This window comes from Mustela lutreola, chromosome 5, assembly GCF_030435805.1.
Source record: "Mustela lutreola isolate mMusLut2 chromosome 5, mMusLut2.pri, whole genome shotgun sequence".
NCBI classification, from domain to species: Eukaryota; Metazoa; Chordata; class Mammalia; order Carnivora; family Mustelidae; genus Mustela; species Mustela lutreola.
The window spans coordinates 86,684,144-86,750,241 of record NC_081294.1 but is presented as its reverse complement, the minus strand read 5'-3'; the positions used below and the strand labels follow the sequence as shown (position 1 = coordinate 86,750,241).

The 66,098-nt window shown below is 38.5% G+C and overlaps 1 long non-coding RNA gene across 1 annotated transcript; it reads right to left on the bottom strand.

Annotated features, from left to right (window-relative positions):
• Positions 1-17,113: 17,113 nt before the first annotated feature.
• LOC131832251 (uncharacterized) lies at positions 17,114-26,311 on the bottom strand. The gene is made up of 3 exons (XR_009353964.1): positions 26,136-26,311; positions 19,412-19,471; positions 17,114-17,305 (listed from the first exon to the last, which is right to left on the bottom strand). It is a non-coding gene; the product is annotated as an uncharacterized LOC131832251 (long non-coding RNA).
• Positions 26,312-66,098: the final 39,787 nt, after the last annotated feature.

Genomic DNA, 66,098 nt, shown 5'->3' with positions numbered 1-66,098 from the left:
TGAAATAAAAACTGCCTGTTCTGGTACGTCTTGAGAGGTTTTTTTTTTCCCCAGAACTACTTTTTTTTTTTTTTTAAACTAGAATATAATACAGAACTAAAATCTGAACGTGAATGGACAGTAAAATAAATATATGAATGGGAAAAAATCTTGATTCCTAGAGGATGTCTTAAATCATGTTTTTTTAAACCAGCTTTAACTTTAATATGATGACTTTGCCCTCTTCCCCAATTGTTTTGATAACAGAATGGGTAATGGTATTTAATTTTAAAATAGCATATATTCAGTTTTTAACATAAGAAAACAGAAAAAAATTAAAATAGGCTATATCCTCATTATCCAGGTAATCCTTGTTTTATTAAAAAGAAACTGTCACTAGTATATAGTTGGAAAGCTCAACTGGACAGTTTTAAACTAAACTTGAAATGAAGACTAAACATAACTGTTCATCATTATCACCAGAAAAAAATTGTGTATGTGTACCTTCCATACATATAGATATATCTGTATCCATGGAGAAGTTTTTGGTTTGTTTGTTTGTTTATGATTTTATTTCTTTGGGAGAGAGAGAGTGTGTGCATGTGTGGGAACAGGTGAGGGGCGGGGGAGGAAGAGGGGCAGAGGGAAAAGGAGAAGCAGACTCCCCCTGAGCAGAGAGCCCTCCATCACAGAACACCGAGATCATGACCTTAGATGAAGGCAGATGCTTAACTGACTGAGCCACACAAGAGCCCCTCCATGGAGAAGTTTTAAACAAGTATATTTAAATGCTAAAATGGACCTTGTCCACCTCCTTGTTAACTAATTCTGATTTCAATTTATTTTACATCATTATAAAACTGAGTATTGTATTCATTTTATTGTCTTTTCTAAAACATGATAATAATTGCAATGAACATGATTTTGAGTGACTTTATGGTTAGTAAGTCATATAATTTATAAATTGGGTTTACACAATTCTTGGAATCACTTTGTTTTTCAAAGCAGTATGTTATCCTTAAGTAACTACTTATCCCAGTTTAGATAGTTTTATTTAATTTAATAACTTTTTAAAAGATTTTATTTATTTGTCAAAGAGAGAGAGAGAGAGTGTGAGAGAGAGACCACAAGCAGGGGGACAGGCAGAGGGAGAAGCAGGTTCCCTGCTGAGCAAGGAGCCTGATGTAGAACTCGATCCTAGGATCCTGGGATAATGACCTGAGCAGAAGGCATATGGTAAACAGACTGAGCCACCAGGTGCTCAATTTAGTAACTTTTTGAACGACTGTTAAACCCTTGTTTTCCTGTGTCTGTGTGTGTGGGTGTGTTTGGAGACCAGTTTCAACAAGAATCAACCTTGTGTTGCCGAAACAATTTGTTCTTAATTCTGTATCTTTTGGAACTCCTTTCCAGAGACACTGTGGTAAACCACCCCCCCCACGTTTATTTATTTATTTTTTCCAATATTGCCTCTTGGAAATTTAGTCTCTGTGCATTTTATCTCTGCAGCAAAGGGTAAATTAATAATGAAGTATACATGAATCAGTCAGAGTCCTTTCAAGAGGAGACTGTGCAGCAATATCATGGTTTCTGTTCCTACATTCTTCTTAACATCTCAAGATTCTTCTGGGATGCAAAACTTCAAAAGCTTTCTGTAGAGGTTGGAATCAGTTTCAGGTTGTTCAGACAAGGCCATCATTTTATCTTGTCTTGTCTTGTCTTTCCCTCTCTCTCTCTCTTTTTTTTTTTTTTTTAAACCACAGAAAGAGTGGTTCTCCAGACTCACTGGAAGAAAGAAATAGCACATGTTTTCACCAAAGCTTTCTAGGAAACTTTGGAAGGGCAAAGGGAGTGTGTGTGTATGTGTGGAACATTCAGGGAAGTGGCTTAAGACGACAGAGCAGAGAATGACTGAAAGAGACAGAAGAGCAGACCTAGGGCAAGAGCTGTAGGTGCTTCTGGATGGAGTAAGAATCCTGGGATGCTGAGGGGATGGGGAAAATACTTGAGAATCCGTTCAGGTGCCATGAGTGTTCTTAGTGCCATTTATTTAGTGCAGTTCTTCTCCATGCTGGCTTAGTTGGGTTGAGGTGAACTTGGGGTCACCCAGACACAGTACATTAGAATCTCTCTAGGGGTGTTTGCTGTATTTAAAGTCCTGTCTAGGGGCGCCTAGGTGGCTCAGTTGTGTAAACATTTGACTCTTGATTTCAGCTCAGGTCATGATTTCAGGGTCTTGAGATCAAGCCCCCTGTTGGGCCATGGGTTGAGTGTGGAACCTGCTTGGGATTCTCTCTCTCCTTCTCCCTCTACTCCTCCTCCCTGCTCTCTTTCTCTCCAAAAAAAAAAAAAAAAAAAAATCCTGTCCATGTAATTTTAGTGTGCAGCCATGAAATCAGCTTCTGATCAGGGAACTAACATCAGTTTAGAGGGGTTTTTTATTCCAGGTTTTTCTATTCTAGAAAAGATCATATAAATTTCAGCATGGAATGATTTTTAGGTGTTAACCTTGGGTAACACTCCAACTAATGCCTACTTTGTGCAGTTGTTGGGAAGAGTATCCTTGCAGTTGAGCTGAGAGGTTTGGAATCAAATACTCTGGGTTCAGGTGTGTGTTCTTAGGTGGTTTAATTTCCTTAAGACTCAGTTTCCCCATTTGTAAAATGGGGGCAAAAATACTTGTAATGAGCATTTAGTTCTTTACCTGCCCAGACTATGCTACTTGACGTATGGAAAGCATGCAAAAATTGTAGCTGCTCTCTTCCTTCCCTTCTCCTCTTGTTGCTATTATGATATCTAATGCCTAACAAAATGTATAAAAACCTAAATGATAACCTTTCTTTCCATTTATTTTTAAAAAACATATCTACTTATTTTAGAGAGAGAGCACAAGTGCACCTGTGCATGCACATGTGTTGCACATGTGCAGGGGGAGGGGCAGAGAGAGAAGTAGAGAAAGACTCTCAAGCAGACTCCATGCTGAGCAAGGAGGCTGACATGGGGCTTGATCTCACAACCCTGAGATCATGACCTGAGCCAAAATCAAGAGTTGGATGCTTAAACAAGTGAGTCACCCAGGCGACCCTGTGGCACATTATTTTATTATATGTATACTTTATAATGTGTAATGTCTTCTGCCTTTTGATTTTTTTTTTCTTTTTCTTAATGTTGGCGAAATAGTGGAAGGACTAAATGCTGTTTGCCTTGGTGGGGTTTAAGCCAGATCAAACGTATATCACCACCAAGTAGATAATAACTGACTATGCTGAGCACCTCACATGGACTGCTCAGTTCAATCTTTCCAGGAACCCTTTGAGGTCATTCATAGAATTGCCTGTGTTTTTCGATAGGGAAATGAAGGTTTGCCAAAGTCAAATCATTTGCCCAAGGTCCAAGAGCCAGCCTGAGGAGGAGGAAGAAGAATTCTAACTTGGGCAGGCTGGCTGAGCATAGCTCTGCTTGTAACCTCTTTGCTAAATAGGCCTTACTTGCCATGGGTCAGTGTTAGTTTCAAGGTCTTCCAAGGCAACTCTAAGGGAAAAGGGAGAACCAAGAAGCCATTTTCTCTGGGCTGCTAAATATCGGTTTTCCTCATATATAAATTACTCCTTAATGGCACACTTTTTACACTGCTATTTTTGGGCATGGTGTGTTATGTTCCTGTGGTTACATTATTTATGTGTATCTGCACATATTTGAAAACCTATATGTAAGAAGAGTGATGAAAAGGCATGAGAAGTCCTGAGAAAAATAATACTGATCTTATGTTTTAAGATTTATTTTCTTGTATAAAACAGGTACAAAAATCAGAATATAAGGCAGCATGTACAGTATTGTTGACTATTTAAAAATGCATTTACACATGGAAATGTACAGAGGAAAGTAAATCCTAAATGTTAATGCCAAAATGTTGACAGTGGTTATCTTCTACAAGGTGGGCTTGGGTTGATACTGCTTTATTTTTATGAATTTTTGAATTTTTTTTCCTTAAAATAGGCACATGGTACTTTTATGATCAGAAAAATAAAAAAAAAAGTCCATTCTAGAAAATTTGGAAAATCCAGAGAAGTATAAGGAAGAAAATAACAATTATTCCATATCCACTACTCAGTTAAAAATGCTAATGTTTTGGCCAGTTTACTTTCAGTCATCCTTCTCTCTATGTCTATTATGTGATCATAGGGTATGTATAGCTTGGGGAACTCAGTTTCTTTTCTCTCCTTAATCTTTTTTTTGGATACATATGTTTTACGCATTTTATGATATGAAAAACTTCTTAGGCATTGAATGGCTACATAATAAGTCATATATACAGTTTACTTGACTATTGTATTTTCTTTTCTTTTTTTTATAGCGAGCATCAATGATATACTAAACATCTTTGTTCATGAATCTTGTTGATATTTCAGAATTTTTTCTGGATTCACAGAATTACTGATTGAATGATCATAATTTAGTTATCTGTTGCTATGGAATAGACTGATCCCAAACTGAGAGACTTAAAACATTATTGACATTCACAATTCCATGGGTTGAATGAGCTGAACTTGGCAGTTCTAGTTTCTGATCTCATGCAGTCAGGTGGAGGCAGGGGCTAGTGTTATCTGAGGGCTTTAGTGGGCTGGACATTTAACAGGGCTTCTTCATGCATGTCTGGTATTTCTATGCTGTTCCACATGGCCTTTCCCCAGTGAAGTGGCTTAGATTTCTTCCATGTCACTCAGGGCTCCACAAATAGGAAGGAAAGCTATCAGTCCCTTCAAGGCCAGGACCCAGAGCTGGTACAATGTCACTTCTACCATATTCTGTTATTGAAAGCAGTAACAGCTAGCCTAGATTACACCTCCTGATGGAATAAGAGTGGCAGGTACCTGCAGGGAGGGTAGGAATTGATGCCAGTCACTTTGCTGTTAAGCTACCACAGATGACTTTTGAAAATGTATTTAAATATAGTTTGGTACAGTTTAAGGCAAACTTGTGAAGTGGTTGAATACTTACAGAATTACACAGAAAAATAAATTTGTCAGAAAGAAGTTTTAGTAATGCCCCTAAATGAGGATGAGGGAGAGAAGCAGACCTATCAAGATTGGCTCTCCTTAGCAGCCCTAAATATACAGTGAGGGCACAGCTGGGATGGAGTATTAACTAGTATGAGGTTCTGTTGAATGACTTGTCATGCCTCAGGCAAACACGGAACTTTCTCATTATCTGTAGTTCATCTCGGGCTGTCCCTGGCCAGTGTAGACCTCCAGGGCCAAACCACAGCCTGAACAGAGGTGCCAGGAAAAAGGGTCGGGGATGCTGGCAGCGTATTGTCCTGGGGCAGCCCTGGAGGGGCAAGGACAAGCTGTCACTGAGAAGAGATTTGAGATAGGGCTGTGAGGGGAAGAAAGACAGAGGCACAGGACAAGTTGACTGAGACAGAGATACTCAACTCTGGCCTAAATATACAGTATATCTGTAGTCTTATCTTACAGTGGTCCTAAGTCCACTATGACTCTTTCTGGAAATGGTTTTCATTTTGCTTGGTGTGAACCCTCCACCCAAGGATCAGAAATCTAGCTTTCTGCACTGGTAGAAATGCTCCCACAAGGTATTGGGAGGCTCTGAAATACTTGAGGAACAAGAAACTTGAGGACTTCTCCATCTGCTTCAAATGTTCCTCTGTCCTGCTAATACCACTCTAGAGCTCCGCTCTTCCTTTCACCCCATCCTCCACTGAAGCAATCCCACCATCCTTAGCTATCTCAAGTCTTCATGAAATCAGGGGACAGTAGTGATTAGGACCTTCTGGAGCTCACTGCTCAGATTCAAAGTCTGCCTCTACCATTTAATAGCTGTGAGTTTTGGTAACTTACATAGTTTTTCTGCGCCTTGGCTCTCTCATCTATAAAAAGGGGATTTAAAGGATAATCTTATCTATTTGGTTGTATTGAGGAGTTAATTCGTATAGCTTCTTGGAACTATATGTGGCACACCATAAACACAATTCATTAGTTATTTTAACTTTGTATCAATTTTTCAAACTTTAAATTTTTTAAGTTTTAAATAGATTTTATTGTTTTAGAGCAGTTTTAGGTTCCCAATTGACCAGAAGATACACAGATTTCCACATTATCCCCCCCTCAAATAGACATGGTTTCCCTCACTATCAACATCCCTCAGCAGAATAACACATTTGTTACAATCGTTGAATCTACAATTGACACATCTTTATCATCCAGAATTCATAGTTTACATTAGGGTTCATCCTTGGAATTGCACATTCTGAGAGTTTTCACAAATGTCTATTACAGAATCACTCAGCCTAGTTTTGCGGCCTTAAAACCCTTTGTGCTCCATTTGTATCACTTTTAATAACAGCTTGCCTAAAATTGTAGATAATGGAAATTTCTTAGGTGTGCTTTAATTCCTTTTCTAAACCGGAGCTGAGTTAGTTTATGTGACTTGTACAATTAATTGCTCCACAGAGCCAGACACAGCACAATGCAAAAAGTATGCTGAATAATTGGTAGGCCACATGCACAGATGAATGAGCAAGATCTGTGGATGGATATAAAAGACTCAAACTGACATGACATTTTCATTTTTTTAAAAAAAGATTTTATTTATTTATTTGACAGAGATCACAAGTAGTCAGAGAGGTAGGCAGAGAAGGGGGGAAGCAAGCTCCCCGCTGAGCACATTTTTCTCCTATGAACATATCCTTTTTATAAGCAGTAAATAAACAGCACTGAAGGTGACTTTTGTGGGTTTTTTAAAAAAGGCCTTAAACTTGTTCTTTGCTCCTCAGCCTGTTCCTCACTCACTAATTCTTAGCCCTGGCTCATCTTGTGGCAGTGAGCACCATGTTGTCTGTGGCAGGAGTTACTGGGTTTTTCCATTAGTGTTCACTTATGTAGTAGTTAAGGGCATAGACCAGAGCCAGATGCTTGGGTCTGAATCCCATTTCTTCCTATCCTAGCTGTGTGAACTTGTGTAAATAACTCATTTCTCTGTGCCTGCTTTGTCTCATCTGTAAAATGGGTAAAATGATGGTAACATACTTACTGGGATTTGTGAAGATTACCTGAGCTAGTGCATGTAAAGAACTTAGTGACCAGCACCTAATACCTGCTTGTAAGTGGTACCTCTGCAGCTTATTAGGGTATCCCAGGATCAGCCCAGAGAAATCTCTGTTCCAGTTAAGTGACTGTAAGTTTCTGTGCCCCATCCTATGCACTGCCACACCCAGACAATGGCCTGAAGAAATAAGATTCTGACGAAAGAAACTGCATTTTCCATTTTTATATACACTTAACTGTAAGCTTCTGTTACATTTTGAACTAAAAGTGTTTTGTAATATAATAAACACATCAAGAAAATAATTAGACTTAGAGATTAGATTGCAAGGCAGATTATAAAGGGGGAATCTGCTTGCTCCTTTGAGCTCCCTTTCACCCTTTAGTAGCAACAGCAAGATGTAACAAGACCACAATGTGAGTTGAGCCACTGTTGAAATTGTCTAGTCGGAGATGGTCCAGGCAGGTCTTATTACTCTGTATCCCAGCTCATCTTGGCATGGGGAATGAGAATTTATATGGTTGAAGGTTATCACCATCCCAGCCAAAGTGCCAATTGCTAGATTCTTCATTGTTAGAGAAATGTTCAATGTTGTGGCTTCTGCCAACTGCAGTCAAACCTGAAGTCCAAATCCAGACCTTTTTGGTTATTATTATGCTTTTGTTAGCCTGGGGTTTCCCCAAAGTTCCTACAGTGATTTGAGCCGTATAAAAAAAAATCTCCAAATAAAATGGTCCTATTTGCAAGTAATGGCCAATATGTTCCTTTACAAAAATGACCTCATTCAACAAATAGTTTTAAGTAGCTAGTGGTTCCAGGTACTGAGGTGGGTGCAAGGTTACAGTGATGAATAGGCCAGTGCAGATTTCTTTTTTCATGGATCTTGCAATCTGGACAAGAGCCAAAGACTGACTTGTGAATCAATGATATTCAGTGCCTCAACAGAGAGATAAAATAAAAGCTCCACATTGTACAGTTTTTTTGTTAAAGCCTCAGGATTGTTTCCTGTGATTCCTGGTCAGATCTCAAATAGGAGGGTCTAATCAACTCTCTCTTTTCCCTCCCTTTCTCTTCACCAACCCCTCTTTCTGGATTCTTCTTCCTGTTCAAAGTCTAGGGATGGCACTTTTGATTGGTGGATGTATTAGTCTGGATTTTTCAGAGAAACAGAACTGGTAGGATATATATGATTTATTGTAGGGAATTAGATTATAAGGAATGAGGCTTATTATAAGGAATGTTTCATATAATTATAGAGGCTGAGGAGTCTCGAGATGTGCTGTTGGGGGCACCTGGGTGACTCAGTGGGTTAAGCCTCTGCCTTCGGCTCAGGTCATGATCTCAGGGTCCTGAGATCCAGGCCCGCATTGGGCTCTCTGCTCGGCAGGGAGCCTGCTTCCCCCACTCCCTGTCTGCCTGTCTCTATGCTTACTTGTGATCTCTCTCTGTCAAATAAATGAATAAAAAAAATCTTAAAAAAAAAAACTTAAAAAAAAAAAAGTTCTGCTGGTGGCAAGTCTAGAGACCCAAGAATGCTGGTGGTATAATCTCATTCCAACTCAGAGTCCTAAGAACCAGGAAAGTCAGAAGTATGAGTTCTGCTCTGAGCCTGAAGGTAGAGAGAAGACAGATGTCTCAGCTGGGAGAAGACAGATGTCTCAACTTGAGGAAGGTCAGGGAGAAAGAAGAAATTTTTTCTCCTCTGCCTTTTTGTTTTATTCAAGCCTTCCGTGGATTGGAAAAGACCCATCCATATTGGAGAGGGCAATCTGCTTTATTTAGTTAATGGATTGAAATGCTAATCTCATGCAGAAACACCCCCACAGGCACACTACATACCCAGAATATATTTTTTTTAAAAAGATTTTCTTTATTTGACAGAGAGATAGAGGGCACAAGTAAGCAGAGTGGCAGGCAGAGGTTGAGAGAGAGAAGCAGACTCTCTGCTGAGCAGGGAGCCCGATGTGGGACTCGATCCCAGGACGTTGGAATCATGACCCGAGCTGAAGGCAGCCGCTTAACCAACTGAGCCACCCAGGTGCCCCATCCCAGAATATTATTTAACCAAATATCTGGCAGGCTGTGGCCCAGTAAGTTGACACATCAAATAAATCATCACAGGGGAGCTAACATGTACCCAAATTCTAGCTGCAAGGGAGGCTGGGATAATGACTATCTGGTCTTTGAAACTTATATAGTGTGAGATAGGTTCTGTGTCTTTTTTTTTTTTTTTAAGATTTTATTTATTTATTTGGCAGACAGAGATCACAAGTAGGCAGAGAGGCAGGCAGAGAGAGAGGAGGAAGCAGGTTCCCTGCTGAGCAGAGAGCCCGATACGGGCCTTGATCCCAGGACCCTGGGATCATGACCCGAGCCAAAGGCAGAGGCTTACCCACTGAGCCACCCAGGCACCTCAGGTTCTGTGTCTTAAGACAAGAGAACCCTTAAACCTGTAAAGGAAGGTCACTACAAAGAATGGCAAATGTTTACTGAAGTTTAGAATCTAGCTTTCTTGATTCCAAGTCTCATGCTTTTTTTTTTTTTTTTTTTTTAATTATGTCTTGGTTGTTGCTTTTTTCCCCTTTATTTTCAGAAAACAGGCTTGTGGGGTGAGAGAGCATGGAGAATTCCATTCTTGAGTGTGTACTTAATTCTTTCTACACTGGAGCAAATGCCATGGATTGATTTTTTTTTTTTTTTTTTTTTTCATGGGAATTCAAGCTCCACTCTCTTTGGCAGAAAGTCCTAACTATTTTTGGAAGTTGGAAAAAAATTCAGAGAATCTGGTTCACTTTTGGTCATGTACAGTAATGTTATTTTTATGTATTTAGGACAGTTACATGGTCAGTGCTTATTTTTAATTGGCTTTCTGGGGACACAAGGGTGGGCTGTGAGGTCAGGAACAAGACAGGGAAATCACTCAAAATTGACTGGAATCCTGTCCCTTCAGTCTGTACTTTCTATCCCAAACCCTTTTCTCCCGGAGTACCTGAGATTGTTCCCTTCAGAGCCTACCAGGCCTCTCTCTTTGGTCTTCCTATTTCCTTTTGATTCCAGCTAGAATGTTCTCCAAGGGTTGGGATAGAGTGCTCTAGTCCAAGAATCAGGACAGCAACATTTGAGCTGTTGCTCTTTCAGTTAATCACCGCTAGTGTTGAGCAAGTTACTCACTCATTTGGAATCTCAGTTTATCTGTGAAACAAAGTTACTGGATTAGATGATGCCTAAAGAGAGGACTTTTGTCTGAAAATCATAAGGTTTAAAAATCATAAGGTTTAAAAATAAGGGATGTATAATGTCAAAATTAAAATTCTGGAGTTAAGATTATTTCATGAATTGGTTCAGCAGCTCAGTGTTATAACTAAGGACATAGACTCTTTTGTCTTATCATACTGTCATCTTTAGTTTAATGTCTCTCGTGATGGTTGCAGATGGTTGCCATGGTTTTAGGCATCGATAGTGTACTTCCTTGTAAGGTTTTGTGTGTGTGTGTGTGTGTGTGTATGTGTTGTCGTTGTTTTTAAATCAGAAGAAACCTTTCATAGAAGACCTCAGCGGACTTCTTAGGTTCCTTGCTGTAGTCACAAAGGAAGGTAGCAAAATGACTATTAGACATTTGGAGCTTCCATAGTATGATGTCAGGGTTTACCAATGAGAATAAAAACCACAAAATCCTTTCAGTTTCCAACATTCTTTGATGTCTATCAGGATCAGGCTTTGGCCCTGCTACTTGAGTGTTGGGTCTTTTGTGACTTTGGAAGAACAGTGGCCTTCTCCTTTGGAAGGTACATGGAGTGAATCTTGGCAATACTCTTCAAAAAGTTTTTCAGGGGGAAATAATGACTTGCTTGTTTGGGGTGTAACTTCCTTTTTTAAATACAGAAACAGAGATATACTCAATGTATGCTTATCATGAAGTTTGTTTTTTTTTTTCATATTTCTTTCTGTAATGCATCCTCATGGCATGGCAAGGTTGTAAGCATTCCATTTACCCTGACCATAGATTGGGTTATTTGGAAACAGACCCTGAGACAGGACTAAAACCTGTAATTCTCTGTAGTAGTAGTAGAGTAGTAGAGACTTTCCATCAACTCAGATGGCATCTTCTCCTATTACTGATAGTTCCAACACCACAGTGTCTACACCCTATATGGCCTTAGTGGCAGGGCTGCCTTTACCACAGCCTGAATCTGCTATAGATCCCTTTACCATCTAGGCCACCCAGAAATCTGGCAGCCTTTTTTATCAGTATGTGGGATGGAAAAGTATCCTTGCATGTGGGTATGTTGTCTCCAGAACCTCAAGAGGTTTACGAGGTTTGTCTTCTTGTTGATGGTGTAGCATGGTCCTGAACTTGTCCACATCTTCAGTCTTTGGGTTTAGATCTGAAAACTGGCTTGGGTCCAGAAACTGGGCAAGAAGTGTGACATTTTATTGGAGTGAGTGCCCTCTAGCTCCCAGCTATCTGTCCTTAATTTTCTGCTGGTACAAGTAGAATAGTACTTTTGTCTGCCATTTATTATTTTGCTCCTTTGGATACTGTGCTCTGAGTTAGGCACCCTAGACTGCCATCTCAGTTTTGCTGATTCCTGCAATGACTGTAAACTGCTGGGTTCTGGCAGTTCGGGCTGTATGTTCTGGAGCCCTATTATTTTCTTTGCTGTCCGTCAGCCCAATTCTATAATGGTATCTCCTACCCTGGTCATCCCTGACCTATGAAGAGGAGCCAACACTTTTTTTGTTTTTTTATTTTTGTCCTTCTCCCTGGTGTATACCTTATGGTTTTACAAATGGTTTGTCTTTTGGGCTTTTCTGTGGAACATAATATTCTAATGGGTCATCTGGCCATAAACAGTATATCTATTCCAGTAGGTCACCTTCCTGAGCCTTTTAATCCCTTTGTCCACCATCTGTCATGGTAGTTCTGGCATTTCAGCTTTATTTGGCATGTCAATCCTTTTTCCATACTTCTGGGAGCTATCATAGTAGTGACTTTACCATTTCCTAAGGTCTTCTCCAAGGTGTGAAATCCTACATCTCAGAAGAAGAATCCCAAGACCACATACTCTTCACTACCTAATTTTATGTAGTAGCTCAGAATCCAGTCTTACATGCCCTCTCCTGGACCTGCTCCACACACACAGGTAGTTCTTGGCAGTCCTTTGTGGTATAGTCCCTTTCATTCTGGCACCAAGGGTGACACAACTCCTTGTCTCCCATAGCCCCTAGCCCATTGTTTGTTATCCTAAATATCAAACACAGTGATATTCTTGGGGGGCAAAAGCTCTTGATATATACTTAGAGTCCTGGAGCTTTCACTAAGGGGCCATATCAGTTAGAATAGATTAAGCAATGTTTTGGTAATATAATCCACCAAATCTCATTGGTTTAATGGAATACAGATTTATTTCTTGCTCCCATGAGACTAACTCAGGTCAGGTAGTTTTTCTTGGCAGCTTGCATTGGGGCTATAACTCAAGGGTCTTATAGAACTTTCTTCATTTGACTGTGTTATCTAGACACATGGTTTCCCAGGTAACCATGAAGTGGAAAGAGAATGCTGGATTATCAAGGGAGATGTTTTTGATGACCAGTGTAACACGTGGCTTCAGTACTTTCATCTCTGTTCCACCAGTTCCCAGCCTATCTTCAGAGAAAGTTGGGAAATCCATTCTGTGTGCTCACAAAAAATGGTGTAGTGAGCATGTAGTATTGTCTTTGTAACAGAAGTCAAACACCCAGTTCTCTGTTACAAAAAAAGCACAACTTCTTCAATTGCATATTTGCATATACTTGTTTCTGATTCAAGCTCCAGACATGACCCTTTGAATGCCCTTAGTAATGACTGAGAGATTTAGGGGACCAGGTTCAATCTGTCAGTGTGTATGTGCAGGATCACATCTGAGGGAATCCCAAAACTAAGTATAGAGTAATGAAATTATTTGTGAGTCCTTTAAACATCATTGTAATAGCCAGTTGAGACTCTATTTCCTTAATTCTATCTAGGGTAAGATTCTGGTTTTAGAAGGTCTAGTACTAACTCTTCATGTTCTGTAAAGCCTCAGGTCGGTGCCTCTTGAGGATGTTAGCTGAAAGAGTGGTTTGTGAACACATGTAATACTGAAGCTCACCACCTGGCTCAGAGTCTATAGTCTCTCATGGTTCATCTCACCTTCCAATTTCCCTCAACTCCCTTCTCCTCTCCATCTCCCTATGTTCTCCATGTTATTTGTTATGCTCCACAAATAAGTGAAACCATGTGATAATTGACTCTCTCTGCTTGACTTATTTCACTCAGCATAATCTCTTCCAGTCCCGTCCATGTTGATACAAAGGTTGGGTATTCATCCTTTCTGATGGAGGCATAATACTCCATAGTGTATATGGACCACATCTTCCTTATCTATTCATCCATTGAAGGGCATCTTGGTTCTTTCCACAGTTTGGCGACCGTGGCCATTGCTGCTATAAACATTGGGGTACAGATGGCCCTTCTTTTCACTACATCTGTATCTTTGGGGTAAAAGCCAAGTAGTGCAGTGGCAGGGTCATAGGGAAGCTCTGTTTTTAGTTTCTTAAGGAATCTCCACACTGTTCTCCAAAGAGGCTGCACCAACTTGCATTCCCACCAACAGTGTAAGAGGGTTCCCCTTTCTCCACATCCTCTCCAACACACGTTTCCTGTCTTGCTAATTTTGGCCATTCTAACTGGTGGGTATTATGGAGGGCACGTATGGCATGGAGCACTGGGTGTGGTGCGTAAATGATGAATTCTGTTATGCTGAAGAGAAATTAATTAAAAAAAAAAGACTGCAGATTTTGATATCAAAGAGGCATGAGTTAATTATACCTCAGGCACTTAATATCTTTTGGTAACTCCCACTTCCTGAGCCTCAGTTTCTTTGTTAGTAATATGGGGATACAACATCTACCTCAGTGATTGGGGAGATTGGGGAGAAAATAAGGTAATATACAGTTCTTAGAACATTATCTTCAACATACAGTTTAATAATGACATACACATTATAATTATCTTCCCACCTCTCTTTTAGGGTATAATAAAGTACGGACCAGGCCTTATTCATTTTTTTATGTCACTTATCATGGCTAGCATAAGGTTATGAACCTTATACACACTGAGTATTTAAGATAATTTGAAGTAACTTCAGTAGTACTTTGGTTTCCATTAGTTGAAATGCCTTGTACAAATTCAAGACATAATAAGAATTACATACTAATTTTAGATCATGCTTTTGATTCCCTATTATAGAATAAACATTTTGGAAGTTATTTGACAGCATTGTTGGTTTTTTTATTGAGTCAGCTTTTCATTTGCTTGCTGAGTCCCCTTTGTGAACTTGGTGGAAAGCATGATGCAAGATAGTGAGCTGAGGTTGGGACAAATGGAGTGAAACCATTTACAGCCACAGACACACAGCTGCAATTTGGCCTCATTAGCACAGTGCCCTAATTAAGTGCCAAGTAGTTATTATCAATAATTCAAGTATCCATAATGAGCTAATCACCTGAGCAAGAGATGGAGGGTCCATTGACAAAGGTAGAAATAAACAATAGTAGAAACTGCCACCATTCTAATAAAATGGTTCACCTAAAATGAATGCTCTCTGTACTGCAGGAAGCTTCTTAATTTCATTTCTACCTATAATTGAATGAGCCTTAATAGCATTGGGGTTTGGGCTATGCTTCTATCAGAGTATATTTAGTTCTGTAAATCAGGATCCAACAGAAGCTCTTCTTATAGAACAAAGACAAGGAAAACAAGGCAACTGGGGTCACAGATCAATTCAAAGTAGCACATTTAAAAAAATACTATTAAATTATGAGCACTTTCTATAATACAAATATAGACCCAACAATCAAATTGGAAGAAGATAAGAGTTCTGCTTCCAATCATTAATTATAGGTGATATCAGCATATTGCTGGGTAGGGTAAAATGGGCAAGTGAATCAGTATCCAAAATTTATTTTTAAAAAATGACAAAGTACATGTTTAAAATATATTTTTGTAACTAAAAACCACCATGGAAAAACATTTATAGTAAACTTATTTTCTTTCTTTCTTGTTGCTGGTATTTACTCAGTATTCATTGTCATTATCACTGTTCTCATTAACTTCCTGATATTAACAACAATATGGATAAAAAATGGCCTGTATTTTTTTTTTTTTTTTGGTTGGGGGGTATGGTGCAAGTTTGGTGGAGGATAGAGAGGTGGAATATGAACCTGAATGCTGAAATCTCCCAGAAACACTGGCCTAGAAGAAAACACATCAGGTTGAGGGTATTCAAATCTTGTATTTGTCCACTGATTTAACTAAGTTAGCTAAACCTTGGGTGCCTCATTTTTCCATCTGTAAAGTGGAATTACTTGCAGATATTATTAATACCACAGGAATTGCTGATAAATAGATCAGTAGGGTATATGGAGAAACTTTGTTACAGTGCCTCTTAAATATTTTCTGTACACAACACAAAAGACCTTGTATATTCCTTACCCCAGGTGTTCCTTCTTACTATCCAAACTAGCACCAACAAAAATCTTACCAGAATCAACAGAATGAGCATTTCTACTTCTGAGTAGTAAGAATGAGGGTTTTTCTTTTTTTTAAGATTTTATTTATTTATTTAATGGACAGAGATCACAAGTAGGCAGAGATGCAGGCAGAAAGATTGAGGAGGAAGCAGGCTCCCCGCTGAGCAGAGAGCCCGATCTGGGGCTTGATCCCAGGACTCTGTGATCATGACCCGAGCCAAAGGCAGAGGCTTTAACCCACTGAGCCACCCAGGTGCCCAAAGAATGAAGGTTTTAAAAATACAACATAACAAAAAAAAATTCACATAAAAAATGAGAAGTTAAAGTATAAACATGAATTCTTGGATCCATGCAATGAGATGTTTATTCAAAATCTGGGGGCCCAGTTTTGGAATGTGAGCTACTAGCTCCTCTCTTGAAACTTCATTGTAAATATGGGATTGGAGCATGGCTGTATGTGCTGAAAGAGATCTAAAAATATTTTAAAAAAGAATTCTTGCCAACGAAGCCACAGGACAGGTGGGGGACCCCCAGTGGTATGTGGCACAACAATGTCCTCATTGGAAATACCTAACTCATAGATGCTAGCAATATCTGCCCTAGTTCCCTTTTGCCTGAGGCTATCTCGAATGCCAGATACCAGGACTCTCTTCCTGGGGCTATGTTCCTGGGGCTCCTGGCATTTCCACTGCCTACCAGCTGTGGTAATTGGGTGATTGGGTGATGGGGTACTGGTTCCAAATCAACAAGGTCAGGTATGTCATTGAGATTTCTGGGTTCTTCCCATCTCATCTTCCTAAACTTCTTCTGCAACTACCCCTCTCCACAGTCACGGTTGCTATCATCTACCATATGACATACAAAGAGAGTAGAACAATTTTTTAAATGAAAATGACATTTCAGCACATAACATTTGATCCTCGGTCAAGAGTCTCCATTCTGGTAGGCCTTCTGCTCAGCAACCACACTCCAGAATTGTATAGGTATTTTCTTTTTTCTTTTTTTTTTTTTTTAATTTTTTCAATTTATTTATTTTCAGAAAAACAGTATTCATTATTTTTTCACCACACCCAGTGCTCCATGCAATCCGTGCCCTCTATAATACCCACCACCTGTACCCCAACCTCCCACACCCCCGCCACTTCAATCCCCTCAGATTGTTTTTCAGAGTCCACAGTCTCTCATGATTCACCTCCCCTTCCAATTTACCCCAACTCCCTTCTCCTCTCTAACACCCCTTGTCCTCCATGCTATTTGTTATGCTCCACAAATAAGTGAAACCATATGATAATTGACTCTCTCTGCTTGACTTATTTCACTCAGCATAATCTCTTCCAGTCCCGTCCATGTTGTTACAAAAGTTGTGTATTCATCCTTTCTGATGGAGGCATAATATTCCATAGTGTATATGGACCACATCTTCCTTATCCATTCGTCCGTTGAAGGGCATCTTGGTTCTTTCCACAGTCTGGCGACTGTGGCCATTGCTGCTATAAACATTGGGATACAGATGGCCCTTCTTTGCACGACATCTGTATCTTTGGGGTAAATACCCAGGAGTGCAATGGCAGGGTCATAGGGAAGTTCTATTTTTAATTTCTTGAGGAATCTCCACACTGTTCTCCAAAGAGGCTGAACCAACTTGCATTCCCACCAACAGTGTAAGAGGGTTCCCTTTTCTCCACATCCTCTCCAACACATGTTGTTTCTCCTAAAGAACGCAGTTCACACATGATGAGTTTTTATGTGAGCTATAGTGTACTCCACTAGTTTTCAAATTGTAACCCACTATTGGGGTCTCTGAGACTTCTTCAGGGGGTCAGCAAGTTCAAAACAATGTTTATAACAGCAAGAGCTTACTTTTTATCTGAGTTGACGATTGCACAGATGGCACAAAAACAATAGTTGGTAAAGCTGCTAGTCACTCAACAGAAATAGAGGCAGCAGCACCAAATTGGACTAGTTGTAATTATATTTATTTTTTATCACCACACTGTTGACATAATTTTTAAAATATTTTTATGATGAAATGGAAGTTTTCTTCATGAAGTACTTCTGTTGTAAATTGAAGTATGTCATATTGAAAAAAAGAAATTATACAATTTTTTGAATTTGGAACACCATCTTTAGTTGAAGGAATGGCAAACCATGGATATTTAAATTTGGGTATTTGGCACACATTTTCTTTAAAATGAACAAAGATAGACTGCCACTTTCAGAAGAACAACTGGCAGTATTTTTCCCGGTGTTAAAACCCGAGATTTCCAACAAGAAAGAAATCCTGAAAACTTGTGTCTGTCACTGTGAGCTTGATAGCTGCACAATGTTTAAAGATTTTTTAATGAGATCAGTGTTACATTAATGAATATTACATGCCAGTGTGATTATAATCAATAAATGACAACATCTGCTTTTGTGTGAAGAATTGTGTCAACATTTAGAAGATTTTTGTAACTCCAGTGAACTAACACTTTCCAAATGACAATGCATAGTTTTACATTATAACATGGGTAAAAGACCCATTAAAATGCATAAGACTAATGGATTTTAGTATAACTGTATGAAAATTTTTTTTTAAGATTTATTTATTTGAGAGAGAAAGAGAGGGAGGGAAAGAGTGTTTTCTTGTTGGGGGAAAGGGAGAAAGAATCCCGAGCAGACTCTGCGCTGACCATGGAGCCCATTGTGGGGCTTGATTTCATGACCCAGAGATCACTATCTGAGCCAAAACCAAGAGTAAGATGCTTAACCAATTATACTATCCAGACACTCCAACAGCATGAAACATTTGTTGATGGGGTTTTGTTTTAGATTCTACATGGCAACTGATTTTTTAAAATTATATATTTATTTTTTTAAGAAAGATTTTATTTTTTCATTTCTTAGAGAGAGAGTGAGAGAGAGAGAGTGAGAGAGCATGTACACACACACACACAAGATGTGGGGGAGAGGCAAGCAGAGGGAAAGCAGGCTCCCCTGTGAGCAAGAAGCCTGATGTGGGACTCAGTCCCAGAACCCTGGGATCATGACCTGAGCTGAAGGCAAATGCTTAATGACTGAGCCACCCAGGTGCCCCAGAGTGTGTATCTTTTTCATATATTTTAACAAAACAATGTATCAGAACAGATTGAATATAAAAGAACTCAGTTGTTTATTAAGTCAGACATTAAAATGATGGACAAACATTTAAACATTGCCACTCTTCTCACTAATTTTTGTTTGTTTTGAAAAATGTACTGTTAGTTAAAATATATTAACTTACAATGGATTTTTTTAGGAGTGAATGAATAAATATTTTAAAATTTTCTCTCTCTCTCTTTTTTATTTTTAGTTTCCAATACAGTAAATATTGGTCTATATAACCTGTATAAAAACAAGTTATTTGAGGACCTCATTAGTTTTTTAGCAGTGTGAAAAGTTCCCAAGCCTGAAATATTTCACAAGGACTGGTCTGTTAGATAGAATAATTGGTTGAACTCTATAGGGCAGTCCTTAAGTTTGGAAATATGGCAAGTATATATAATAGATAATTTTTGTATTATGATATATCATGTTATTTCTCTTTTTGTATTGTTTCTCTTCAGCAGTACATAGTCCAGTGCTCTGGGCAAAACCGCAAGGAACATGTGCATTAACCAGGTATTTAGGTAAATCTCTGCACGTACATCTCAGATGAGTGGCCTCAAGTGATTTGTGACTCTGCTTTTAACTAAGTAAACCTATGCCTTTAGCATAATGGGAAAGAAGTAATCAAGGGAATTTAATCTCTGTGTGTGTGTGTGTGTGTGTTTATGCATAAAGTATGTTTCATACTTACCGGCCAGCCTGTAGTTCTGACCCCATTCATGATGCAATCTTTAGCTTTGCCATTTTCTCCCTATGTTTGTGAGGTGAAAGAAGAGTTAAGAGAAATGTACTTTAGGTCCTTTATAATTAATCACTTTGATTGATGACCTAAGTGCTTTTCTTTTTTATTCTTTCCTAGTGTTTAATTTGCAATTGCTAGTTTTAAAAGGACCATCACTCGTTCTGTATCTTGAGGAGGCCTTGTGGTCTTTTGATTTCCTCTCTCAATTAAATATATCTTTATTGCCTTCAGGTTCTGAGGAAAATGTGCTATGCTCGTCTGGAAGGATAAGATGGCCATTTGGCCTCTGGGAAGCAAATTGCCCTTGAATTACATTTTATTGAGAAATGTTTTTTTGAAATAGTGAATTGTCGGTAAAAGTTGTGATTTAAGTCTACAAATGAGATTGAAATAGATTGGGCTTTCTGTTTTCAGACTTGATAGTGTCAGTATCCTTTGGCCCTTTCTTCCTCTGACTCACCCAGAGTGTGAGCTTTCTGACGCAGACACAGTAAATAGATGATTCTTGAATCTATGTGACTTCCTTTGGGGCTATTAATATTTTGTATGTATACAGATCTTTTCTCAACTTGCTGATGAAATATCAAGCCCAGAACCTAAGATCCTAGTTTTATGAAGGGAAATAAGTCATTTGGGAAGAAATTCAAGTTACTTTGGAAATGAAAATGTGCTGATATTTTCCCAAACCCAGCTTTTTATTTTTGGGCTTGCATTACGACTAGCCATCCTTCAAAAAGAAACCTCAGCAGGCCCCTAGATTTTACTTCTGTTGCTCACTACTCTAAGTGTGCAAACTGAACTGAGTGATTCAATAGAGGCATTAGTGATCTTCCACTTAGATATTGCAGCCTTTCTGCCAAATATAATGATTTTTTTTTCTTGGCAGTATTAGCCATAGACCCATAGGCTTCTATTGATTACTCCAAATGATATTGAATAAAGACTTAGAGGAGGATACTTGATATCAAGAAAAGGAGTTCCTTCCAATTTTTACTGTAGTTCTATTAAGCAGTTTGGAGCGGACTTACATGACAACATTCATTATGGGAAGTAGCACCAGCAATTAAAGTTTACAAGTGAGCATCATGGTTAGGAATAGTATTCCTGAGTTAGAAAGTGCCACTTACTTTGTGACTTTGGACCTGTTACTTAATTTTCTGAGTCTGTTTTCTTAACTGTGAGTTAGAGATTATAATATGTGTTTTACAGGGTTGTTAAAACGATTCAAGTAGATAATCCATGTAAACAAATCAAATAGAATAGGCCTTGGCACAAAATTAGGGCACTGTAAAAATGAGTGGGATCTCTCTCTCTCTTTCTATATATATATATAATTATTATTGTAACTATTACTTTGTTAGCAGATTCCAAAGAAAAATTAACCTGGTAAATGTGTCAAAATTTTCAGTTTGGACTAAAGACAATTCTTGCCTCTGAAATGATAGGCTGATGAAAGACAGTGAATGCTGCAAATACTGTAGCCTTACATTATTTAAAAACAAACTCAGTAGCTGGGGTCATTAGGCCTGAAGTCTGCTTATTCTTAATCAACTATACTTATTTAGAGAACCATACTATTTGATTTTAAGGAGGAATTTGATCATCTGTTGGTTAACTGGGGAATATAGAGGCTTTCTTTGTTTTTGGCACTGGGGTGGATCTTATTTGTGGCGATTCTGGAAACACTATATTTCCTGAAGCTTTAATTCATTTAACTAGATTGACACCTTGGGGTCCACCAGACGACCAGATTCTAAACCATTCTGGCAAGAAATTTTGTCCTAGAGGCTTTTTAAATTTTAGGCAATTAATTAGTCGTTTTATAGTAGGTAAAATTATTAGCTCCCAACCTAGAATTATACTGGAATTTACAAAGTAAAAAGAGACTATTTAAGGACTGTATAATTAAGTGAAGTAACTTGCCATCAGTGGAAATTTGTGCTGTAGAAATTCCTATTTCACAAGTTGGGGAAGAGAGATTAATATATCCTAAACTATGCATTTATTATATATTTCGATAGCTGAGTCAAAGTTTCTAATTTAGGATTTTTGAAAGAGATGTAGTCTTTCTGAAATATTTTCAGTGATGTTTAGGTTTTAATTGTTATTTTGCTTTATGGTAGCCTTTATCAAATAAAGTATAAGATGATGAATTTTACATTGAAATGTACTTAAGACTGGCTTTAGCCCTTTGTCATCAAGAAGTACATAATTAAGAAAAGTTCAGATGAAAGGAGGTAATATGTGACAAGTACTATCATTCATTAGATCCTTGTTATCAAAGTGTGTCTATGGCCTGGCAGCCTGGGCATCACCTGGGAACCAGTAAGGAAGGGAAACTCTCAGGCCTCTCTAGACCAGCTGAATCAGAATCTGCATTGTGGTAGGATCTCTAGGTAATTTGTATGCACTTTATATTTGAGAAATGCTGTTCTGTAGCCCAGAAACTGATCAAATAATTTGAGGGGTGGTCTTCAGCCTTCAGTACCTGTCCCAGAGTCTCATTGTTCTACTTTACAGTTGAGGGTCAGAATAATTTTATTAAAACTTCTCTTCAAAACCTACAATAAATTAACAAAAATTAAGCTGAGACATTTCGGGTGCACATAAAGTATAGAAACTAATGGACTATTTGTAAACCTACCACTGGGTTTAAAGAAATAGTAAATTTGGCATTTTGCCATATTTGATTCACCTTTTTCTCCCTCCTGAAGGAAAATTTTATGAAGATGTAAGATATATAACATAAAAATTAGCATTTTAACCATTTTTTGAGTGTAGAGTTCAGCGACATTAAGTACCTTCACATTATTGTACACACTATTCATCTCCAGAACTTTTTCATCATTCCAAACTGAGTTTGTCTATCCATTAAATAATAACTCCTAACTCCCCCTTCCCCTGGGCCTTGTTTACCAATATTCTACTCTCTTTATGATTTGGCTCTTCTAGGTAGTTTATATAAGTGGAATAATACAATATTTATTATTTTGTTTCTGGCTTATTTCATTTAGCATAATGTTTTCAAGAGTCATCCATATTGTAACATGCATCAGAATTTCATTCCTTTTTAAGGCTGAATATATTCCATTGCATTACATTTTGTTTATCCATTTGTTTGTCAACAGACATTGGGTTGTTTTGGTCTTTTAGCTATTGTGAATAATGCTATGAATGTTGATCTACAAATATCTATTTAAATCCCTCCTTTGAATATTTTTAAGTATATGCATACAAGTGGAATTGCTGGATCAGAATTTTTTTTGATGAATTTTTTCGGGAACCACCATATTGTCTTCTACAGCGGCTGTACCATTCAGTATTCCCAACAGCATTGCCCAGGGGTTCCAGTTTCTCCACATACTTACCAACACATATTTTTGTTTGTTTCTTTTATGTAATAATTATCCCAGTGGATGTTAGTGGTATCTTATTGTGGTTTTGATTTCCATTTCTTTAATGGTTAGCGATGTTAAACATTTTTTAATGTGATTGTTGCTCATTTGTATATCTTCTTTGGAAAATTATGTATTCAAGTCCTTTGCCCATTTTTAAGTTGGGTTGGTTTTTTGTTGAGTTGTAGGAATTCTTTATATATTTTGGATATTGATCCCTTACCAGATACATGATTTATAAATATTTTCTCCCATTCTGTGGGTTTCCTTTTCTTTCTGTCAGCAGTGTTGTTTGATACATAAATTTTTAAATTTTAAAGTCTAATTTATTTTTTATTCTGTTGCCTCTGTAATTAGAGTCATATTCAAGAAATCATTACCAAATCCAATGCTATAAAGCTTTTCCTTCTATTTTCTTCTGAGAGTTTTATGGTTTTAGTTTTTATGTTTATGTCTTTGATCTATTTTGAACTAATTTTAATATATGGTATAAGGTCTGAGTCCAGTATCATTCTTTTGCCTGTGAATGTCCAGTTTTCCCTGCAGCATTTTCTGAAGACTGTCTTTCCCCCTTTTGAATGGTGCTGACACTCTTGTCAAAAATCATTTGACCATATATGCAAAGGTTTGTTTCTGGGCTCCCTGTACTACTCTACTAGTCTATATGCTTATTGTTATGTGAGTACCATACTATTTTGATTATTGTAAGAAAAATGTAAATCTATCTAAAGGTTTAACGAATTACAGGTAGAGCAAAGCTCTCTTCTCCATCTCTTCTCTTTCCATCTGTAGACGCAACCATTTGTGAAGTTGATATGTGTAATTTCCATGAATGTTTTCATACATTTATTATATGTTTGTATGTACCCATTTATAGCTTCTTTTGTATGTTAAGTTTTTGCTTAAATACTGGTGCCATGGTTAGAATATATGTGTCCCTTCCCGCATTCATATGTTGAAATTCTAACCCCCTATTGATAATATTAGGAAGTGGGGCTTTTAGGGGGTAGTTAGGTCATGAGGGCGCTCATGAATGAGATTAAAAGACTCCAGAGACTCTTGTCCCTTCTACCTGTGAGAACATAGCAAGAAATTTGCAGTCTGTACCAGAAAGAGTTCCTTTACCAGAACCTGATCATGCTGACATCATGATGTTGGATTTTCCAGCTTTCATAACTGTGAGAAATTTCTGTTGTTTATAAGTTACCCAGTCTGTTATAGAAGTCCAAATGGACTTAGATAACTAGTATACTAAAGATAAACTTTTCCAGTTTGCTTTTCAACTTCACAATATATTTTGAGATTTATCCATCTTGATGTGTACATACAATTCATTCCTTTTATTTGTTGTATATAATTCTGCTTTATTTACATTAACTATAAATATCTAAATCATTTCTCCAATAAGGGTGGTTAAATTGTTTCTTACCTTTTGAAAAATGTCAAACAGCGTTGCCACAAACATTTTTGTACATCTCCCATGTGCAAGAATTTTTTACAGTAGAAAACGAGAAGTAGAATTTCTATTGTTAGAGAGTAGGTTGGGAAATGATAACTTTTAACAATGTAACCTAAACTTTTAGGACTAAAGTGGATATAAGTTGTAAGGGACTATTTTTTTTGAACTATCAGTAGTTAATTGGTTAGATTATATATGTCATTTCCAATAGATTTATTCTAAAGGATGCTGTATTTATTGTAAAAACATGAGGATGGATGAGTTTGACCATCTGGTGTCATCACTTGGTCACGTGGTTGAATCTTTTCGGAAGCAATTCTTCTAACAGATCACTGCCAGCCTTGTCCTTAAAACCTCCCAAATGATTTTGTCACTTGTTAGTCAGCTTGGGACTCTGATACTCAGAAGCTAAGCACATTGGTTTCAAGACACATGCAATTGTAAGTACAAATGTATCCTTAATTTTTAAATGTAGTTTTTTATTTTTTAAAAAAATAGTTTTGCATTTTTAATCAGGAATCTGCATTAGAACGGAGAGAGATAGGGTGTTAAAGAAGTAGATAACTCAGAGGCTGTTATTAACTGAAATCAGTTAACATTCTGACTTCTCCAAAAATGCATTTGGCAGAGGGAGTGCATGAAAAAGAAATCTTTAGCAAGTAAAATAGATATTTAAAAGTAAGTCATTTAGATTATTAGAATAAATTACTGCTGATCCCATCACTACTCAGGCTAACTAATGTCATCTTAGAAATAGGTAGACTTGTCCGTGATGCAACAAGCTATCACGAGATGTTTCCATTTGAACCAAAGAACCAGTATACTGGTAGGATCATTGCTTTGAGCCAGAAGGCCTGGGATTGAGTCTTGGTTCTGTCACTTACTATTGTGTTGGTCTCAGCTTGTCTGAATTCCCAATTTTCTCATCTCCAAAAGTTGATGATGAAACCATACTTACTTCAATGGCCTTTTTTTTTTTAAAGATTTTATTTAATCATTTTAGAGATCGAGAGTGAGCATGGGAGAGTACAAGTGGTAGGGGGAAAAGTGAGAGCAGAGGGAGAGGAACAAGTAGACTTCTTGCTTAACTACCTGAGACACCCAGGTGCCCCACTGCTAAGGACTTTTTTGAGGATTCTGTGAGATGGTGCATGTTATAGTTGTTGAGGAACTATAAAACCTGTAAATTGTTATAAATATTAATGGTTTCTCTTATAGTCATTGAATGCTCGGGTCCTGAGCAAGAGCAAGAGTGGCCCATCTGGTATATACTGATTGTGTTTTAATATTAGGTATGTAATGTTATATTTACTGTTTCTTCTTTGGTTCTCTGATTTTTGCCCATTTCAGTTTTGCTATGATGCAACTCATGGACCTAACTGAAGCAGATTAATAAAGGATTATATAGTACAGATTGAGGCCAGGCCCTTGAAAAAGCAGTCTGTCTGAGTGGTGGGGGTAATTATGTTTTTATTTTGGCTGAAGCCTAATCAGTTGTTTCAATAAGACATTCAAGACCTTTGAGATAAAGGCAGTTAAGCATCCCAAAATTTCAACCTGTGAACCGTGCTCATCTTTAACAAGTTACAGCAATTTGTGCTAGAATTTTTCTATTTGCCTAGATCTTGACAAATAAATATGAATTGTATTAATCATGGAAGATATTCATTAGATGTGATGAATGCAAACCTCTCTTAAAATGAATAATACATGCATTGTATGAAACATAACAAAAGATAAAACATTCTACTGAAATGTTTTGATACAGTTAGTTTGCAGAAATCAATTTTGCCAACCATCCTCCTCTACCCCTACTCACTAGCAAAATTGTTTGATTCAAAACAGGATTTCCGGGCACCTGGGTGGCTCAGTGGGTTAAGCCGCTGCCTTCGGCTCAGGTCATGATCTCAGGGTCCTGGGATCGAGCCCCGCATCAGGCTCTCTGCTCAGCAGGGAGCCTGCTTCCTCCTATCTCTCTCTCTCTGCCTGCCTCTCTGCCTACTTGTGATCTCTCTCTCTCTGTCAAATAAATAAATAAAAAATCTTAAAAAAACAAAAACAAAAACAGGATTTCCTGTATGCTACCAGAAGTATCCGTGATTTTTTTTTTTTTTTGATCAGTTTGTCTAAAGATCCCCATTTGTATCTTTCAGTCTCCTGCCCACAGTTTCCCCCAGATGTGGTATAGTGCAGTCTGTACCTTGCAGAAAGGCACCTGTCCAAAGGGAAGGAAGAGTGAGGGCTGAAATCCAGCCATGCACCTTCACATCAGTTTATGTGTGCTCAAAAGGGTTGCTTTTCCTAATCTGCATAAGATACAACAGGCTCTGTCATCTTCCTCAATGTCTTACTTCTCTCTGTTCTCCTTCCTACCCTATTTTCCATTCCTTGGTCTTTAAACTGCCCATCATCGTGTACTGGCCAGATCTCCTTCTAGTAACCTTCTCAGCCTCTGTGCCTCTCCAGCTGTCCCACAGGCCATTTTAAAGCGCTCTCACTGTCTTGTTCCCAAAAACCTCTTCTAACTCAAATATGTTTTATAAGATAGATTCAAGTGTATGGTTTTATAGTGTCATCCAAAGCACATGAGATAAATAAACTTCACTGGTTTGGTGCATTGATTTTTGTGACTATAAAAAGAATAAAAAGGATGAAAGCTAGGTTGAGTTGGAATGTAAAATTATAAAAAGCAAAACAGGAAACAAATGTTTGCTTGGCCAACCATTTCCTACTGAGGCTCTCTGTGTAATGCGGTCTATGAAGAGTTCACTGTTCAGCCTTAAACAGATTGAAATGATCCGTGGGGGGAAATCGCACCAAACCCAAGGGCTGTGTTGAAGTGATGTGTAGCGCCAGATCCCTGAGCTGCTGTAGAAAGGCGGGTTGTGAAGGCCTATGTGTCTGTGTTAAAGGGAAGTCTTTGAAAGCTATCTTTCTAACAGGATAAATGTGAAAGCCACTGGGGAGGCGGGGCGGGGAGCAGCACAAAACGGCCACTTGAGCATTGCTTCCTGCCCATGGAGCTCTAGCTCCTTACTGACAGTTATTCTTAGGGCTTCTTTGGCTTCAAAGGTTTCCTCTTTCTATTTTTGGTAGCAGAATATGGATTTAGATCTGCATAGTCCCTCTCAACTGCTAATCCATGCCTAGAAGAGGGTAGGACTGCTGTGTTCTGTTAGCTATCAGTTCTCTTTTCAGCACCTCCAAATGATTTTTAATATTAAGGACACAGATTTATGGGAAGGAGTCATTGAGTTTTCAAACTGATTTGTAGTCCTCTAATTTGCACATTCCTTTCTCCAGCAGGGGCATCTCAGAGATCATCTCAAGTAATGGGGCCTGACTTCTGTGATGAGTGAAAGAATCCAGGTTGGTAAAACAGATGGTCATCAAATGACCAAAAAGTAAGCAAAGATGATTTGCATTGGAGTAACATGTAACAGATTAAGCACAATTCCATTTTGGAAGGAAAGAATTTATGTGTGTATAATCTAAGATTAGCTTAATATATATAAACTGCAACAAAAAGATACAGCTATGCTGGACTAGAATACTGAAGACCTTGGTCTCTGTAAAGGAAAACCATTACCTAGAGCAAGCATTTTTAATTTTACAGGTATTTAATTTCATGCCCTCTAATTCTTTTTCTTGAGTTCTTTCTGTTTTACCTGATCTCATGACTGTCTAACTTTGTTGGCCTACTAATAATAATTACCTTGCAAAAGTTATCTTCTGTATCGAGATACCATAACATTTTTAAAAAAGAAATGTTAAGTGCTCATGTCCTCCCATGAAAATATGGGGCTATCCCCTTTGTCTGAATGCAGAACTGGGGAACAGAAATGCCACCCATCAGACCAGCTGCCTCTGCCACGCCACGTGCTCTTAATTAGAGTCTCCCTTTGTGGCTTAAAAAAAAGTAACAGTCTTATACTTGAGAAGGATTTTTGAGGGAAGGTATAAACTGAAGGATCAAGGGGTCACCTCACATTTCTGAGGGTTATACACACATTTCTGTCCACCATTGCATCTGGTTTGAACTTCATCTCTAGAAACCATGAACCCACACTACAAATATTATATGTATACTATTTTCTATTTTTTTGCGAAGACCAAAATGAACAGAAGCATCTTGGGATTGGGGGAGGGATGGAACTTTGAGAATTAATTCTAGGCACTTTGCAGATGGATAATTGGCAAGAAAAAAGCCCAAATCTAGGGCATATATATTGGGTTTTCAGCAATGGGAAGGTGTCTTTAAATATGTTTTACATAATGGTTTTGAACAGCAGACAGCATTGTCTGGTAAGTGGAGGTTTTGACAATGAGCTAAAAAGCTATATAATAGAGTTAAAAAGAAAGCCTCCCTTAACTTTTACCCAGAGCATTTTTACCCTGCTGAATATTTTAGGGGTTATTTTAAATGTGTCCCAGTGTCAGACTTGTTCAGAAAGAGAGCATTATATTTCCCAAGAGAATGATGAGTTGCTTTTTTTTTTTTTAATGGAGCAAAATGCTAACTTTTAATAGACTAGATCTTCCCATATAGAATATATTCCCCCTCAGAATTCCTAGGCAAATATTCAAACTTGGGTTGGGAAAGGTTAAAAGGAACTGAAAAAATCTATAGTGGCTCTTTCTGAGATGCAGTCCCATACTTGGCAGGATGAGGTGTTCATAGCAGGTGCTGGATTTGCTATAAATGGACAATTTATAAACAGATCTGACAACTGGGAAAACAGAGCAGTGGGGAATGCTGGCATTCCAGGGGCCTGTGGTTGATTTCCTATCAGATGGTCCTCAGCATGGAATTATTGATAGCTGCTGCTCTGAAAGAAGGCCAGTTGGCTGACGCTTAAAAGGACTGTACCTCAATTCATGCCTGATCTGCTGCTAGATATTTTAAACAGATCAGTGCAAATTAGCTTCTTCAGGTTGGTACTTCCTTAATTAGCAGTTTAATTGCAAAGTCTTCTTCTCAACCTTGATTGAACCCAACTCTCTTACTTGTCTGAAATGCGGAGGACAGAAACCTGAGAGAAGTATAACCAAAACAAAAGAGGAGCCTGAGGGCAGTGGGGGCGGGGGGGGGGGGCGGGATTCAGAGTAGCCTATAGTGCCTGAGACCAACACAGAACCTAGCTAAACCAAAACTATGTGCAACTGAGACTAGCATTTTTGGCTGTGTATCCTGGGGGAGAAAGAAACAGGACCTTTGTGTGCTAAGCCCTGGGGGAGAATCCAAAATGTGCAGCAAATGAATCTCATTTTTCTTTTGCTTTTTTTGTCAAGGGCTGCCAGTACACTGGGATATTCCTAAGACCCCTAGGTGAGGTCTACTTTCAGAATATTCTCCTGGAGCATTCTAATGATCACATCTACAATTTTCATTGTTTTTATTTATTTTTTTTAGATAGGCTTTTCCCCCCGCATAGAAAGTTTAGTGGTTCCAGTATGGATGGTATTGGATAGCATTCCTCCATATTTGTCTGCAGCCTTGCATTGGCACAGTTCTATTTAAAGCTAGTGGAATGGCCATACCTGTTTATTCTAGCTATATGAATAGTTTTTCCAGGAGACATTTGTTTGGCTGGGTCTCTGCTTTTCTCCTGACCACACCCTATTGTTTTTCTCTTCAGAGGAACAGACTGAGGGCCTGATCCTGAAAGGAATTTTGACTTCAATTCCTTAAGAAGACTGAAAATTGGGCAGGGTATGGAAGTGGATGCACACCCTAGCACAAGGGTTGGCTGGGAATGAGGACTCTTAAAGTATAAAGCATAGGGCTTTGAGCAAATCCAGAACAGGGATGGTTTGTTGCCACGTAATGGCTAACATAGCAGGAGTAGAAAGGGTTCTCAGGCATTGAGACAACTGACACTTTTGTTAGTTGTGGGAAGTCTTGTCTGTGAGTGGAAGCTCCTGAGAATCTTGCCCATGGGAATCTCTGTTTCAGCTGAGTGAGTTTTCTGGTAAACGTGTGATGAATCTTACTGCAGCATCTTTCATTTGCATAGAACCGTATTCAGCATAGGAGGTACAAGAAAATATAGGTACAATACTGCCAGCCAGGAGTTTATGATGTAGTTAGAAAGATATACTATTCTTATGAAAAGATGACGGGGGGGAGGGGAGCAGCAGAACAAGTAAAATTTGGGAAAAGGGAAAGCTCTAGAAGTACCCAGGAAGGTGTGGTGGCTGGAGGATGAGGGAGTCGTTGATGAGGATTATTGGGCTGAAGCTGGGCCTTGAGAAGAGTGGGAGAAATTCAGTAATGGAAATGTGCAAGGGAGACTGTTCCAGGTGGGGAAATGTCATGCTGATAGCCCTGATGAAGAGGTGACCCCTGAGTTTGGGAGGACAGAAAACAAAATGTCCTGGCAGATAAGGCTGAGGAATTATACAGATCTAGAGGTCACACAGAGTTTGGAGTTCATCCTGGTAGACTTTTCTGATCAAGAAAGGGAGATGAGAAAAGCAGGATGTCAGGAAACTGAAGATAGAAGAGGAAAGTGGCAGTCAGTGCAGGAGGACCTCACCGGGTCCAATCTCCCATTGACCAAGTTTTAGGTCTGTGGAATTTAGCGAACTGTGTAGTGGGTTCTAGTAAGCCACTCTATGTAAACAGAGCCCTCTTCTTTGGTGTCTTTCCTCTTCCCTTATAGTCCCTGCCCACCATCTGACTAAACTAGGGCCACACAAGCTTCTTCTTATGGAGTTTCCCCACAAACACAGAGCCAAAGTGAAACAAAGGCAGATTCATTTTTTTTTTTAAAGTTCACTGTTTTGACTCTTACGTGCTCACTCTTGGATTCCCATTAGTGTTTTACAGATTAATTTGAGGCCTTACTAGATATTTGGACAACTCCTTATTTTCATAACTCAGAAGGTCATCTCTGAGCTCTGGGAACATCTGCTCAACTTCATAATTAGGGCAGAACCACAGGCTTGGGTGTGGGATTGTGTTCTGTCTTGGTCAGGGAGGGCTCACCTACCAACACTCCTGGGAGAACATGATTGTGGACCCTCTTTCCTGACATTTTCTCCCCCATTTTTTAATGTCACATTGTGTGACCTGCAGACAGCTTGGGCATCACTAGGAAGCTCCACCTCAGACCTACAGAATCAAGATCTGCTTATTTTATAAGATCCTGTGGGATCCATTAGAGTTTGAGAAGAACTGCTTTTAACCTAGCTATTCAGAAGGATCACCTATGAGTTTTTAAAACATTGTGGCATATTGTCTATCCCAGATAAATTAAGTCAGAATATCTAGGGGTGGAGCCCTGACACTGCCGTTTTTTAAAAAAACGTTTCCAGATGATTCTATGTGCTACCTGAGTTGAAAACCACTGGCCTATGGTCTGTGTTAGCCACTCTGTTTCCAAGGGACCAAATTCTCCTCATGTTGTAAAACAGAACATGACTAACCTTTTAACCACAGATTTAGACAGAGTAAAAATAATGTTAATTAAGCATTTATCCAGAAGCTGGTTAGGAAACTCCTGGCCAGGAGCAGATGCAACCACTGGATTCACTTATAGTATCAAGATGATAGCTTGTTAAGATTCTTAGTCTTGGGGTGCCTGGGTGGCTCTGTGGGTTAAAGCCTCTGCCTTTGGCTCAGGTCATGATCCCAGGGTCCTGGGATTGAGCCCCGCGTCAGGCTCTCTGCTCGGCAAGGAGCCTGCTTCCCCTTCCTCTCTCTCTCTGCCTGCCTCTCTGCCTACTTGTGATCTCTGTCGAATAAAAAAAAAAAAAAAAAGATTCCTGGTCTTAATTATTCTCTTCTGGCTTTGGAGGGTGGCTCCACGGAGAACCTGGAAGACAGTTGCCCTTGCCTCTAATCATCTCGATATCTAAGGAGATGTACCCAGGCCTGTGCTCTGAGGAGTCATGTTCTTTGTCTATTGTAGCAGAAATGTACTGGGGAATTCAGAGTATTGGTTTCCACACAAATGCTCACTTTTAGGAAACATGAAAGGTTTAAAAGCAGTTATCCACCTATCCTTAGGCTAGGGTAGATGTCAGATTTTAAGAACGATATTATAGTTATTTCAATACATTTTTTCCCATTACTGCCTTTCATTTACAGATTTCCCTCAGTTCCCCTCAGCTCTGTTACAATATCAGGAAACTTCTACCAACACATTCCAGTTCTGAGGCAGTCTTGGTCAAGGCTTTGAAGGTATTAACCACTGTGATTCTTCTTGCCTTACTCTGACTTTCCGTGCCCTCACTATGGCCATGAGCGTAGGCATTGTTACATGAGCTTTGGCCTTCTCATTCCTTTCTTTTTGTCTTTTGAGAATTAGGGTTGAAGTGTAGCCTGCTTACTTAGCTGCAGTCTACACATCCTCAACTCTTTTTTGTTTTTTTTAAAGATTTTATTTATTTATTTGACAGAGAGAAATCACAAGTAGACGGAGAGGCAGGCAGAGAGAGAGACAGAGAGGGAAGCAGGCTCCCCGCTGAGCAGAGAGCCTGATGCGGGACTTGATCCCAGGACCCTGAGATCATGACCTGAGCTGAAGGCAAAGGCTTAAACCACTGAGCCACCCAGGCACCCCCATCCTCAATTCTTTATAGAGACTTTTTTCTTGGGCAAGGTTCCACACTGAGCTAAGATATCCTAGAATCCTGTGTTGAGACTTGTCTGTCTGGGGTCTCCGAGTGTTGCATCCACTCAGCATCTCTGCTGCTCTGCACTGAGCTTAAATTACCTTGCCCCTTTGCACACTGTGGTTTGGACTGTTGGCCACTCCCCTTAAGGGCTCACATCTTACATGGTCTTGTTCTCTTAACTTTGGCTCCCTCATTTCTTGGTTTTCTTTCTTTTACCTTTAGCTTGGAATTAGGGTCTCATCACAGACCTCACTCAAGATACTGTAGTAGCAGTACCTGTTCAAATGTGACCACGGAGAGGAATAATGTCACCAGGACCATGACCATTCTCAGTAACAATGGTAACATTATTTTTTGCTCATGAAGATATGGATTTGGAGATGAACTAGACAGTGGTTTTGAGAAGACCCAACTGTCTCACTCCTAGCTTCAAACATCTAAGACTTATTCAGTTCTACATTGTAACATTGCAAGTCAAGATGACCTTGGGAAAAAACTGAATAAATAAACTGATATTAACACTGATGCTAACCTGAAGTGACATTTATGTTTGGCTTTGTGGTTGGTTCATGGATTTGTATGTGTACTATATATATAAATATAAATAAATAAATAAATAAATATATATATATATGTGTGTGTGTGTGTGTGTGTGTGTGTGTGTGTGTATACACATAAATACACACGTACTGAAATTATATTTATTTACTGAAAACATAACAAGAGTGTTTGTGAAGTGGGCACCAAGTCCAAAATTTAAGTTCTGTTTTACTGAAGTTAAAAAAGATAATTTGCTAATTGCCTTGTGAAGTTCCTAGGCTGCCAGTCCTTGCGGCTCCTTTGGGGACAGCAGAATACTTACTCCTCTCTGGAAGAAAATTCAGGAGGGAGATCAGAGGCTTTTAGACATTGTTTCTGTCTATAAATGAATTTATAATTTGCTCCTTCCTGTGCCCAAGTTGCTCCTAGGCACTCTTGCTCTGGTGCTTGAAGTTGGTATGCCTTCTGTCCAGACAAGTAGCTTTTTGGGCTATTAATTATGTAATTAAAAGTCTAAACCTTTTCATTTTAAATGATAATAAAATGTTTGAAGGTATGTTTCTTGTAAACCTATTTTATTTTTGTCTTTTCATTTTATTGCTTTTTATTGAGGGCTGCTAACTAACCAAGCCAAGCTAATTAGTGCCCTGTTGTTTTTGGAAGACTAGGTGACACCAAAGCCATTAATGGCTCAATAAATTGGGGCTACAGAAAAGCCTGACTGCTTTCTTCTTGTTCTTCTCTTGTTAGTCACATTGTTCTGCTTTGGCCAAATCTGAGAGGATATGCACTGTGAAGCTGGCTCTTGAGGGGCTGAAAGCACTGGTTGATTAAAAAAAAATAAAATAAAAAAAATCTGCGTGAACAGAGTCTCCAGAGACCAGGGGAATGAGAGGGTCAGAGGGACCACCAGAAGGGGAAAAAAGGGGGAAGGATTCCAAACTGAAATTTTTACTCAATTTATTGGGTAAAATGTCCAGCTTCTGATTCCATGGCTTACTCTAGAGTTGAATCAATATTAAGTAGACTCTTCAGGTGAATTAAAATCCATTGATCACGTGAATTACAATGAATCCCTAGGCAGTTCTAAGGTGTTTATGGAAGAGGTAGATGTTAAAGGGTCAGAGTCAGAGGCCAAGTCCCTTTTTTTCCTATCTTATCATTAAATTTACCCATTCATAAAATGGAAACAAATCTAGCAAAATCTTTTATCCTGGAATCTTGGTTTTACTACAGTTTATAAATTAAAGACTGATATTCTTTTTTTTTTTGAGGAATACTACAGTGACTATCACATAATGATATTTAATAAATTATAGAATGAATGAATTGTTGCATTCTTGATAAAACTCCATTTGTCTTAAAATTATGTTGGATATACCTTTATTTTATTTTTAAATTTATTTATTTATTATTATTTTTTAAGATTTTATTTATTTGACAGACAGATCACACTAGGCAGAAAGGCAGGCAGGGGAAGGGGAAGCAGGCTCCCTGCTGAGCAGAGAGCCCTATGTGGGGCTCGATCCCAGGGTCCTGGGATCAGGACCTGAGCAGAAGGCAGAAGCTTACCCCACTGAGCCACCCAGGCGCCCCTTTATATTTCTTTTTAAGATAAGCTATATTTTTCTTTTACAAAGGTAATTTGGTAAATATAGAAACATGAGAAGAAAAAAAGTCATTACTGGTCTCAAATACCCACTCTGTTAATATTTTTTGTATTTTCTTGTAGACTTTTCTATCAAGAATTTAAAAAACATTATTTTTTTGGCACGGAGGGGCTTAGGCATGCAGAATTTGGATATAACATACACAGTTATTTTAAAATTATAATTCAATTAAAATTAATTTTGATTAATTAATTAATCATTTGGAATTACTGGGGATTCTTTAGTACATTGTAAATATTTGTTCTAAGAATTTAGAATAATAGAATTAGGCCTTAAGTAGAGAGAATACTTGTTGCTGATGAAACAAGATGTAGAAAAGTTCAGTAACGAGTTAGCTAGGCATAGAGCCTCCTCTAGGATCCCCAGCCCATGTGTCATCTTTTGTTCAAATAAATATCCTTAGAGTGTAACTACCACAAGGGGAGAGGAGGCAACCAGAGAAGATTAAAGACTGCCTGGAATTCTTGCAAAGTATATTAGTGAAGTAAGCTGATTCCTTAGAGAAAATGAAGTAACCTCAAGTAACAGCAAAATGGTTCAAAGTGTGTGCTTGAGAGTTATAGGTCTAGGTCCAAATTCTGGGTCTACTAGTTACTAGCTCTGTGGCCTGGGGCAGGTTTCTTTGATAACTTTTTACTCACCACATATTTATTGAGTACCAACTATGTGCCAGGTACTCTCTGTGCTGGGGATATAGCTGTGAACAAAGCAAAGCCTATTTTCCATGAAGCTCATATTGCTAGAAGGGAACATAGTGAAAATATAAATGTGTCAGATAGAAATAAGTGACAGGGGGAAAAATAAAGCAGAATAAGAGGGAGAAGGAGTGTCAGAGAGATTGTTGTCTTACGAGGGGAACACCTCACAGATAAGATGACATTTGAGTGGATATCCAAAGGAAGTCCTTGGTCTTCCCAGCCACAGTTTTCTTGTCTCTAAATGGGATAATGATAGTATCTGATTCTCAGATTGTAGCACTGGGAATTCAGTCAGAGAATGCATTAAAGCAAAATGCCCCTCTGATGATAGCTGAAGTTATAATTTCCTTCCTTCTGTGTCAAATGGAAAAACTAGGTAGAACTGTAAGGACCTTGGTAGTAGTAACACTCTTGTGATGAGTAGTCTGACTTGCATGATGATACATGCTTTTGATGGAATCTTGGACCTGATTCTTACTCCCTGTTGATACTTAGCCATATCTGCCCAAACTACTAACCCGTTTCACATCAGATGGAGATCTTATGCATAGCTGAGAACAACTAAGCCATACTGAAAGAATGAGAACTCAAGGTTGAATTCCCTACACAATATGACTTTTCATTGTAGCCTTTGAGCCAGGATGCTATCTAGTGGGTAAAAGTAAATGAGATACTTCTGTTCAAATTCATAAGAATGTTTCTGTGGATGTAAGACTTGCCCTTGCTTGAAGGGATAATATTAAAACTCATTAAAGTTTGAGTACAATGGTGCTTATTATGGAGAAACTGAAAAAAGCGCTAAGAGCTTTGCCTGGTTGGCATTTCTAAAGTTAATGTGACTTACTTGAAAAACAGAGCTTTTCAATTTCCATGGTCCCATGAGGTACTTCTGTCTTTGTGTTCATTGCCCAAGGTCTGAGAAATGACTTTAGCTACATTTGTAAATTGTATAAAGTGCTTAAATCTGTATGAAAATGGTGATGTAGCAGGAAATATTTTTTTTAAGTGATGGGAAGTTGTTTTCTAAAACAAGCATTTGGAGAATTTCTCCCATGATTTCTGAGCAAATTTCTTTCTTTTGATAAGAAATGTTTTCTCCTGTCATGTAGGGATTTCACTAAGAAACATGGGTCTAGACCTCACTGAACAGCACTGATGTCCATGAATGTTTTGACTTGCCCATTGACTTGATAGCTCTGTTTTGTTTTGTTTTTAAACCTGGTTTAATTCAAAGTTCAGAGCAGGTCTCTGTGAGGCTTTGTCAAGTAGTCTAGACTCTTGCATGCTCCTGAGGGGTCTTGATACTCTGGAGAGGAGTCTGCAGATCATTGCAAGAGTCCAATTTTACCTGACTGTTTTAGCTTGGCATTGTAGAACTTATTTCTGGCTACTTCCAGATCTATAAATGGATTTGTATTTATTGAATAATTTGACCTTCTCACTTTAAAGGCATTTCCCATTTTAAAGGTACGTGTTGGCTAGTGTTCCTTTTTCATTCCTTACAAAGGTGCATTCATGGTGGTCTGAAAAAAATTACTAGAATGAGGGAGGCTGAACCATTTGTCAGCAGTGTGTATATATAGGTTTATGCACTTCTCTTTCACAGTTGATGTCTGATTGTTTCTGTGCATTTCTCCTATTGTATTTTCTTGGGCCTCTTCACCATGAGCCCTCCTGGAGTACCACAGGGTCTTTAGTAGCTATAAATGATTTGAATGTAAAGGTCCTTCAGTCTGTATTTGTAAGAATTTCTCCCAGAAGGAGGGCTAAGTTTCAATAGCCTTACTATTGGGCTACCTCCCCTCCTTTTTTTTTTTTTTTAAACAAAAACTTCAAGAATTAAGGGAAAAACAAGATAAGTGCTGTTTTCAGTGGTAAGAGAAATACTCAGCATGCCTAACCTTCATCAGGGAGCAAGAATCTCCAAAGACAAGAAATAATATGTGAGAAAGACACAATAGAGATGTGTAAAGATGTGTAAATTTTTTTTTTTTGGTTGTTTGATCTTAACATTTTGCCCATTTTATTGGTCCATGTGCAAATAAAGACTGTTTTCACAGTGAGAGACTCTGATATATTGCCTTTCTTACATTAATTTTTGTGGCAATGCCAGATTCATATGACACTTGCTTACTTAATGCACACCTCTTTGTGATCTACTAGCCTTAGTCACGGACTTGATACATCCAGGACTTACTGATTCATAGTAAATGCCAAATTGCTTTTCCATCCTCAGCAGCATAGCCATAAATTACTTAAAAGAGGCATATGGCTAAGGATAGAAGTCCCCAGTTATGTGATTGTGAGGCCCATTATGCTTCAACAATTTTCATTAACATATGTCTTTTTAGTATCTGTGAATTGAGAAATTACAAAATGTAAACAAAAAAAGCTTTTGCGAGTTCAGGTACATGGTATCTGTTTGAATGTATTTATATATAACTGTTCATTAATTTTTAGTTATATAATTAATATGCCTCTACATTTTTGTTGAGTAAATTAGATACACCCATAAAACTTTACCTTCTTTCTCACTTCTTACCTGTGCCCCATTTCTTGTCTTCTCCCTGGAGGAAACTGCTTGTAGCACTATAGTTCATATCCATCCATCTTTTCTCTGCTACCTTATTAATATATAAAAATATGTATATATTTGGTGCTGTTTTATATGTATGGTACATTTGTTCTCTGAAACATCCTTTGTATGTATGGGTCTCCTTAGGATTGTGTAGTCAACTATTCTTTGGGATAGGTACCAAGAAGAAGACTTGCAGGGAGTTTTCCTTTTAAATGAACTCATATTTATTAATCACAAAAATCTAGATATATTTGAAGTGTAGTAGAAAATATACATTAAGGCATTATTTATTCAGTGTCTAGAGTCAAAAGACTCAAAGTATCCCCTGAGGAATCTCTAGCAGAGTGGAAAGAAGGAAGGTCTAGATGTTGTAGGCCTTGTTTCATCATGCACTGTCTCTGTGACTTAACAGGTCTGAGTGTCTTTCTGTTCCCTCACCTATAAAATTGTGAGGGTGAATTCTGTGTACCTCACTGGCATGATGAAGAAATGAGAAAATTACATTAAAGTTCTTTAGATTTTTGGTGCACTTGAATAGTACAGTCGGTTAAGCATCTGACTCTTGGTTTTGGCTCAGGTCATGATCTCAGGGTTGTGAGGTCAAACCCCATGTTGGGTTCAATGCTCAGTGTGGAGTCTGCGTAAGGTTCTCTCTCTCTTTCCCTTTCCCCCTCCCGTCTGCATGCATGCTTTCTCTCTCTCTCAAATAAATAAATATAGAGTTAAAAAAAAAAAAGTTCTTTGAATTTTTGGTTCCAGCATCATGACAGTCTATTGTAGAAGACCTGTGCACAATAAACACATAGAAATAATTAATTTTTTAAAAACTTATAAAATATTAAAAATAGAAAGTAGTGCTCAAAAGAAGAAAGTGAAATCTCTACCAGAAGCAAAGAGGAAACACAAACCAGAGTGGTAAGCTAATGAGCAGATGTCACCATGGCTCAGAAGAGAATTAAACATTAATATATGACCCAAATGTTTAGATAGATGGTGGGGTTTTAATGTCCAAAGATCTGTCCTTGGGTTACTGAAGGTTCCTGAGATCCTACTATGAGGCTAAGCTCATGCCTGCTCTTTCAATAAAAGGTACACTTTAAAAACTCTCCACTGGTCCAGCAAAGCTCTGAGACAGCTCCTGAGTATCCTGGGTTCTGGTAGAAAAAATAATATCCACATGAGTGTGCTGCACTTGGGTATAGAACCCAAATTTAACCTACCTGCATCTTGGGAAATCCCAAACTGAAAAATTAGTATAAAAACTGACTGTGGAGTAATGAAACCCCTGAGTCTTCCTTTGTAGGAAAACTCAAAATCATTCTCAAAGTATTTTCTGCACTTCACAGCATACAAAATTCACACACACACACACATACACACACACCATGTGCCATAGAATGAAATGATAGGGGAACTAAAATTTGGAAAGTTTATATCCCAGGAACTTAATAAAGCGATATGAAATTTAGGATATTATAAAATTAGTATGTTTAAAATAGAAAGAAATGGGAGGTGGGGTATAGGCAACATGGGTGAAGGGTGGTGGGAAATACAGACTTCTGGTTATGGAATGAATAAGTCATGGGGATAAAAGGTACAGCACAGGGAATATATTCAGTGGTATTGTAATACTACTCTATGGTAATAGAGGTGGCTGTACTTTGGTGAGTATAGCTTATTGCAGACTTGTCAAATCACTATTTTGTACACCTGCAACTAATGTAACATGTGTTTCAACTATATTTCAATAAAAAAGTTATGAGAAAAAAAGGTGTGCATGGGAGATAAAATTATGAAAAATAAAATTAGGGGAAAATTAAATAATGAAATGAATACTAAAACAGAGCTTATTCATTTGAAAAATATCACATAAAGCTTTAGAAAGAAAAACTATAGCTACTGAAATTGTGCTTTGTAAATAACACACACAATGAAAGGTAGGGCTTATTAAGATATAATTATTAGTGATTAAAGAGTAAAACTAAAGCAGTGGTCCATATTAGGCTATTACTAAAGTGCTATAAATACTTGTAATGATTTCCTTTTCATCTAATTATTTATGTATTTTTTTATTGAAGTATAGTTGACATACAATGGTATATTAATTTCAGGTGTACAACATAGTGATTAAACAATTATATATATTACAAAATGCTCACCACAATAAGTGTAGTTACCATCTGGCACAATACGAAGTTATTACAATATTATTGACTATATTCCCTAGGCTGTACTTTTCATCTCCATTACTTACTTATTTTATAACTAGAAGTCTGTTCCTCTTAATCCCCTTCACCTATTTCGCCATTCCCTCACTCCTTGTGCTCTGCTAACCATTAGTTTGTTCTCTGTATTTATGTCTTTCTTTCAGTTTTTTTTTTTTTACATTCCACATATAAGTGAAATTATATGACATTTGTTTTTTTCTGTCTGATTTATTTCACTTAGCATAATGCTCTTGAGGTCCATACATATTGTTGTGAATAGCAACATTTCATTCTGCTCATGGCTGAAAAATATTCCTTTGTGTGTGTGTGTGTACACATATGAATATGAATGACATCTTTATTCTTCACTTATCCATTTATCTAAATTTTAGAACAAGTTCTGTTTATTCATAATAACCTAACCCACATAAATAATCACACCAAGGGACAGAAAACATAAATCAAATCCAAAGTGTTTGTAAGTCTCTGGACTGAAGTTTCTGAGCTTTTTTTTTTTTTTTTTTTTTTCTTAAAGATTTTATTTATTTATTTGACAGAGAGAGAGATCACAAATAGGCAGAGAGACAGACAGAGAGAGAGATGAGGAGAAGCAGGCTCCCTGCTGAGCAGAGAGCCCTATGCGGGACTCGATCCCAGGCCCCTGGGATCATGACCTGAGCCGAAGGCAGAGGCTTAACCCACTGAGCCACCCAGGCGCCCCAGTTTCTGAGCTTTTTAAACATCTTTTTTTTTTTTTTTTTTTTTTTTTTTTTACTTCTTTTATAGGGAATAAATTTGCCTATGGAAATTAAGAGATTTTACCATATAAATATAAAGTAATTCTGAAGGCAAAAGTAAACTGCCTGTAAAAATTGAACTCTAAGCCTCAGAAAGACTTTGTGTCCCATGATAACAATGAAGAAAATCTTGTTTTGCCTCTGAGATTTGTCATGGCTATGACCCAGGTAACTAGAGCATACTTCCCTTCAACAATGAAGTTGTCTCCTGTGCTTAGATTGCAAAGAACTTCTAACTGCTGGCGGTGTTAATGAAGCAGTTGCTTATATTCCATACTAAAGGGACAGCTGGACCCAGGAAGAAGCCCAAAGAATTTTTGCTTTATAACGGACAGTCCAGGGACTCTTCTTATATATCCCTTTTTGTTGGCTTTACTGCCGGTAAGAACTATACCCTCTTCCTGTTTCACTGCTGGAGTGTCTAGACCTTTTCTGCATGATTGTCAAATGTTTTCTTGCTCTAGGAAAACAAGACTTTCCCAGGGATGCTCATATTTTTGTTTCCACAACATTTGTAATGCCACATTCTGAACCGAGCATTAACATGGAATTGGCCAAGTATGAGAGAATATTATCAGTTCTTGTCTGAGCTGTCCAGTTCATCTCCTTTGCTTAGGAATGGTTTTGTGGTTGCTGTCTTTGTTGCTAATATTATTCACCAATGAGAATAACAACAAATGCTAAGTGATTTATTAAAATGAGAAGATAAAGTTCTAAATTACTTAGGAAAGAGTTTTTCTAGAGACCGTAAGAAAAGGGTCTACAACTTTGATTTATTGGAGAGCTTTAGAATAAAGAGGTTAAAACATTGGAAAAAAAACTGATATAACCAGCTAAAGGGAAAAGAAAGAAATGAAATTTAAAAATGAGTGATCCTTGAAAAGGAAAACAAATTCCTGTTAGTTCATGTAAGAACAATTGAAAGTAAGACAAGCACTATTCTATTTGAAAATAATAGAATTCATGTTTAAAATTGCAATTTATTTCCAGCATTGAAGACTATAGACTAGACTTGGATTTTGGAACCAAATTCAGAGCTTGACAGTACAGGTTGGAGAGAGTGGGGTGGCTGTCTGCTTGCCAACATTAAGCTGTAAATAATTTCTTCTGAGGTTTTTTTGTTTTGGTAGAAACTGTAACATGCCATGGTGGTGTGTACACGATGCCAGAATATCTGAAAGGAAATCAGAATGCAAATGCATGCCTTACATCTATTCCATACGTAAGAATAGTCTTCAGGATGGTGGCCCCATATCAGCCAGGGATCAGGAAGTGGCAGTCAGGGAACAGAGGGCTGTTTTCTCCTCCCAGATGACACTCTTTGGGACTTCCATCCCGCTTCCCTTTTTTCCTGCTTCCCTTTGTCCTTGTTTCTATTCTAACTTCTTTGAGTCTTATTTCTCATTTGTATAATCCCAGTGCCTGAACCCTGATAAGAATTTGAGAAATACTCACTACCGTTTTAACATACCCTATTTCCTATCCACACAAGTGGTAGAAATGCATATAACAAAAAGGTGGAAAAGAGGACCAGAGACTGATTCTTACGTAGGGTTTCTCCCTTTGCTATTCATGAGGTCTCACGTGGAAAAATCCTTATCTCTACCTTGTCCTCTCATTCTCCCTCCTTGCTCTGCAGGGGCCCCAATGATCAAGGGAGTCATTGGCTTAGAATGCTGCTCTGAATGTAGATGCCTGTTTTTCTTTAGGCCTCTGTGTACTCTGAAGCTTGCCTAATTCCTTATTGATACCCTTGTCTTTCTATAGGGTATTCAAATTAATATCTTATATTAATGAATTTAAGAGGGAGGTAAATTTAGGAGGAAGCTTTTAACTTTCTTAGTATTCCTAGCAACACATGCTCCTAGAAAACCTCAAAAGAGATTTTGAACTTGCTTATAGGAAAAGGAAGGCTTGAGAGAATTTGGGAAGTGGGCAAAGCCTGAGCCTGGGGCAGGGGTAGTGGGGGTCACAAGATGGTTATGGTAGAAAGTTGAAGCAGTGCTCAGTGCGGAGTGTCTGAAAGTTGACCCACACTGAGAAAGAGACAGGTTTCTTGGGAGACCCTGAACTTTCCTGTCACCACGCTGCCTCTCTGAGTGTCCCAAAATTGCCTTCTAAATCTTCACTCCTGCTGCTGGGTAGCTGAGGTAAAAAGTGAGAAAGTCACTGATCCCACTGATCCCACCAGTATTCCGCCAGTATCACGGTGACACTGTTACATGGTACTTGTAGCATGGCATATTGTGGCCTCAGGTCCTGGTCAGCTCTTTACCACTTAGAGCTTGTTTCTTTGGGATCATGTTTTCTGAGAGCTCCAAACAACCAGTTTGAAGCCAGACATTGGGAATAATAGTTGTTAGAAAGTTTAATCCTACTAATAATGCAGTCACTTATCCAGATTTTTCTAAAAGTCTAGATGGCGTGAGGCTAATAAAGGCCATCTGATGGGATATAAGTTTTCGGATGTTTATAAGTGGATGGCCAATAGCAGGGAATACAGTGCTATCACAGGTCACAACATGACTAAGCCAGCCTATTTTAACTCTCAAAATCATAAGAAACAATCTCTTATTCCTAGGAGGTGAACTTTGATTGTAGATATATAGGGCTGTTTTGAGACATGTAGCTGGCTTAGGTATCGTTAGTATTATACCATCAGTGAATCTTTCCTGGTGTTCTTAAGTGTTTTCAACTTAATTGGCTGCTCTTAAAATGTCTGATTTTGAAAAACAATAGAGAAGTACATCAAAAGTGAGTACAATCAAATATAAATGGTTCATAGTTACATTAAAAAGGGAAAGAATCCATGTATTATTCCATTTAACATACTGCACTCAGAATGTCAAAGCCTGAAAAAGAATAGTAATCATGTAATTATGTAAAGAAATGTATTTTCAAAGAGTATTTAATAGCTTGAGAATATGCTGCCATCATAATTAGCAAACAGATCACAAAACTGTGTTTTGGAATGATCCCAGTTTTGTAAAATAACTGAATATATGTACAAACACACACACACACACACACACACATATACACACTAACACAAAGAAAAATGAAAAGACCTGGGATTAATAAAGAAAAAGATTGTGATCATCCAAGTGGTGGGATAAGAAATGATTTTATTTTGCTTCTTTGTATTTTTTCTTTATGTCTTATAGTAGAAAACTTTTTTTAGTAGACAACTTTTAATGTGTTTTCATAGAAATTTTTTTAAAAGAACATTATAGAAGAAAAGGAGATTGAAATTAATGAACTCTAAGTTGAAAAATATGTTGCAATGGAAAAAAATAATTAGAAGTAAGGAAAGAGGCTCCTGAATAGTGGGTAGGGGAAAAGAGAAAGGAAGATTGTAACTGGGTCAAGTACATGTACAACTTTCTTTCCAAAGCTCAGGCATTTTTTTTTTTTTTTCCCTACAACTGCATCTAACCTCTCCAGAGCTGATTTCTTCTAATCTTAAGAAGGCAAGTTTCTGAAGTAATTGCAAGAAAGATCACATTTGCTCCCAGCACAGTGGCCCAACTGGCACTGTATTTGTAAGCAGTATTTGTTTCAGAGTTGCTGACTGTACGAGTTGCTTTATGGGCCACTTTTTGGACAGCTGTCTGGAGCTAGTATTGTGTGGTGCTGCCACAGACTTCCCAGGTTTTCCTGGTATACCAGGGGCACAGTGGAAAATCCATGCCTGATTCTCTCGAGGGCCAAGTTGTCACACTATAATGCTCTGCCTCCCTGAAGCCTGAACTGGTCTCCAGAATTGACAATTGTTTCCCATTAAGCTATGGTCAGGCTCCTTTTTTTTTCTCTCCCTTTTTTTTAGTTGTTGTTGTTGTTCTGAGATATTCTCTTATTCAGCACCTCAGCTTTCATCCTGAGATTTGGATGAGATCCACATGGTGACACTGCTCTGAGGTTGTCCCAGAAACTGATCCCCAAAAAGAAATGCACACGTCTCATGTGTGGGCATGCCAGCCACACCCAACAAGGTTGGCCTTTAATGTAAAGGCAGGGTTTGCAAATAAGAGCATGCGATTGAAACAGGGACAACTTCAAGGTTGGGTTTAGGGTACTGTGTCTGTTATTTTAGCTTGTTTCTGAACCAAGATTTAAAAAAAAAAAAAAATCAGGGTTTGCAAAACAGCTGATTAAGTGACTCTAATTATTTTGGGAAATAATTTCTCTGAACAATAATCCCTACCTATGAATTCTGTGCTCTAGGCATGAAAGTAAATTTTGTTGTAAATATGATTTTCAAAAGAGATAATGCATGGAAATGCTTAGCCCGTCTAGTGAACATTCAATAGATGTTCATTCCTTGTAGTTCGCTGAAGCAGTAGGGCAGTAAGTTGGCAACACTGGATAGTATTTCCTCAGTGTTAAAAAAAAGTTTTAACTACAGCAGTGGTGGTTTTATTTCTAGACTAGAAATCTGTCTCAATTCTTACATTTTTATGTTATTCACATTTTGAGCCCCTTATGAACAACATTATCTCTCAGAGGAATGGGTTACAGGGAAAGAACGGTGATGAATAACATGTCTCATCATCGCAGCCTACTTTTTCTGCTGCTCACAACCCCTACCCTACCTTTATGGGAAGGCTCAGCTATGCAGCTACCCAGAAAATTTCTTAATTAAGAGATGGGCTTAATTCACATTTCTTCTGGATGGCCAGAGGGATGTGGCAAATGACCTGGTGAGATGGGTACTTTATTTCATCAACAATCCTCTTTCCCACTCAGTTGGTTATTTACTCAACTTTTTTTTCTTCTTCTTCTTCTTCTTCTTTTTTTTTTTTAAATCTGGAGACTTGGAGGTGATCCACTTAAAGACAGGATCTGAGTGCTGGGAAAATTTGGAGGACTCCTATCTCTCTTGGAAAGAAGACACTCATTCCATTCTTTGTGGGGTGGGGGGGATTAACATGATGAAGTTTGGTAAATTCCTTCATTAATGTAGCTGTTATCTAATAGTTGAAAAGCAAAATTCAAAGAACCATACATACTTGGCAAAGCTGCTTCTCAGAGCCTCTCCTCTAGGGCATGAGGAATCTGCTCAGGGAGACTCTTCCAGCCCATGAGAAGTAGAGAAGTGAACAGTGTCTCCCTTTCTTAGGTCTCCCATTATATGATGCTCTTTCTTGAAATCCATACTCTTTCCTCCTTTTGTCTTGCAGTGGTTTTCTCCAGCTAATGGAATTAGGTACTTCCTTTCTCTTTTCTTCCCTCCTTCTGTTTCTTTCTTCTATGCATTGGTTTGTATTTTCTTTTAAAGGTACATACTTTTCATTGATTCATTGCCTTTTTTTTTTTCGTCGATTATCCATTCTGTGGTTGCACCTTATTTCTTATCATATGGAACAAAAGTATTCTGTCTTCTTGTTTGGTTCAGTATCTCAGAATATGCCCACCTATTGGTGGAAAAGACATGTGCAAATCAGTGAATATTCCACAGTATACAATTTCTTTTGGGAAGACCATCAGATTCTCTGCAAACTCCTATATTCTTTCTCTTTGAAACAGAGTACTATCCAGGAGGAAAATCCATCTAAATGGCACCATTTTTTTCCTTTTTTTTGGGGTAAAGGAACCATATTTTGTCACTTTTCATTTTAGAGTAGTTTTATAGAAATACCATCTTTCTAGCTTTTCTTGTGTCTATAATAAATTTTTTTTAATAGATTTTATTTATTTATTTGACAGAGATCACAAGTAGGCAGAGAGGCAGGCAGAGAGAGAGGAAGGGAGGCAGGCTCCCTGTTGAGCAGAGAGCCCTCTGTGGATCTTGATCCCAGGACCCTGGAATCATGACCTGAGCTGAAGGTAGAGGCTTTAACCCACTGAGCCACCCAGGCACCCCTATAATAAATTTTTTAAATTAACATATAATGTATTATTTGCCCCAGGGGTACTGGTCTGTGAGTCATCAGGCTTACAGATTTAACAGCACTCACCATAGCACATACCCTCCCCAATGTCCAAAATGCCCTACCCCCTCACCCCCCAGCAATCCTCAGTTTGTTTCATGAGATTAAGAGTCTCTTACGGTTTGTCTCCCTCCCGATCCCATCTGGTTTCATTTTTTTCCCTCCCTATGCCCCACAACCCCCCACCCTGCCTCTGAAATTCCTCATTTCAGAGAGATCATACAATAATTATCTTTCTTTGATTGATTTATTTTGCTTAGCATGATACCCTCTAGTTCCATCCACGTCATTGCAAAAGACAAAATTTCGTTTCTTTTGATGGCTGCATAGTATTCCGGTGTGTGTGCGTGTGTGTGTGTGTGTGTGTGTATGTTATACCACATCTTCTTTATCTAAATGGCACTATTTTTATAAGTGTCAATTTTTTTTTGTTTTCATCAAAAAGCTTATGTTTGTCCATAACAGAATATTTATGTGGTCACTAAAATTTTTTTTTAAGATTTTATTCATTTATTTGACAGAGAGCACAAACAGGCAGAATGGGAGACAGAGGGAGAGGGAGAAGCAGGTTCTGTGCTGAGCAGAAAGCCAGACCTGGGGCTGGATCCCAGGACCCTGGGATCACGGCTTGAGCTGAAGGCAGACACCTAACTGACTAAGCCGCCCAGGCACCCCTCTCTTAAAATTTTTTATGAACACCCATCTTTTTAGTAAAATATGTTCTTCTTGGCATGGAGTTTTGTTCTCCATTAAATAAGGTGATTTTGTTATCTCTGGTTTAGAGGAAAGCACTTTACCACTGAGCAGAACCCTGGGTGACATAACTATAAGGGAGGCAGCCTTTACAATGCTCCTTTCTTTATAGGAAAGGCAGAGATATGAGATTTGGTAAAAGTAGAAGGAAATGTGGAAGGGAGGTTGGGGGTGAAGGAATGTTGTTTTCTCAATGAAAAATGTATATTAAGGGACATAAAGGGACATACAAAGGACATAAAGATGATTCTTTTCATAAGGAAAGGCTGAGAGAAAACAAAAACATTATTTATGGATGGATAGGGACTTCTGATTATGGATGGATAATCAGTAATTATGGATGGATAGGGACTTCTGAGTCAAAAGCACAGAATAGCAGTTTCAGGAATCAAGATGTTTCTATTCTTATAACCTAGTGGAACCTCAGCCCTTAATTGCTTTAGCAGTTGCTCACAGTTCTATCCTGCTTGCCCTTCAATCTTCATTTGTGGGTGTTGAGCAGTGGTTCTCATACTTGAGTATACATGAGAATCACATGTGGGGTTTATGAAACATGGAGCTTCAGGAGCTCCACCTTTGGACCTTCTAATTCAGCAGGGCTGGAGGAAGGCTCAGGAAGTTTATTTATGACAACACTCCACATAGTTCAGATACAGGTGTCCATAGAATGAGCTGTGAAAAACGGGGCTTGGGATTTATGTAGTTTTGATGAGGGAAGAAATATATGAGGAACAACTGGGAAGGGGTTGGGAGGGGCTGCCATAATCCCATAGAAAAACCACTTGAAAAATTAGTCCATTGATTTATCATCTCACTAAAGCAAGATTATACACATTTTATCATTGTTCAGTAGATGTTAGACAAGTGCCAAGGGTCTTATCCCAATTATTATTGAAATAGTTTTTAGTAATAGTTGGCTGATTGCTTCCTGGGAATTTCTAGAATAGTGATGATTTTGAAAACTTTGTTACAGTGTGTTGTTACATTCAAAATTTGGATGGGGGCTTTGAAATGAGTAGATCCATCAGTGTTATCTCACTTTAATTAACATTTACTACATTTTCAAAATAAACCATATCCTAGGCCAATATACAGGTTAGTACCTGGCCTAGGACATAATACCTTCATGTCTAGTGGTAGGAAACAGAAAGAAAGTGTCCCTGTTAATTACAGAACAATTAGATGTAACTTGTGCCGTAATAGATGAACTTGTAAAGAGCATGGGAAGCAAGATGAAGAAGCTAGTTTTTTGACCTTAGAGATCATTCTTCATCAAAACGTTCTTTCACAGAGAGAAAATTGGGACTCAGAGTTAGGACTTCAGTATGTTCATTTAATAAAAGGCCTTCAAAGTTTATATTATACTTTCTATCCCAAGCACACAGACTCTGTAAACATACTCCAGGGTGTGTGTGTGTGTGTGTGGTATCCAAATGAAAGAAAACTGTAAATATTACTTTATTACATTGTCTTAATCATCCTTTGGACCTTCTGAAATATCATGGTCACTGGGATTGTCATATTCATCTTGTTTTAACTTGGATTGTTTATATAGTTGTGTTGATCAGCTCATACATGCTTCCCTCAAACATGATTTCCCAGGTCTTAGGGACTAGCTCTGTAGAGCTATAGAGATTAGTGTTAGAGCTCAGATGTCAGGTTTTACTTCCTGAAACGTCACTCCTTAATGAAAATAAATATATTTAGAGAAGGGATTTAGTAATATTTTGACATGTGGCATGTTTTAAGCCTGAGTACCTAAAGCAAAATAATGAAAACAAACAAACAAACAAACAGAATGAACAAAAGAAAGAAATGGTCTACACTTCCCACTTCCTGTAAGTCTCTAACAGTGCTAGAAACAGGCAAGGAAAGATCTTCTGAACTGCATATTTCTATAGATGGAGCCCAGTTGATTTCTGAGTAGGAAGCTATCTGAATAAGGTTACACTAGCAAGATAAGCAGGAACAGAAGGTTTCCTTTTAGGGGTTGGAGCAGTTACCAATTGTTAAATCTTTTTTCTGGTAAACTCTAATCTGGGGCTGACAGGGAATAAAAGGTTTTAAAGTTTTATAGCAGAGCCATTGGCCATATTGTTTCTAAAACAGACCAGCTAACAAAATTTAGACTGGATAAAATGGGCAACTACATGATTTTGCTTAATCCAAATGTCAACATTTAATTTGTGACTTGATGACAGAGCCGAAGTGTGATAAATGTTGATAATCTACCTCCCCAGAAGCCCCTTTATTTAAACTCAACAGGGATCATCTGGCTTTGCCTCTCTGCTTTCAAAACAAAAAGGGGATTTGCTAATTAGCTAAATATTTTCCGAGAGATTCCCAACTTCATTTTGGACAGCTAGGCCAATCATGAACTATTTGGAGAACATCTCACAGGACAGTAGATAGAATAAAACATCAAAATATTCCATCTATGATTTAGCAGTTATGGAATGGGCCCAAAAAAGGAGGCCTGGGTTCAAATTCTTGCAGTGTGGGGGTGGGTAAGCTTTCAACATAAAGCTTTTAGAATTAGATCCAGCTTTAAATAATACCTGTTACTTCCTAGCTGGATGAACTTGAAGTTACTTAGCTTTTGAAGCAATCGATTTCTTATGTACAAAATGGCAGGTAGAGAGTGCTTGGACAGTTGTGAGTGAATGCTTACCTCATAGGTGGTAAAGAGAATTAAAGGAATGAATTCACATATAGCATTTAGGACAGTGCTTGGCTCGTATGTAGCATAGGCTCAATAAGGGATAGTTTTTTTTCTATTTCAAGCCACTGGATTTGTACAAATCTCTTACTCTGTCTTTATGTCTTTTTCTTTTATCTGAATCCTATACTTCATGGACTTTTTGGTGAGAACGAGTGGAAAGAATTATATGAAAATGCCTATCTCATAGTACCCCCTCAATAGAGAGAGGGAAAAAAAAAGAGAAATGGAATCTTCCCTGGGTATCTGGAGTGCTTAGAGATTCTAATCATGGAATTTTGAATTACTAACTCTTTGTGCAGTCCTTCAGTTATCACTACTTGAAAGAGGGCAGGAAATGCAGAGTATGAAACACTTCAAGATGCAAAACAAGACTGTGACCAAGGACGATCAGACATATTTGGGGAGATTAGGTGAAGCCACTCAGAGTGAGTAGATGAGGAAGGAGGCTTTAAAGGCTCTGGTTTAGTTACTTGGCAGGGACTAGCAGGAGTAGTCTTCGTTCTAAAGATGCCAAGTAAACAGGACCTTAAGGACAAAGAAAATATCATTTGTTCTTTTGATGGTTTCTACGGTTTTAGTAGGAGCACCATCTGAGTACATAGTATGCAAAAAAATGAATGCTTGTTGATGACATACACTATTGGTTGCATACCCAGTGACTCTTCTCTTCTTTCCTTCAGTGATAGAAACGTATTTTTGAACATGCAGCTAAAGTCCCAGCCTCAGAAAGTGACTGATGGCTGGCCTAATCAATCACAGTGATTCTATTCTTTCTCAGTGATTGGTCTAGAAATGGTCATGTGATCCAGTTCTGGCCAATAAGACATGAGACATTTGTTGGCAATTTCTGGGAAATATTTTTCCTCTGAAAAGAGGAATATTTATCAGCAGAAAGTTCACTCCTCCTTCACTTTTTTAGTTTTGGCCTCATCCCCTTACCTTACTGTTGTCAGAAGAAGTTGTAGTTGAGTGGCCATCTTGTAACTCTGACGGAAAATTTTGCCAGTACAATGGGAATGGCAAAGCAGAAGGGTGGGAGGTCCTTCATGACATCTTTGAGCTATGAACCAACCCTAGGGCCAACAAGTGTCATATTAAGTAAGTAACATATGTTCTTATGGTTAAAGCCACTGTTAATCAAGTTCTCTGTTAATTGCCAACTAACCCTGATAATAATAATAGGAATGATAATATTTAGAGTTCTAACTATCTCTTGGATCTTTTCCGGTGCTTCATATGTATTGGTTTATTTACTCCTCACAACAATTCTAAAAGGTAGTTACTAGCACTGTCCCTATTTTATATGTGAGAAAACTGAGGCACAAATGTTAACTTGCCCATTGTTACAAAGATAAAAATTAAGAATTAATATTTACATATTAACATCTGATTCTATCACTATATTAAACTATGTCAATATAACTGAATTATAACAATGTATAAAGATAGTTAAATTGAGTTGTTTTATTTTTGGCCAGAGAGCAACAAGAAAACACCTGAATGGTAATTTAATATAATAGTAATATCATTAACATATTGATTATATTACTATTATATTAATGGCCAAGAGCTTATGTAATGGCTATTTTGTAAATCTACCAAGGGAATTAAAAATAAATTTTCCCTACATTTCCAAAATTATGTGCACAGAAAACCAAGATACCAGGAAACATGTAATGAAAATATTATTTATGAGGCAGACTACTGAGCAATGATTTCAGCTGGTTCCAAAATTAAAATAATAAAAATATAAATTATGATAGAATGGAAGATTGGATTTAATTTGATAACCATGCAGTCAGAAGTCTTGGTATAAGAAATTGAGGATCTATCATTGCTTTGGGAAGTAATAGTCCTCTTAGTGAAATAATACGGGCTTGGGAAAAGCTATTATCTTTTTGATAGAGCTTGTACTGAAAACTTAACTTCATTTGTTAATTTGTTTATAAGATTGGTTTTTCATGAATAAGACAAGCCAATAGTAAGGCATTTTACTAATAAATCTAATAGATGAGAATGAGAAAGAGTGTTTCTTATGAAACACTTAGAACAGGGCACGTTCTTAGCATTCAATAAATATTAGCTACCATGATCTCATTGGCTAGATTTATATTACATGTCCATACCTCTACCAGTCATTGACAAAAGGAATGGCATTGTCATGATTATCTTAAATTCATCTGACTTTTTTTTGAGCTAATGAACTGGGGATAGGGCCAAATAGTAATCAGGGTTTTATCAATAAGGAGTTAAGAGAATGGCTGCTAGCTGAAAATAAACAGTGCTAATTCAGTTGTGTTTATTGCTATTGGGAGAAGATCTTTTAAAATGATTTATTGATTTAGGTATAACGATTGTCTTGAATCTATGGGAAACCATTAAAACCAGTAGTAAATTGGAAGAGGCCCTATTGACGTAAGGTTCTGACCTATCCCCAAAACGTGGGAGTAGCAGAGAGCTCAGAAGGATGGTAGTTCGTGGTCAGAAGAGCAGCTTGTGGGAAAGGGAGTATATCCTTTCATGTTCCCAGATTAGGTTCTTTTATTTCTCTGCCCTACAACCATGAGGGCAAGTCTAAAAGAGGATAGGGGCAGGAAACTCCCCATTCAAAATCCATACATTTGTAATACCAAGGTACTTCTAAATTGACTTAAGAAGTTAGAGAGGGATCTCAGTCTCTTTTTTCAACACAATGACATTTTTAACCACAGCTGGCATTTGACTAACTCGGTTTTTTGCTTTATTCTAATTCTTCATGCTGATTTCATTGGTCGTTTTTATTATCCCATTATTCAACACCCATTTTCTTTTTATAGTTGCGTAGTTAATAGTAAGAGGAGGAAAGAGTCTTCTCCCTGGGCACTTTTTGTTACAGGGATTAAGAATCTGCTTAAACTAGTTCAAGTAGATTGTTTGAGGGTTATTGTTTTAAGAATGTAAACAAGCTTCATGAAGTCCAAATATCACCAGGCTCCAGAAGAACTGGTCTGGAAAGGTGAGACTCAGGCTATTTTCTGTCTTTTAGGGGTTCTAAAGTAATTTACCTTATGTTATTGCAAATATCCAATGTGGCATCCAGTGTTAACTTTGTAGTTCAAGTACTTTCCCCTGAATTAGTTTCCCATCATCCTAATTTTAAATCCCTGAGACATAAATTTGATTAGTTTCACTTATATTTCAAGCTAGGAGTTGGTTGTCATGGGAATGAACTAGTGACTCAATATATAAGGATACTTTATTGTGATTAGGGTAGAATGTGAATTATTCAGAAAATGTTACAGATTGTGGTAAATCACTGAATTAAGAGCTGAGAAACCTGGGTCTGTTGCTTATTATGTCTCTGCTTAGTGGTAAAGTCTTCAGCAAAAGATCAAATCAAAAGATGAATTGTTTTCTAAGATTCATTTTACCTTAAAATTCTATAAATCTTCATTTAATAATCTATTTATAACATGTTACAGTTTCTGAAGTTATCTGTCATTTTATATTGAGTATGTTGTACCTAGATTAATTCCATACAGCATTCAAGAACCTCAAACTCATCAACAATGTGTTTTGTACATCTCACTGTGGAGTTGCTTACTTCTGGGACTGCTTTCTGTAGACAATAAATTTATGATCTTTGAATTTTTATTTTATAACTGACAGAAGATTCTAGAGAAAGGAGTATATAAGATACCTCTCTATGGGGGTGCAATAGATCAAGATAGGCAGGAGAAGTCTATTAGAGTATTTGTTGTTATTTTGTTAATGAATACATAGTAGGTGTTTAATATTTATATATTGCTAAGTTGATAAGCACTTATTAACATACTTATTACTTATAATATTTAATAAGATGCATTGTAACCAGTTCAATAAAATTTTGAATTTTGTGTGTATGGATGCGATTTTGAACAGAGGAATAGTTCTAGGGGATTTTTTAAAATTAAAATAGGGTAAAAAGAAAAAAGAAAAAAAATAGGGTTAAAAATGAATAGCTTAGTGTACCATATTTTGAGTTCTCTCCTTCTATAATGACATAAGATTAAGAAACGGATGGAATATGAGAGGTTTAAAACAGAACAGTTTCATATGTTTAGTTTTAAGTGGAAAATTTGGAGCTAGATAGGGTACCTTGAGAGGGGGATGGTGGGTATGGGAACAGTTATGGTGGAAGAATAGGAGGTGCTTTGGCTGTCTTCATGTATTTGTCTATAGAGGAAGGAGAAAATGCATTTCTTGCCCTAGTGGGGGAGCTGGGTGAGGATGCAATACAATGTAATGGAGAGGAGTATGGCCCCTGGGGTGGAGATACTACTCTGGGTGTGTTGGTGAATTTCATTCCTTTCATTTACTTATCTTTCCTGGATTTCTCTAGAAGGAAACCCCAGAGATCAGGTTTTAAGTGTAAATATTGGGAGGTGATCCTAGGAAACACTGTGGGGAGTGGGAAATTAAGCTGATGAAGGAAAGGCCAATAAAGGCTGAATTATCAGGCATGTTACAATTGTGGACAATGGCAGCTCCACTACTGGGGAGATCTGGGAGTCAGTGTAGACCATATATGACAAATCAGCTCACTTGAGGGCCAGTCCTCTCAGTCACTGGTTGAGGAATGCTTCTGGGAAATGTTAATTCTCTGACACTTCTGGATAAATATACTTCAGGAAGGTGTGCAGAGATGGTTTCTGGCCCAGAGAAGCAGGTGCAGGCAATGGGGAGTCCTGCCAGCATGCACTAAAATGCGGGATCTGAGCAGGAAATGATCAAGGCACTGGCAGCATTTGCTACAGCCTTTACCTAGAAACTGGAGATGATGATAATTGTATTTACCACATAAGGTACTTATGAAGATTAAATGGTACATGCCAAGCTCTTAGTATGGTTCTTGGCATGCAATAAGCAATTGAGAATCTTATTATTTAATTTTTAAATATTATTATTAAAATTGGATCAATTTATCTTTTTAAAAAAAGATTTTATTTATTTATTTGAGAGAGAATGAAAGAGAGAGAGAGATTGAGAGAGAAAAAGCATGAGAGGGGAGAGTGTCAGAAGGAGAAGCAGACGCCTCACCAAGCGGGGAGCCCAATGCGGGACTCAATCCCGAGACTCCGGGACCATGACCCAAGCCAAAGGCAGTTGCTTAATCAAATGAGCCACCCAGGCTCCCTGGATTAATATATCTTTGGCAGAAATGTCAAGCAATGAGCTATGCAGTGATATAATTTGCCCATGTCAAGTGGTGGGGTTGAGGGGGAGTCCATCTGTCAGTGAGCTGTAAAAGCATCCCTGCATTGAGTGGGAGGCTGGACCAGGGGGCCTCTGAGGTGCTTTAAAAGGATTTTAAAAAGGAATACAGGGGTGCCTGGGTGGCCCAGTGGGTTAGGCATCTGCCTTTGGCTCAGGTCATGATTCCCGGGTCCTGGGATTGAGTCCCACATTGGGCTCCCTGTGGGGGAGCTCTCTTGCTTTGCTCTCTCCCACTCCCCCTGCTTGTGCTCATTCTCTCTTGTTCTGTCAAATAAATAAATAAATAAACATTTTTTTAAAAAAGAAAAGAACAAATAATTGAAACATATTTGCAATATTTGAGGTGTGTTTGGGGTGCCCTGAATGGAGCTAGGGGAATAAGGGAATGTTAGAGGTGAGCTTAATCATGAAGAATAGAACTCAGAAAGGCAGAGAGGAAGGAAAGTTTTCCATTTGGAGAGGCCAGTAGGTGCACAGTTGTGGTGAAGAAGAGCAAGGTCCAGAGTGCAAGAGGCAGGGAACCACCAGAAATGGGGGAGAAACTGAGAGCCACCAGGACTTCTAGTCAGTAGAGGAATCAGATCTGTGCTTCACTAATTTGCTCTGATGGCAGTGGAAAGGATAGTTTGGAGGGAGGGGGGAGTTGCTCAAGGTAGGCAGATGAATTAGGAGGCCACTCCAGAAATGGAGGAGAGGAATAATGATAGCCTGAAGCAGGCATTTGAGCACGTGGGGACTTGCAGAGTGATTTGCATAATCAGTACTTTTAAGGGACAGGATTAAGGAGGCCAGAAGAGAAGGGATGGAAGTGGCAACTATCCTTCTGATAGACCGCAACAAAGTGTTTAAGGGAGAGCTACCCTGTCAGGTGCTTTCTTAAATGACTTGTAAATGAAACAAATCTTTTTTTTCCCCTGTCCCTTGAAATGGGCCCTAGAAAGTCTGTATTCCTTTTTATTCTATTTTGTTTTAAGATTTTATTTATTTATTTGACAGACAGCAAGTAGGCAGAGAGGCAGGCAGTGGGGCAGGGTCAGGGGAGTGAAGCAGGCTCTCCGCTGAGCAGAGAGCCCGATGCAGGCCTTGATCCCAGGACCTTGGGACCTTGACTCTAACCCACTGAGCCACCCAGGCGCCCCTGTATTCCTTTTTAAAGTCTCACTGCCAACTCACACCCAGATTTATTTCTAGAAAACTTTGGTTCAAGTGAACCAACACCAGTATCTCCTTCACAGGTCTTCGGACAGATTATTAGATTCCTTGGGTGTTTCTTTTTTCTTGTTGTGGATTTTTTTCCTACATGGTACATGAAAAGATATATTGGAACAATATGCATTGGAATGGCAGGGAAATAATGTGGACTCACGCCAGCCATTTTCAAAAGTGATGAATGAGGGACGCCTGGGTGGCTCAGTTGGTTGAGCAGCTGCCTTTGGCTCGGCTGGGGTCATGATCCCTGGGATTGAGTCCTGCATCGGGCTCCTTGCTCAGCGGGGAGCCTGCTTCTCCCTCTGCCTCTGCCTGCCATTCTGTCTGCCTGTGCTCGCTCTCTCCCCCTCTCTCTCTCTGATAAATAAATAAAATCTTAAAAAAAAAAAAAGTGATGAATGATTTGAGCAAAGATGCTCGCCAAATTCATCCTTATCCTTAGAGAGTGGGTAAAATATCAGGTGTAATATAAATATAGTTCCACAGGGAAAAGTCATGGAAGAGAGTCTCACCATTATAGATGAGTCAAAAGCTCCTTAGTAGCCAATGCTTGTAGTTACAGGAAGACTGAAAGACAAGGCAAGGGATAGTTATTTTCATCCTGTAGAGACTGCAGAAACACATCTGTCCCAGCTTATGATTAGAAGAATACAGAGACACCAACACTTGGAAACATCCATCTGATACATTCCCAGAACTATAATGTTATATTTTATCCTTAATAAAATAATGAATTATTATGCAGTAAAGGAAAACTTATCCCAGCAATGTACTGATTTGTACTTAATGACTATAACTTTATTTTTAGAACTTACCATCCCCAGTTTCCTTGGATTGTGCTATTTTATCTACAAATGAACACATCATTTGCAAATTACATTAAAATAAATAAAATGAATGTTTGACATTTGGATACTATTTTGCAATACGTGCTTGCATATGTTTGTAATATAGAAAGCATTTTAATCACTTTTATATATCTCACTAGCTATGCATTTGATGAAGAATAGTGTTGTCTGTCACACTGCTGCATCTTTAATTCCCTACCGACTTTGGTTCTGGTAGTCTGCTAGTGAAATTCTGCAGACTTTTGACATTTTTCTTAAAACTGGGGGGATTCACGGCATTTGGGGGGATGGCAAGAAAAGTTGGGCCATAAACATAACACATCTTCCTTTAGTGTGTTCTTGGATCAAAATTGAAAAATAAATAGATATATTGTGGAATAAATGTAAAATGCGCATGTATTTCAAAGATAATATAAAATCATGAACTTTTTTTATCTAGAGCTGATTGTTTGGAAATAATTCCTGGACTTCTGAACCTCTGCACTCCCTCACATCCTTCTCCCACTTTTGCTTTCACCCTGTCTTGTTGCTGGTGCTTCAGAGGAGTTATTAATGGACTAACCTTGGAAAGACCCTAAAACTGGAGTCCGTATAGCCTTGTCTTGTCTTTTCTAATTGGTAACCATATTACCGTAAACAAGGACATTAACCCTTCTGAGCCTTAATTTTCCATCTGTAGAATGGAGATTTTCTTACCTATCAGTTGAGGTCACTAAGATTGAAATATAGTTAGATTGTTAATATTAAACTGGATTTTGGTCTTCTCTCCAGTGAAATGATGATAAAAATCTAAAATATCAATTTTTAAAAAATCATTTGAAAAGCAGGCTTCTTAAAAACTGGACCTGTTTTTCTGTGTGCTATTCTATAGTTTTTACCTTGGTTTATTTCATGTTGGTGTCTTAGGTTCTTCTGACACAAATGCCCTTTGCGTATCAAATACTTGGAATGTTTTTTTCTTTCCACAAAGAGATATACTTTCTCAGTGCTCATTCCTTCAGACCATTCAGGTTTCTGTTCAAATGCTGCTTCATCCCAGTAACCTTCCCTGACCAATATATCTAACTCTACCCCCATCTCTACACTCCTGCCTTAAGCCTACCCCTCCTTTTTTTAAAATTCTCTTATTAACATATAGGTCCCTGAAGGCATATTGTACATTTGTGTAAGAACTATTCTCACAAAGAAGGAAATAGCTTTACAAGGGTAGAAACATTTTCCACCTTCCCCCACTCCTGCTGTATCTGTTGTGTTTAAAACAATATGTGATATGAGGAATTTGAGCAACAAGACAGAGGATCATAGGGGAAGGGGGGGAAAATGTAAGAAGATAACCAGAGAAGGAAACAAAGCATAAGAGATTCTTAATTTCAGGAGATAAACTGAGGGTTGTTGGGGGCAGGGGGTGGGGAGGGATGGGGTGGCTGGGTTATAGACGTTGGGGAGGGTATGTACTATGATGAGTGCGTGAATTGTCTTAAGACTGATGATTCACAGACCTGTACCCCTGAAACAAATAATACATTATATGTTAATTTTAAAAAGTATATATATTTATATAATTATAAAACGTCCTCCCCCTAAAAAAAAAGTCCTCCTCAAAGGATAATAAAGATATGACAAATCGAAAAAGAAAAAAAAAAAAAAAAACCAATATGTGACTTCTAGTAGGCTGTCAATTAATACTTGAAGAATGAACGAAAGAATGATTTTTTTTCTTGAAAGGTATATAGTTTCTTAGGTCTTTTATGTTCCCATATTTGATAATTACTTTGGAAGAAGTTATTTCTTGACTATAAAATACCAATATTGTCGTTGTCATAAAAAGTGGCAACTGGGGGGCACCTGGGTGGCTCTGTAGGTTAAGCCTTTTACTTTGGCTCAGGTCATGATCCTAGGGTCCTGGGATTGGGCCCTGCGTCCAGCTCCACTCTCCTGGGGAGTCTGCTTCTCCCTCTCTTCTCCCTCTGCTTCTCCCCCTTGTGCTCTCTCTGCCCCCCATCTCATATAAATCAATAAAATAGTTAAAATAAGTGGCAAGTGATGGGTGTGTTTAGATTAGGGGAGGCTGCAGGAAGTGGTGGAGAGTGTGTGGGGCTGCAACGCCCATCTACCCAGAAGGGTGGGGTGGGGGCAGAAAGCTCTCCAGCTCTGGCCTCTTACCGTATTTCAGTAATGTAAACCCAGTGTTACTATATCTGCTTGCTTGCTTGCTTGCTTTATTTATTTATTTATTTATTTATATTTTTTTGAAAAAGAGAGCAAGGGAAAGAGACAGAATCTTCAGCAGACTCCATGCTGAGAGGGGAGCCTGTCTTGGAGCTGGATCTCATGTCCCTGAGATCATGACCCTGAGATCATGAGCTAAACTGAAACCAAGTGTCAGACAACCAACTGAGCCACCTAGGTGCCCCTTCTTCTTTCTTTTAAAGAAGCTGCAAATTTCCATTTTAACATGTGAAGTGTTTTGATTTTTAAATGTTGGCAAAAAATTATTTTTTCAAGTAATTTGCAGACCAAACAAAATAATTCTGTGGGTTGCTTTGTGACCTCTGAGGTACATAATTTTTAGTCCTTAAGAAAGCCTGAAATACAGAGTGGGGCACATACACGTGCCTAAAATGTCCTGATAGCCTTTAGACCCTACTTGGGCTCCAGACTTGATAGGTTCTGGCCCCCAGTAGCTGGCTAATTGGATCCAACAGGAATTTATTGTAGATTATGACAGGAACCTGGGACTAAGAGCCTTGAACTCCTGATTCAAAATAAGCTTAATCTAAACTTTCTTCCCGGGATGGCCTCACTTTACCATACTTCCTTCTGTTACTCCTTAGCTCTTCTCAATTTGGGCCAGTTTGGTTTTGCTCTTGCACGTTTATTAGTCTAGGACCACTTCACATGTGTGCATACTTCCTTTGAGCCCTAATGGTATCCTGGTAAAGTTCTTAATATGGTGTTGGTATCTTCCTCACTAGATGTAAGAGAAGTAAGAATTTCTTAGTGGCTGTGAAGTACTGATCTCTGTGTCCCTGCAATATCTCTTGAGGAGCTTTGCTTGTATGGATTGTACAAACATTAGTTGAACATGAGCTCTATCAGGGCAAGGTGGTTCTCTGTTTAGTTCTTAGCACAGTGTCTAACACTAGAATAGTGTCTTACAGTGGCATATCGTTGGCACTCAATGAAGATTTTTTGATTGAATAACTACTTTCCTCACTCACATTTTCTAGATCTTCTGTCAAATGAACAGCCTTTATTGGCCCTGAATATCTATTACCCATTGCTACTTTTGTACAGTTTTGACTTCTCCATGATAATATGGAGAACACCAGTTAACAGTGATAGATAAGAACATAAGCTTTGAAATTCTTTTGCTAGCAGAAGTCTAGGTTGAAGAACCAGTTTTTTTTAGGTTGTGCTTTTTACTGTTGATATTTATTAGATATGATATAATTGTATGCAATGCTGATGTCTCATGAACCAAGTTAGAAGAAAGTCTTCAGAGCTAAAGACAGGTCTTAATTTAATATCGTCCCTTCTCATGATAGGAAAGCATCAGCATTTTCCAAATTTTGTTGGTCTGGTGGCTTGGTCAAGGTAGCCAGATTCCCGAGTACCATCTACTGTAGCACGTCATACACAGCACCTGGAGGAACCACAGAAGAGTTGTGCCCCTGAGGTGGTTCACCCAGTAGTTTACTTAGCCTGTGGACATTTGCTTTGTCTCTGACAAGATTTTCTCCTTCTCTGCTGGTCTCTACCCCGCTCCCCACACAAATCCACTTAGCAGTGACTTTCAATATCAATTGAATTGGGGGAAGGGCAGTTTTCCCTTAATGAAAAAAATCAGCTTTGCATGGGTACAATGATCTGCCTCGATTGAAGAAAGGCTACCTGGTTGCCTACAACAGAACCCAGTTTTGCACAATAACCCTGGGCTACAGTGTGAGGCTCCAGGTAATGTGATCTGTTTTCACATAGCCTAGTATTAGGGTGCTGCTGCTACTCACTGTAAAGGTTACTATCTCTCTTTTATTGTATTCACAAAAGCTAACTGCAAAACCCGAAACCTTGCTGGGAAATTGCCTACCTACACAAAGAACACAGAGACCCTATCGTTTCAGAGTTCACTTCTTTCCGAGCTTCTTTATAAAGGAGTTTTTGTCTGTCTTGCAAGGCTCCAAGCACATAGGAACTGCAAATCCAGGTTAGCCAATGGCTTGTTTTAACGGAGGGAGCCTCTCTTTGGAGATTGCGCATAGGCGCTTTACAGGTAGCTCACAATAGTTGAGTAACACTGCAGCCTTGATACATCTTATGTAGAGGGAGTGGGGAGGGAGTCAAAGACCGAAAGAGAGAGAGATAGACACATGGTGGTAGGGCGTGTGCTATAATAGAGGGAGAGTTTTCTATTAAATGATGTCTCCAATTTTTTCAGACCCTATCAGCTTTCCTTAAGGGAGATGTTACAAAGAGTTCATTTTCCTGTTTGCTGTCACAACTCTTGCGCTCAAGGTTTGAATACTATAATCACAATGTGGAGGGTGTTGGGAGGTACTTATTTTTATCCTGACTGCCAGCATCACCACAGTCTATGTGATCCAAATTTACACTGTGTGTATAAGTACCATGTGGCCCTGCTGTCTGGCCAGCTGCTTTCTCCAAGGCGGAGATATGGTTAAGTTTCATGTTTTGCCTCATCAAAAATGTGATAGCAAAAATATGTGAGTGAGGTCTACTCTCATAGTAGCTTACTTAACACATATTGAAATGTGTTCCAAACATGTTCTGAGTTGTTCAGTGGAAGCCAAGAATGGCGTAGGGCGGGGGAAGACAGAGAGAGAGAGAGAGAGAGAGAAACTGTGTGTGTGTGTGTGTGTGTGTGTGTGTGTGTGTAGTCCTGTGTTGCAGACATAGCTAATGCTTTAAACTGACACAAACTCTTCTTCTCTCCTTGCCAACAAAAGCTTGCTTTCCCAGGGCAGCAACTGGCTCAGCAAAGATTGGGTTTCCCTTGAGATAGGTGTGGCTGTGTGTCCTGGCTTTGGCTGACTAGACTTGGGCAGAGTACTCTGTGGAACTTCCAGAAGGGCTTTTTCTTTCTTTCTTTTAAAGATTTTATTTTTAAGGAATCTTTACAGCCAACATGGGGCTCAAACCCACAACTGATCTATAACTCAGGATCAAGAGTTGCATGCTCCACTGATTGAGCAGGCCAGGGGTCCCCCGAAAAGCTTCTTAAAAAAGAGGGAGGATACTTTTTCCCTTAGTACTTCCTGTCTCCCTGCTAGCTGGAATGCTTTATGAGGCTAGTGCCCCAATTAGCCTTCCTGGATGCATTTTGTGGAGACGTAGAGCAGGTAGAAGGATTCTTCTTCTTTGGAGACTTTGCTGAGTCATCATACCAGCCCTGACCTCCCTCCTCCAGAATTCTTTTTTTTTTATGAGAGAAAATACGTTTGTATCTTTGGGTCGCTGTTTTTAGATTCTCTGTCATGAGTAGCCAAGTACAACTTCTAACTGATAGATCAACCTGAGGTTTTTCATTAATTGAAGACTGATTTAATGAGTATACACTGAAGACAGAGAACAGTGCCTGGCATGGAATAAGTGTGGATAGACTTATCCACATTTAGATAGATAGCTATTACTGCCACTTGGGGAGTTATTAGATACACCAAGCATCTCTGAGTTTATACTTAAATGTGAAAATACCCATTTTAATTAGGTTTTGTGTTGTAATTACAGGGTCTTTGTAAAAGTGTCCTCTGAGCATGGCTATCCTCAAATCCATGAGATTTGAATGTGCATTAGTTTGGTTCTTCATTTATTCTTTCAGAAAATCTTTATTTAGTACCTGTTATGTGTGAGGCACAGTTTAAAGGGTCCTGAAGGTAGTTACATAAAGTAAAATGAGTGGAAGACTCTGGTTTCAAATTTATAGACTAGGAAAAGAGATAATTTTTTTTGTCTTAAAGATTTTTGTTTATTTTTATTTATTTTTATTTATTTTTTAAGATTTTATTTATTTGACAGACAGAGATCTCAAGTAGGCAGACAGGCAGGCAGAGGGAGAGAGGAGGAAGCAGGCTCCCTGCCGAGCAGAGAGCCCGATGCAGGGCTCTATGCGGGGCTCAATCCCAGGACCCTGGGATCATGACCTGAGCCGCAGGCAGAGGCTTTAACCCAATGAGCCACCCAGGCGCTCCAAAGATTTTTGTTTATTAAATAGAGAGAGCAGGAGCAGGATGAGGAGAGAGGGAGGGGCAGAGAGAGAGAGGGAGAAGCAGACACCCCACTGAGCAGAGAGCTCTACAGGAGGCTCCATTCCTGGACACTGGGATCCTGACAGGAGCCAAAGGCAGATGCTTATCTGACTGAGGCCCCTCCTGCCCTCAGCCCCCTCCAGGAAAGAGAATTAATACATGATAATAACAGCCAGAGTTTATGGAGTAATTTCAAGTGCAGTAATTTACATGTGTTATCTTATTTAACATTGATAGTAGCTTTTGAAATACAGTATTGACCTTAAAAAGCAAAAGCCAGCTATTTTATAGGCAAAATGAGTTTCTTTAGGAGTAGTGTAGAATTGCAATTTGAGACAAGCAAACCGTGGTGAACCATAGGCAAGTCTAGAGAACAGAGGAGAGGGGCTTGCTTTTATTGGGGAAAAGAGGAAGCTGGAAGGGGCTGTTATGGGTTCTCATTGGTTGATCGTGGCAGTTCCCAGTGGCTGGGCTGTTCCTCAGCACAGAGAAATTCTTCCTTCCTCCTGCTGGGATATGTAAACTAAACTTCCTTTTGGGGAGTGTGAGGTATGCTTTTTACTGCTGGTGGTAGTATATGAGAACTCTCCATTCAGGACTTTCTGACTCCATTTTTTTTTTAAAGATTTTATTTATTTACTAGTCAGAGAGAGAGAGCGCAATTAGGGGGAGCGGCAGACAAAGGGAGAAGCAGGCAGAGGGAGAAGCAGCCACCCAGGTATCCCCTAATGTTGTTTTCTTAACTAGCAGAGTTAGGAGCCTGATGTGGGACTCTATCTCAGGACCCTGGAATCATGACCTGAGCTGAAGGCAGCCCCTTAACCGACTGAGCCACCCAGACATCCCTCTGACTCCGTTTTTTTTTTTTTTTTAAAGATTTTATTTATTTATTTGACAGGCAGAGATCACAAGTAGGCAGAGAGGCAGGCAGAGAGAGAGGAGGAAGCAGGCTCCCCGCTGAGCAGAGAGCCCTATGTGGGGCTCGATCCCAGGACCTGAGATCATGACCTAGGCGAAGGCAGAGGCTTAACCCACTGAGCCACCCAGGCGCCCCCCCATGAGATTTCCTTTATTTATTTTCACAATGGGTTCTATTATTTTTCTCATTACACAGGCAAGGATTTAGATGTATAGGGAGATTTAGTAACTTGTGCGAAGTCCTAGTGAGTGGTGAAATTGGAATTCACAAAAGTTATTTGTATGCTCCTAATCTCTATGCAATGACTACAATAATTTGACAATTTCTTGAACCCATTTTATGTGGAAGGTCCTACATTGTGTTGAAAGGCATTGATTGTCAAAGTGTGATCCTAGTTTTAGCCACTGCAGCATTGGCTGGAAAATATGAGAAATGCAAATTATTGGCCTCACCCCAGATCTACTAAATCAGAAACTGAGGGTGGGGCCCACTGATCTGGGTTTTAACAAGGCTTGCAGGTGATTCTTATACCTAATGATGTTTGAGAACCTCTGTGGTAGGGGTTGGATAGATAAGTGAGACTCATTTAAGTTTGTAAAAGGGAAAATCAGTTTAAAAAATAACTGTAACTCAAAGGAGATAAGATAATATGCAGAAAGGAGGATTAGAATCTTACTGAGTTTGAATTTGCTGCCAGATTTTCTGATTTTTCAAAAGAAGTTGGGGATCCAGATTTTAATGGGAACTCTCATAATTTTAAATGTGAAGTTAATATAAAATTAAAA